A 72,089-nucleotide genomic window follows, 5' to 3' on the forward strand; every position below is an offset into this window, starting at 1 on the left:
TCCTGTTGCCGGTTGTAGTTCTTCTTGTCTTCAACAGTTGATTTACCCGTATTTTATATACTTAACATTGTAGCATAGCTTCCCCAGTATATTATATAAGTTATGCATACAAATAGTCAGTTCAACCCTAACATCGAGTTGTTCCTGTAGAATACGATTTTGTTCCTGTAGAAGACGATTTTGTTGAACAGTTTGTGCTCTTTTGTCATCATAAGTTTTTGCAATTACATTTAATCGTTCAGTTTTCAAACGCAGTTCCATAGCTAGCAGAATTTTTGTCATTAGTTCCCCGGTTCTCTCCACCTGTCCCTTTATAGCTATCATTTCCTGCTCGTGCTTCAATGTACTGGCGATTCTTCACCCCTTGGGGTCACTGACGCAGAGAGCTGAAATCAAACGGAAGTACAAAGGTGGGACTTCCGTCACGCAAGACGGAGGAATTTCAATGTGACACAGGAAAAACAAAATGGCTGCTCTTCCTTTGTTAGCTTAGCATCTCGTGCAAGCTAATCCTACATTGTACACTTTCAAGAATAACATAGGATCCCCTTAAACAAGGGAACGGTTTTACTAGTAACGTCCTACATTCAAACCCTTTTCGGCGATATCATTTGCTAGCACTCAGTTTCCGGAACATGCAGGTAATTTTAGGAAAGTGATATGCCTATGCCCTACCCACGCTACTGAAAACACGGGGGACCGAGATTTATTGCTTGGTCAGCTAATATATCCTCAAATTTCAATAGGCTGGCTCTTTGTCCTCGCTCGAGAAATGAATAATGAGTCTACCCAGTTCTGAAACACGAGAGAGAGAAATAGCAAGTTTGGCCCAAAGCGTCTATTTGTCAAATTTCTATAAGTAGCTGGATTGTGTCTTAGCACTTAGAAATGTAATCACTAACTTCACAACTCATAAGACACTCTGACGTCATCAAATACGCGACACTGGGACAACTTCTTATGGGCAACACACACACCACACGGCTCTATTCGTATCTATTGCAGTCTGTTTGTACAGTAATCTGTTTGCACAATTAATATACACTGCTCAAAAAAAGAAAGGGAACACTAAAATAACAATCCTAGATCTGAATGAATGAAACAATCTTATTAAATACTTTTTTCTTTACATAGTTGAATGTGCTGACAACAAAATCACACAAAAATAATCAATGGAAATCCAATTTATCAACCCATGGAGGTCTGGATTTGGAGTCACACTCAAAATTAAAGTGGAAAACCACACTACAGGCTGATCCAACTTTGATGTAATGTCCTTAAAACAAGTCAAAATGAGGCTCAGTAGTGTGTGTGGCCTCCACGTGCCTGTATGACCTCCCTACAACGCCTGGGCATGCTCCTGATGAGGTGGCGGATGGTCTCCTGAGGGATCTCCTCCCAGACCTGGACTAAAGCATCTGCCAACTCCTGGACAGTCTGTGGTGCAACGTGGCGTTGGTGGATGGAGCGAGATATGATGTCCCAGACGTGCTCAATTGGATTCAGGTCTGGGGAACGGGCGGGCCAGTCCATAGCATCAATGCCTTCCTCTTGCAGGAACTGCTGACACACTCCAGCCACATGAGGTCTAGCATTGTCTTGCATTAGGAGGAACCCAGGGCCAACCGCACCAGCATATGGTCTCACAAGGCGTCTGAGGATCTCATCTCGGTACCTAATGGCAGTCAGGCTACCTCTGGCGAGCACATGGAGGGCTGTGCGGCCCACCAAAGAAATGCCACCCTACTCCATGACTGACCCACGGCCAAACCGGTCATGCTGGAGGATGTTGCAGGCAGCAGAACGTTCTCCACGGCGTCTCCAGACTCTGTCACGTCTGTCACGTGCTCAGTGTGAACCTGCTTTCATCTGTGAAGAGCACAGGGCGCCAGTGGCCAATTTGCCAATCTTGGTGTTCTCTGGCAAATGCCAAACGTCCTGCATGGTGTTGGGCTGTAAGCACAACCCCCACCTGTGGACGTTGGGCCCTCATACCACCCTCATGGAGTCTGTTTCTGACCGTTTGAGCAGACACATGCACATTTGTGGCCTGCTGGAGGTCATTTTGCAGGGCTCTGGCAGTGCTCCTCCTGCTCCTCCTTGCACAAAGGCGGAGGTAGTGGTCTTGCTGCTAGGTTGTTGCCCTCCTACGGCCTCCTCCACGTCTCCTGATGTACTGGCCTGTCTCCTGGTAGCGCCTCCGTGCTCTGGACACTACGCTGACATACACAGCAAACCTTCTTGCCACAGCTCGCATTGATGTGCCATCCTGGATGAGCTGCATTACCTGAGCCACTTGTGTGGGTTGTAGACTCCGTCTCATGCTACCACTAGAGTGAAAGCACCGCCAGCATTCAAAAATGACCAAAACATCAGCCAGGAAGCATAGGAACTGAGAAGTGGTCTGTGGTCACCACCTGCAGAACCACCCCTTTATTGGGGGTGTCTTGCTAATTGCCTATAATTTCCACCTGTTGTCTATTCCATTTGCACAACAGCATGTGAAATTTATTGTCAATCAGTGTTGCTTCCTAAGTGGACAGTTTGATTTCACAGAAGTGTGATTGACTTGGAGTTACATTGTGTTGTTTAAGTGTTCCCTTTAGGAGCATGCCCAGGCGTTGTAGGGAGGTCATACAGGCACGTGGAGGCCACACACACTACTGAGCCTCATTTTGACTTGTTTTAAGGACATTACATCAAAGTTGGATCAGCCTGTAGTGTGGTTTTCCACTTTAATTTTGAGTGTGACTCCAAATCCAGACCTCCATGGGTTGATAAATTGGATTTCCATTGATTATTTTTGTGTGATTTTGTTGTCAGCACATTCAACTATGTCAAGAAAAAAGTATTTAATAACATTATTTAATTCATTCAGATCTAGGATGTGTTATTTTAGTGTTCCCTTTATTTTTTGGAGCAGTATATTAATTGCAATGCTAATCCTTTGCACATGAATGGCCGCTCACTCGAGAATAATTGCAATGTATATATATTTACGTCCGTATGTCGTTGTTGTCTTCTCTGTTGGAATCCTTGATCATCCTGTAGGGTTCATCAGAGTCTCTGATTAACTTTCCCAGAAGTCACAATGTCTTTCGTGGTTGTAGGTGGTTAGAATGGATACTTCAGAGTGCCATTCGGAAATGTTCTCATAGGATAGATGCTTCTGCGGTTGTCGGTATTCTCGTTCTAGACTAACGTAATTTCTAGCTGCAGACTAGTAATTACACATCTAAGATTTGCTCTTATTCTGTAGTGATTGATAGTCTCAGAGTTTAACCATTTCCAGCCCTGTAGCCAATGCTCCACGTGGTATGGTCTTGTCCTTTGGTAGAGTTGTAGTGCCAACTATTTCAACATGATGCATCAGCTGCATGTTTTCGAGTCTTAGAAATGCAACCATTTGCAACCTTAGCTTACACCGGGGTTTGCGTGGTCTGGTGTGAATTTCATCAGGAGTGGGTTTTATACATTTCAGCAGAAAAGGGTGGTTCCATGACGCTGATATAATGTCTATGCTCATGTGGGCGTGGCCATTGATTTGGTTAACTTTATATGAAAAACCCATACTCTTAATTAGAAGGTTAACATCACATTACATCTTTTCACAAAAGGTTTCATGTTTAATTACATATGTTTCACAATATTTAGATGTAAACCTGACAGCTGGGAAATGTACACTTTAAGAGATACAGTTATGTGTGTTACCTGTCTCTCATGAGATCACCAAATGAAACACACTCGTCATAACATTCCCCTAAGTGTCCACGGACCATTCTCACATTCTCAAAAGTAGAAATATTGTTTAATTCTCCCATTTTGGGGATTAAGAGTTTGGCCAAGAGTGGTTCTTTGTTCTCTTAGACTCTCTCAATAGTGCATGGCAGGTTCTACCAGGTATTTATGACCTGTCATAAAGTCATAACACTGTGGAGAGAGAGAGAGAGAGAGAGAGAGAGAGAGAGGGGGGGCTATGATTCTTTCCCCAGAGCATGTCATGACAGTTGTGACACCATGTATTCCCAAATACTAGAGATTTTTGTGTGAATCATTGTTCCTTACCCACATCTCTTGGGGCCAAATATATATCCGAAAATACACACTGCCATCTAATTCTGTAAATTAATTTCACATCAGGTTCCAAATCTTAAAGGTGTGGTTTACTATTATACAACTTGATGTTAGATGTTTCCTAACCTTTAAAGTAGTCTTATGGGCCAGGAGAAACTGTAATCCAAGGTTCAGTTTTCTTTAAACAGCCACTACAAAGTTCAGCTAACTTTAGCCACCACAACCTAACAATCAAATTTATGTTTTACGTTTTAGTCATTTAGCAGACACTCGTATCCAGACCGACTTACAGTAGTGAACGCATACATTTCATACATTTTCTTTTGTACTGGCCCCCCGTGGGAATTGAACCCACAACCCTGGCATTGCACACACCATGCTGGCATTGCACACACCACGCTGGCATTGCAAACACCATGCTCTACCAACTGAGCCACAGGGAAGTATATATGAGTAAGGGTAAAGTGACTAGCAGCAGCGTGTGTGGTGAGTGTGAAAGTGTGTGTGTGTGTGTGTGTGTGGTGTCAGTACGCATGTGTGTGCATGTTATGTGTGTGTGGGCAAATCAAACCTAATTGTATTTGTCACATGGTGTAACGGCCGTCGTTTAAATGAGACCAAGGTGCAGCGGAGGATGTGTTCATCGTGAAAGATTTTAATGAACCGAAAGAACACTATACAAAAATTGTCACAGCTGTCTTCAGAAAGGGACCAAAATGCAGCAGAGTTAGTGTTCAGCATCATTTAATTCAAAAAAAGATCACTGGACCACTACAAAAACAAGAAAATACCGACAGCTAAACAGTATTGACAGCATATCACACTGAACAGAAACAATTACCCACAACCCCAAAGAAAAACACACACTCCTATATAGGACTCCCAATCAAAGGCAACTCAACACACCTGCCTTCAATTGGGAGTCCTAATCACCAACACAACCATTCACACACACAAAAACCCTGCCACATCCTGACCAAAACTAATCCAATTGCTCCCTCTGAAGGTCAGGATGTGACAAAAATAAACCAAACCACGACCAGCAACAGTTCTGTCAGGTTTAACAAAACTAAACAGGAAAATATTCACCCACAAACCCCAAAGGAAAAACAGGCTGCCTATGTATGACTCTCAATCAGCAACAACGATCTACAGCTGTTCCTGATTGAGAGCCATACACGGCCGAAACAAAGAAATACACCAACATAGAAAACGGAACATAGAACGCCCACCCATGTCACACCCTGGCCTAACCAAAAATAGAGAACAAAAAACCCTCTCTATGGCCAGGGCGTTACACATAGTTCGTAAGCAACACAAAATAAAATAAAGATATAATATAAAAGTGCTAATAAATACACAATAAGTAATGATATCTTGGCTATATACATGGACTAACAGTACCGAGTTGATGTTCAGGGGAACGAGGTAATTGAGGTAGATATGTACATATAACTAGGAGTAAAGTGACAGATAGTCATCAGTAGCAGCAGCCTATGTCATGAGTCAAAAATGTTAGTGCAAAAAGTAACTTGGCAAGTCAGTTAGGAACAAATTCTTATTTTACAATGACGGCCTACCCCGGCCAAACCTTTCCCTAACTCAGACGACCTTGGGCCAATTGTGCGCCGCCCTATGGGGACTCCCGATCACGGCCAGTTATGATACAGCCCGAGCTCAAACCAGGGTCTGTAGTGACGCCACTAGCACTGAGATGCAGTGCCTTAGACCGTTACGCCACTCGGGAGCCTATTTGGTTATAGTCCGGGTAGCTATTTGGTGAACTATTTTGCAGTCTTATGGCTTGTGGGTAGAAACTGTTCAGGGTCTTATTTGTTCCAGACTTGGTGCATCGGTACCGCTTGCCGTGCAGTAGCAGTCTATGACTTGGGTGGCTGGAGTCTTTGACAATTCTTTGGGCCTTCCTCTGACACAGCCTGGTATAGAGGTCCTCGATGGCAGGGAGCTTGGCCCCAGTGATATACTGGGCAGTACACACTACCCTATGTAGTGCCTTGTGGTTGGATGGCAAGCAGTTGCCATACCAAACAGTGATCAACCAGTCAAGATGCTCTCAATGGTGCAGCTGTAAAACTTTTTGAGAATCTGAGGGCTCTTGACAAATCTGTTCAGCCTCCGAGGGGGAAGAAGGCATTGTTGTGCCCTCTTCACGACTATGTTGGTCAGTGTGGACCATGATAGATCCTTAGTGATGTGGACACCGAGGAACTTGAAGCTCTCGACCCGCTCCACTACAGCCCCGTCGATGTGAATGGGGGCGTGCTCGGCCTTCTGTTCCCTGTAGTCCACAATCAGCTAATTTTTCTTGCTGATGTTGAGAGAGAGGTTGTTGTCCTGGCACCACACTGCCAGGTCTCTGACCTCCTCCCTATAGGCTGTCTTGTAGTCAGTCGGTGATCAGGCCTACCACTGTTGTGTAATCGGCAAACTTAATGGTGTTGGAGTCGTGCGCGGCCACGCAGTCGTGGGTGAACAGGGAGTACAGGTGAGGACTAAGCATGCACCCCTGAAGGGCCCCCATGTTGAGTGCCAGCGTGGCGGATGTGTTGATGCCTACGCTTACCACCTGGGGCGGCCAGTCAGGAAGTCAAGGATCCAGTTGCAGAGGGATGTGTTAAGTCCCAAGGTCCTTAGCTTGGTGATGAGCTTTTGAGGGCACTAAGGAGTTGAACGCTGAGCTGTAGTCACTGAACAGCATTCTCACATACAGTGGCCTTCAGAAAGTATTCACACCCCTTTACTTTTTCCATATTACAGCCTGAATTTAAAATTGATTAAATTAAGATGTTGTGCCACTGATCTACACACAATATCCCACAATGTCAAAGTTAAAATTTGTTTTCAGAATTTTTACAAATGAATAAAAAATGTAAAGCTGACATGTCTTGAGCCCATTCGTTATGGCAAGCCTAAATACATTCATGAGTAAAAATGTACTTAACAAGGTTTTCCATGCCTCGCAAAGAAGGGCACCTATTGGTAGATGGGTAAAAAAAAAGCAGACACTGAATATCCCTTTGAGCATGGTGATGTTATTAATTACGCTTTGGAGAGTGTATCAACACACCCAGTCGCTACAACGATACAGACGTCCTTCCTCAGTTGCCGGAGAGGAAGGAAACCGCTCACGGATTTCACCATGAGGTTAATGGTGATTTTAAAACAGTTACAGAGTTGAATGGCTATGATAGGAGAAAACTGAGTATGGATCAACAACATTGTAGTAACTCCACAATACTTAATGACAGAGTCAGAAGAAGGAAGTCTTTACAGAATAAAAATATTCCAAAACATCTTGACTGTTTGCAATAAGGCACTAAAGTAATACTGAAAAAAGTGTGGTGAAGAAATTAACTTTTTGTCCTAAACACAAAGCATTACGCTTGGGGCAAATCCAACACAACACATCATTGAATACCACTCTTCATATTTTCAAGCATGGTGGTGGCTGCATCATGTTATGGATATGCTCGTCATCGGCAAAAACTAGGGAGTGTAGGTGTTCATCTTGTCCAGGTGGAAATGGGCAATGTGGAGTGCAATAGAGATTGCGTCATCTGTGGATCTGTTGGTGCGGTATGCGACATATGAAACGTATGCCTGGGCAGAAGATATCTCAGAAGAGGAGATGCTTCAATTCAAGGGCACCATTTTTATCTAGGTCAACACCAAAATGTGTACCAAAGCCTGTCTAAATAAGTAGAAACATCAAATATGAGTCATCAACAACTAAACAGTATGTTCCATTTGATCCAGTCAAATCAAGACACATGGTGAGTGACAACATGTCTTGGAAAAAAGAAATTGCACAATACTGGTCTTTTCATGGCACTGAGTGGAAGTGGATGTTTCCCCTTAAGTCCTAGCCTTCAGAGGTGTTTTACTACAAACAAATGGCCTTTCATCCCAAGCTTCAGGCAGGGAGAGTTGGTCTGAGCCTTTGAATTTTACAGATCATGTTTGGTGTTTTTTGTGCCTAATGAATGTTTGACAGACTTCTACACCCCACCCTTGTCTCTCACACACACACACACACACACACACACTGGCAATTGGTTGTCTCAGAGTCAATTAATGGACCCCATGGATAAATTCAATAAGGTAAACTAGGAAATTAGAAATAATATACTGAAATGGTGTATCTGACTTCTATCAGTTGTTTTATATGATGACATGAACAAATATGCTTGTCCGTCACACTGAAATAGCATAACCCAATTTAAACCGAAAAAAGTGACATTATGTTGGAAACTTCCCTAATTACAAAAACACGTGATCACATTGACAGAGACTTGCATGCGCTCTGATTGTGTCCTTCCGCGGCCAACAAAAGAACTAGCCGACTACAAAAAACGTAAATTGACAATACACTGACTACGATATAAAACTTATGCAAATAAATAGCTATTCTGAGAATCAACAATTATTTATTTGATAGGAAGAAAGGGTTTTTGATTTCGCTCTAGAACTATATATTTGCGGCGGTAGGATATTTGTTTTAAAAACCTAGCCTGCTCTACATTTTTTTCCTCCGTTGGAAGCCATGATGGAAGCTTGAGAATTCAGCTGGAGAGAAACGCGAAAAGATGATCCCCGGGACATAGCTATCTGTCAAACGAATCTGTGCACAAATTTGATTCCTGTATAGACAATATAAATGCACGGTGGAGCCTGTCACTTTTTCCGGTGTATATTAGCATTTAATTCACGACGATGTTGATTCGCTAGGAGGTTTTTGGATTTAAAAAAAAGGGGGTAACGTTAGCTAGTTAGTTACTATACTGTAGCTTGCTAACGTTAGCTACGAGTGGATACTGTTGCTGTCCTTTCCGAGAGAAACGTTAGTCTTCAAATTCGAGCGCCGGAGAGTTTTCTCTCCTCGCTGTCCGGTCAATCACGGCGGCTACTGTAGATCAAGTGGTTCGGACCATCTCTTATACCATACGGTTAGGCGGGAGGAGAATTGTATGTATTTTTCAGGGGGGATTTGAAAACAAATTCCAGGATTGGGAAAGTTGGGCCTGCGTGGAGGAGCAGAGCAAGGCCCGTCTTTATGATCCAGAGAAGACATTCTAGCTAGCTAGTTAATCCTACTTACAACGACTACCACTGCTAGCTGTGCTAGCTTGTCATTGCGAGAAAGGAGCTGCAAAAGCGCAAAGGGCGATCGAGAGGCAAATCAAGCGAAAGCAACGATACTTTTTCATAATTTTTCATAAATAGACTCCTGTCACTAAGTTAGCTACAATGGCTGCGAAGATAAAATTAATGGTCAGCCGGAACAAAAGGAGATTCCAGGAGGATGGGTTCGACTTGGATTTAACGTGTATCCTTTTCTTAAATAACTAACGTTAGTTTATCATACAGTAAACTAGTCACGTGAGTATGCATATTGTATCAATTCAATAGCGATGATTGCTTGCTAGTTAACGTTAGCTAGTTAAGGTAACTGGCCGTTTTTGATAAGCCGGAAAGCATGTTTGAAATATGGTGGATCTGTCAAATGAGCACGCAGAAATGTCTGAAGCAAGTATGTATGACATCCAGTAACTCGCTATCTAGTTAGCCCCACTTACTAGCAAGTTAGCTAGCTAGTTGTCATTATCAGGTACAGTGCCTTCAAAGTATTCACAGCCTTCGACTTTTTCAACATTTTGTTACAGCTTGAATTTAAAATGTATTGCATTGTGATTGTCACTGGCCTACACACAAATACCCCATGTCAAAGTGGAATTATGTTTACAAATTAATAAAAAATGAAAAGCTGAAGTGTCTGAGTCAAGTATTCAACCCCTTTGTTATGGCAAGCCTAAATAAGTTAAGAATTAAACGTTTGCTTAAGTTACATAAGTTGCAAGGACTCCCTCTGTGTGCACAAATGTTTTTATGACAACTTCATCGCTGTACCCCACACATACAATTATCTGTAAGTCACCCAGTGAATTTCAAACAGATTCTGCCACAAAGACCAGGGAGGTTTTACAATGCCTTGCAAAGAAGGACCTCTATTGGTAGATGGGTACAAATAAAAAAGCTGATGTTAAATATCCCAGAAATGTGGCAAAGAAATGAACTATGTCCTGAATACGAAGTGTTACGTTTGGGGCAAACACAATACATTAGCACAGGCAAAATCCTAGAGGAAAACCTGGTTGTCTGATCAATAGACACTGGGAGACAAATTCACCTTTCAGCAGAACAATAACCTAAAACGCAAGGCCAACTGTACATTGGAGTTGCTTACCAAGACAACGTTTAATGTTCCTGAGTGGCCTTGTTAGTTTTGATGTAAATTGGCTTAAATCTTTGGCAAGACTTGAAAATGGCTGTCTAGCAATGATCAACAACCAACTTGACAGAGCTTGAAGAATTAAACTAATGTGCAAATATTGTACAATCCAGGTGTGCAAAGCTCTTAGAAACATACCCAGAAAGACTCACAGCTATAATTGCTGCCAAAGGTGATTCTAACATGTATTGAGTGGGTGTGAATACTTATGTAAATTAGATTTCTGTATTTTGTTTTCAATACGTTTGCAAACATTTCTAAACATGTTTTCACTTTGTCATTATGGGGTATTGTGTAAAGAAAAAAATGTATTTGATACATTTTGAATTCGGGCTGTAACACAACAAAATGTATAAATACTTTCTGAAGGCACGGTAAGTTGTGTTACGAGTAACATTAGCCAACACATTATTTGACCAATTTAGCTTGCTAGCTAGGTTCAGGTTAGCAGCCAGTCATTATTACTCAACTTTGTTGGCTACAAATTGTCCATATAGACATGACTACTTTGCTATTAGATAGCTAATATTAGCCAGTGGCGTAAAGCACTTATATAAAAATACTTGAAAGTACTACTTAAGTAGTTATTGGGGATATCTGTACTTTACTATTTATATATTTGACAACTTTTACCTCAGTACATTCCTAAAGAAAATAATATCCTTTTTACTCCATACATTTTCCCTGACACCCAAAAGTACTTATTACGTTTTGAATGGCTAGCAGGACAGGAAAATAGTACAATTCATGCACTCCCTATTGCCTCTGATCTGGCAGACTCACTAAACACTGCTTCTTTTGTAAATTATGTCTAGGTGTTGGAGTGTGCCCCTTGTAATCCCTAAATTAAAAAACAAGAATTGTGCCATCTAGTTTGTTTAATATAGGGAATTTGAAATTATTTATACTTTTACTTTCAATACTTAAGTATATTTTAGAAATTACATTTGCTTTTGATATTTAATTATATTTAAAAAATCAAATACCTTTATACCTTTAGTATTTCACTGGGTGACTTTTACTTGAGTAAAAGTAATGATATCTTTGATAGAAAATTACTCAAGTATGACAATTGAGTTCCTTTTCCACCACTGATGTTAGCCAACCTTCCGTAATGTAAACTAACATTTGGTTTGCTTGCTACAGTAAAACTTGACTTATTTGACAGTGCAGGGAAGCTTGTTGGCTGCTGTAACAATGTTTTCTTCTTTTAGATTAAATATAGATTACATGAGGCATAATTCTAGCTACCTAGCTAACTATCTAACTTATTGGCCAGCTAATCAACCGCAAACTTGGTTTGGGAACACAGAGACTGCATTTACATAAGCTGCCCAATTCTGATCTTTTACCCAATTATGGGCAATATATCTGAATTTGTCTGCTTGTGTAAACGCAGCCTGACAGTTCTGGGATGTTGGCCCAAAGGCCAATGTATCACAGATTTAATCATTGGACATGTTGGGAAGCAATCGATTTGAATGTTTAAGACGGTGCAATGCACCTTTCGAAAAGCCCTGTTAACCAGATTGAGAAACTAAATATGGTCTCATGATTTTGGCAATCATGCAGCATGTGCTGCTAGCTAGCTGTCAAACGTGATCTAAATTAGCTTCCCTTAGGGTATAGGGAACATATCTGGCAACCTTGGATAAAAAAAACATTTGAAAACTTGCTAATGCCGAAAGAGCCTCAATTCAGTTCATGTTATCTTTATGCAAATTATTAATTCAACATGCCAATTTTCGATGTCTAGCTTTTCAATGAATCACTATATACTTTTTACAAATAACATTCACACTGATGCACCACTTCCTGAAAATTCTTAAATTGAGAAGATCTAATGCTAATAAAGTCCAAATGGAATCTGCATGATTGGATATTGTTAATTTATTGAGGTTAACTTCAGAACATCCTCATGTTATCTGTCAAGTGACATTTGTGGTCTTGGCCTATACTGATTTTATTAACCCATAGTATGCTGGTGGTGAGAATGGTAGTCCCTTGCTGCAGCACATCTCATACCTGGCCAACCTGGCCCTGATATTGAAGACGAGTTTAAGGGAGTGAACTGTATGTGTTTGGGGGAGAGATGGTGGGAAGAGTGGACACAGGGATTGTGTTAATTGTATAGTTTTCTCTGACATGGATTATGTACACAATGTTTATTTGGAGCAGTTTTTTGTGCACTTTGCAAAAAATCTAGGGACTGTAATGGCCTGTATAGTCCTTTTTTATTTATGGTGTGGTAGGAAGGTGTTCACCCTAATGGCAATACCTGTGACGGTTTAGTGAGGCATTTGTTCAGTTACTTGTGGGCCTGAGCAAATCAAAACGACTTGTCCCACAGTCTGTTTGAATCCACTGGTTGTGGCAGGCTATACAGTATTATAATGTAGAGACCATATTGATGTAAGTTGCGGCACAGGTTAAGGGGGTCTTGCTTTACTTTTCTATCTTGTTTTAAAATTGATACTTACATGTGACTAATAGGAAAACTGGTCACTGTCTGAGCATTAAGCTTACCCCACATTGAAAGTGTCAAATGCCACTATTCTGTTTTGAATGGACACCACTCACTGGAGAAAGGCTTTTATGTAAATTCAACTCAGTTTGTCATTATTCCCTGCACCCATTCAGTAGAAGAAACCACAGATTAATGGATAACAGGCTAATCGTGTAAAGATGCTGTTATTGAGATATTGATATCAGATTTGTCAGTTTCTGTGGGGTTTTCTGCTTGTGAGATAGACGCAAGGGAGCGAGAGGGGTGTGTCATTCAACCCCAGTAATTCCTCTGTTGATAAGCAACAGCCAGTCAGTGTGAGTCCCCTCTCTGCTGATCTAAATTCAGGCACTTTTGGACGCAAACTTTTTTTTATCGGATTTGGCATGGTGTCTTAAAACAATATGAGCTCTTTGCAGTTATGTAATGCAGTAGGGATGGACATTTCGGTTAACCAGTCAAACTGTAGAAAAAATAACATCCAAACAGGAAAATAACGTGACCAACAGAAAATACTATGCATGCATACAAGGAACTGACATGTTTCATTATGAGCTTAATGAAAATTAGCAACAATAGCAAGCCCTCCGTTTTACAGTCAAAAGGTTATTATTGAACGTTCAACAGCTGTAGTGAAGCAGGTAATAATACTTTATTTTTAATACATTTGTCAAAATGCGATTTGCGTGAACACCGTTCTAAGCAACGCACCTAATGCGAGCGGATCCATTTGTGACAGAGATGAACATCTCCATTAGAAACTTAGAAAGAGGGAGAATCTAATAGCAACAACTAGGATGTGTTGCTAATATGACTAGGATTGTGCCTTTGGCTTCTGGACAATGAAAGAAAGTTCTGAAAACCAATAGAACAGGAGAGAAATGCTGCTTAATGGCATGAGGAAGTATTTATCAAATAATTGCATGCGTGTTTCTATGGTTGGATTTTGGCTAGGCTAATTTGAAGCAAAGTAAGAAATTCCACATTATTTAAAGTTAAGTAAAATGTTCAGGTTTCAAGCAATTCTACTGCCTTAAGCTCACATTGCAATGTGGTGGGTGACGAGCTGATAGCCTGCCTACCGTTGACTGTAGCCTATGCATGCGAGTAGGAGCCGCACTTGAATTAAGAGTTGAGATTGAGATATATAAATAGTAGCTCTTTTTAATTGTGGCCATCAAAACAGTTTTTAACACGCCATTGCATTGAGAATTATTTGTTGCACAATGACTGGGTTTATAAAAGCATGTTTAATTCCAATACCAGCTTTTTTAAAGGGTCTGCTCTCGCGCTGTCTGACAGGTGATGGGCCATTCCGCTCCTCAAACTAGGCTCTGTATGCTGTGCATGTGTGATAAATAATTTAACCTTTTATTTAACTAGGCAAGTCACTTAAGAACAAATTCTTATTTACAATAACTGCCTACCCCGGCCAAACCCAGATGACGCTGGGCCAATTGTGCAGCACCCTATGGGACTCCCAATCACGGCCGGATGTTATACAGCCTGGATAATAAATAAGATGCATGACAACTAACAGAAATACACACGCGCCAATTTAATTCCACTAAATTATGCAAATGTAACATAAAGACGATTAACAGTTAACCGTTTATATCCCTATAATGCAGTATCAGGGTTCTGGGAATAAACCTTATAATAGAGTACCAGTGATCTTGTATCAGCAATGCTGCCTGAGTCCCCATCTCTCTAACCAACCACCTTTCCATAGCACTCTTTCTTTCCTGCTCTCTTCCCCACATTCTCTCCTCTACTCTTACCCACCCTTCCCATATCATTCGCTCTCTGCCTGCTCCTCTCATTTTCTCTTTTCAACTCTCTCCCCCTCTACTCTCTTTCTTTTCTGTTGCCCAGCCGTGGAGTTAGCTAGAGCACAGAGCTGTGGCAGGACAGCTGAAAACGCCAGAGAGAAAAGGCGTTCCTGAAATGTCCGGTTTTTAGAGGAGCTTCCGTCGGGGGTCCTGTATGTGCGTTTCCTCCCAGCTGCAGAATTCTGAGCCCCCCGTGCCCTGGGCTGTAGCTCCCCTAAGAGCTCTGGAGCTTTTTAAAAACACTTAAAATAGTCTGAGTGGAATGATTTTGCCAGTAGGACCAAAGGCAGAGGTGGAGGTTGTAACCCATTATGTGGTATAGAACGGCCTGCATTTGGTTCCTAATTAGGTCTTTGAGGCATTAATGGAAATTATTATGTTCCTCTATGTAATAGACAGGCTCATATGCTGAAGGCCACATGCAAGTAGCTTGGCATTATGCAAATACTATAATAAAATCGCTGCTGTGTTTTATTGAATTAATGCAATGTATTGTGTTCCTCTTGAATTTTAATGCCATAGCTGGAATTTGGTAGATTCTACGCCTATCTGACATAGGGCATCATATTCTTGCTAGTTTCATTAACATTTTGGTCAAGTTACATTGGATCTTGGCAAATGTGTTCATCACATCCACAGATACTGCCATTGTACTGTGTGTTTGTGTGCATGCATTATGCAGAAATTAGAGGCAGTTCAAGGGAGTCAAGTCTTCACCTTTCTCACCAGAGTCGTCAGTGGTGTGTCAAATCTTGGAGACCAGTTTTAAAATGATTTGCTCCAAAATAACTTCTGCTAGGAAAAAACAGACATATTCAATTATTATATATCAGCCGTTCTATTTCTGACACGGTGACACAGGAAACGTACAAAAGGGTGACCTTTTGTCAGTGGTTAAAGTGCAAAATCCCACGGCTTATGTAGGCAGACAGGCTTCAGAATGTCAGTTACAGGTAGGAGTTGAGATGATGTGCACTCAATTCAATAATGTTTTGTGAGATATGACATTGAAGTTGATATGGAAATGATCACACATAATACGGTTGACATTTGTCCTCCAGAGACAGAAATTAGTTTAGTAGTTTAAAGTATCTTTCAAAAAAACGCAGATGCACTATACAGTGTTCAATATGCAGCTGAAAGTAACAGTTTCATTTGCACTTAATGAGTGTGTGGGGTTAGCAGGGCTAATAGAAACGTTTTTGCAATCATCTTAAGTCGTACACAGTGCTACTGAGATGGTATTATTCAAGATATTTTGATGTGCAGCCTAAACCAGTGATTGTAATGAATTTTGGGGTTACAATTAGCCTGTTGCTATATTTTACTCTAAAAATAGGGATCCAGAATTGCTATGTCTAGTTCAATTAATTTGCATACATATTTTGTGTGGCTACAAATAGGCTATCACATAGGCTAATTCCTTTAGAGCTAATTTGCCAACTGAGGAAGTGGAAACTCCAAATGCATTAGCTAGGTTGAGGAATATAATATGTTGCTAGTAAGCCATGTAATTGGTTAATCTAACAGCAAATGTAATAACTTTGTAGCATTCCCAATGATGTCTAGGCCTATGTAATCACTGCAAATGGCAGATGCGTGCTCCCCCGTTCCGCATATCTCAAAGCCCATAGCCTACCAGATACTTTTGTTAAAAAAACGGCGCTCAGACAGTCAATATTGAGAGTTGAGAAATAAATGTAATACAGAAAGCTGAAAACCTCCTCTCTCCAACAGTCACAACAGTAGTTGCTTTTGGAGAAAAACATATTTTGTAAATGTTGCTATTACAACACATTTTTCTCGGCCACTCCTCTCCCACTAGCCTACTCAGAGCCTGCAGGGAGAAATGGGCAAATGCAAGCACTTTCATGCACTCTAGGCCAGGGTTTCCAAAACTCTGTCCTGGGACCCCCCTGGGTGCACGTTTTGTTTTTTGCCCTAGCACTTCACAGCTGATTCAAATAGTCAACTCATCAACCTTTGATTATTTGAATCTGCTATGTAGTGCTAGGCAAAAAACAAAACGTGCACCAAGGGGGGCAGGACCATGGCCGGGACCATGGCCAGGACCGACTTCGGGAAACCCTGCTTTATGCTAGTTTGACCAAGTCATGATTTTAGCCACCCCATAATATAATGTTTTGAGTGAAGTAACCAGATAGAATTTGCAGCTTGCGCCGATGTGACCAATTAAAAATTAAACTTGACAATTCAAGTCAAAGGGTGGCAAAATGTAACCACCTTGGAGCCCTGTTCGTTGCTGCAGTCACCTCAGAGTGTTTCACTGCTCCACTGTTCCTCCCCATGAACCCCATAACCAATTGTCATTTATCCCAACAAAATACTTTTCTTGTCCGTCAAGGCAGGGTCCTCATTACTCTTACATTTGATCTGTTAAATATTCCATGAGATTCGGCTGGGGCTGCAGGAAAATTAAGCCCAACATCTGCGACGATCTCAATATAACTAGGGCTCTATAAATACGTGCAGGTCAAGCTGTGTAAATTCTCCTAGTGCACCCACATGTGGGCCCCACTTGATTAGGAGTGCTCCGGTCCTCTCGGCCTCTCTCTCGCCCTCACACAGCAAACACCATCTGTTATTCTACTGATCACAACCCTTCTGCCCAGCACTGTCCTTTCCCTTTCTGTTCATTACTGCACAATGACACCCACACGGTGATACAAACGTCATGATGATCTTTCCTCAGACCTTTTGTTGTGATAGGATTACGTTGTAAGCTAGAGGTATGGGTATTGTATGAGCTATACAGTGCATTCCAAAAGTATTCAGACCCTTTGACTTTTTCCACATTGTTACGTTACAGCCTTATTCTCAAATGGATTAAATCGTTTTTTTTCTCCTCATCTACACACAATACCCCATAATGACAAAGGAAAAACAGGCTTTTATAATTTTTTTGATCAAATTTATAATAAAATAAAAATAAAAAAACATATGTAGATGTAATATTTCAGTTTACTTAAGTATTCAGACCATTTACTCAGTACTTTGTTGAAGCACCTTTGGCAGCAATTACAGCCTCGAGTCTTCTTGGGTATGACGCTACAAGCTTGGCACACCTGTATTTGGGGAGTTTCTCCCATTCTTCTCTGCAGATCCTCTCAAGGTATGTCAGGTTGGATGGGGAACGTCGCTGCACATTTATTTTCAGGTCTCTCTAGTGATGTTAGATCGGGTTCAAGTCCGGGCTTTGGCTGGGCCACTCAAGGACATTCAGAGACTTGTCCCGAAGTCACTCCTGCATTGTCTTGGCGATGTGCTTAGGGTTGTTGTCCTGATGGAAGGTGAACCTTTGCCCCAGTCTGAGGTCCTGAGCGCTCTGGAGCAGGTTTTCATCAAGGATCTCTCTGTATTTTGCTCGGTTCATCTATCCCTCGATCCTAGGGGGATAGTCTCCCTGCTGCTGATAAACACCCCCACAGCATTTTTGTTATTTTTTATTTAACTAGGCAAGTCGGTTAAGAACAAATTCTTATTTACAATGACGGCCTACCACAGCCAAACCCGGACGACGCTGGGCCAATTGTACGCTGCCCTATGGGACTCCCAATCACGACCGGATGTGATGCAGCCTGGATTCGAACCAGGGACTGCAGTGACGCCTCTTGCACTCAGATGCAGTGCTGCAGAAATGTTTTGGTACTCTTCCCCAGATTTGTGCCTTAACACAATCCTGTCTCGGAGCTCTACGGACATTTCCTTCGACTTCATGGCTTGGTTTTTGCACTGACATGCACTGTCAACTGTGGGACCTTATATAGACAGATCTGATCCTATCCAAATCATGTCCAATCAATTGAATTTACCACAGGTGGACTCCAATCAAGTTGTAGAACCATCTCAAGGATGATCAATGGAAACAAGATGCACCTGAGCTCAATTTCGAGTCTCATAGCAAAGGGTCTGAATGCTTATGTAAATAAGGTATCTGTTTTTTATTTGTAATACATTTGCAAAAATGTCTAAACCAGTTTTTGCTTTGTCATTATGTGGTACTGTGTGTAGATTGATGAGGGAAAAACATATTTAATACATTTCATAATAAGGCTGTAACATAAAAAAAATTGGAAAACGGAAAGGTGTCTGAAAACTTTCCAAATGCGCTGTATATAGGATTTTCTTCTATGTATGTGTCCTTGACCCAATGGTGACCACAGATATCTATCCAAACATCATTGCTATGGGCTTTCCTGCAGAGCGACTCGAAGGAGTGTACAGAAACAATATAGACGAGGTTGTACGGTGAGTAACAGCCACTCATGACCTCAACTGGTGAGGACTGTGAAATGAATGCGTGTGGAATGTGGTTTGTGACCAACATTAGACAAAACAATCCAAGTTGATAAAGTACCCTGAGGTGTTTTACGTTCTCATTAGATGCATTATGTTTTCAATTTCTGTAGTTGCGGAATGTTTTGAATGTAACTACCTTTTACCTCAACAGGTTTCTTGACTCGAAACATAAAAACCATTATAAGATTTACAATCTGTAAGTATACCACTAAACACTTAAATGCAAATATCAATGTTTTGTTTACAAATGAATTGCTCCTTCATGACCGCTGACTGAATATCCTTCCTTTTGCAGTTGTGCAGAACGACACTACGATGCTGCCAAATTTAACTGTAGAGGTACGCCGTCACAAACAAAATGTTTTTAGAGCCAGGTTGCTTAAAGGAAATGTACTCTTTATATTTCTCTCTAACTCTCTCCACCCGCCAGTTGCACAATACCCCTTTGAAGACCACAACCCGCCTCAGCTAGAGCTCATCAAGCCGTTCTGTGAAGACCTCGACCAGTGGCTGAGCGAGGATGACAATCATGTGGCGGCCATCCACTGCAAGGCAGGGAAAGGCCGCACCGGGGTGATGATCTGCGCCTACCTCCTGCACCGTGGCAAGTTCCAGGACGCCCAGGAGGCACTGGACTTCTACGGGGAAGTGCGGACAAGGGACAAGAAGGTCAGTGACAGTGACTTGCCAGGGGTGGAGACTAGGGATGGGCATTTTACATTATTTAACTATTCAAATAATATGACATTTTATTATTTGTTCGGATATTCGGATAGTGATCTATCAGAACAACGCAAATGCACATGGCAGAGAACTGCGGACAGGCTGTTTTTTTTCTCTGCTTGTTTTTTGGCTGAAAGCAACGGTGAAGGAGAAGTCCAATTTTTGCCATGATAGAACTGATTCTGTTACAAAAAGGTTTTCTGATGAATGTTTTACATTGATCTGGGTTAGTTATTGTGGGAACTCTGTTAGGTGCGCGCCTGTAGTTGTTAATCGAAGTGGGGGAAATAGCAAACCAATGTCAATTTATTTTTTGGGTCAAAATTAGCCTAACATTTTCTTTCTCAAAAAATTAACACAAGTAATCAAATAATAACATCCGTTTGGATATTTGATTAACCGTCCCCATCCCTAGTGGAGACTAGACGCTAGTGCTCGGTGTGAGAATTTTTATAAACGCAGACTAGGCCTAGATCTTCTGTTTTGTCATAGACCTGCCGTGATAACATTTTTACATTGACATTTTAGTCATTTAGCAGACACTCTTATCCAGAGCGATTTACAGTAGTGAGTGCAAACATTTTCATACTTTTTTTGTACTTGCAAGCGCCATGCTCTACCAACTGAGCCACACAGGATTTCCAAGACATATTTTTCACAATCTGTATATCCTATTCTTTGTGGTAATTATTAAATTGAGGTAATTCCCTAGCATTGACTGTTTTTGTTGTCTTTCCTTTCCAGGGAGTGACGATCCCAAGCCAACGGCGCTATGTGTACTACTACAGCCACCTGCTGAAAAACAAGCTGGACTACAAGCCTGTGGCTCTCCTCTTCCACAAAATGGTGTTTGAGACGCTACCAATGTTCAGTGGAGGCACCTGCAGTGAGTCACTCATGTTTAACTTGACCTCTGACTCAGGGCGTAGGCATGTAGCTCTTTAAATGGTGTGTATACGGCCACCCACGGTAGTAGAGAATGGTGCAGGTCAACTTGCGTTGTGAGAGCATAGAGTCATATTATGTACTTTACATTGAAGCCAACGAAGCTCTTGGTCAGTTGCTTGTACTCTTTAAGAAAGATGGCTAGATTTTGATGAGGAAGAGAACATGGATGACACTATTCTCACCTGATTTCCGCAAGGCTGGCTTCTACCTGCTTCATCCAAATTGTGACATGTTTTGCTCTGCAGTTCAGAGGATGAATTCAGTACGTGTAAATAACAAGTCACCAATGACCTCTTACAGATAGCAAATATATTAACTGCGTTTATTGTTGTTCAGGGATTTTCAGAAAGACAAAGACTTCAACTCCTAGCTCAAGTAGACATTTTCACCTATGATCTTTAATCAAGAGATGTAGTGATCTATGTTTTTCATCTAATGGAATGTGAATGACTATGCATGTACATCTACTGCATGTAATTTGCTTGGCTGAACTTTTCTGTGAAACAATGATTTGAATATCTTTCCATTTTGGTCATATGAAAACCAGCCAGTGATTTGGATTTCTGGTTTAATGTGCCTGAGTCACAGATTATCTTCTTGTTTTTTTCTCAATATTTCACTGTTGCACAAAATGCACCTTTTTCCTTCTTGGATTATCTGTGATGCTCTAACCTAGCATCTGAATGTGCTCAACTGCTCTGACCTCACCCTTCTCTTTCCCTCTTAACACTTCCTAGAGAGGGCCCTATTCTGAGTTTGACGTTCTCTATTTGCAAAGACCTAGATAGAAAACATCATGTTACTTGTTCGCACTCATTTTAAAGTATTGGCTAAATACTGAGGTGTATTGTAGTGATGTGCAGATCAGCTGTTTGTTCACCCCCCCCAAATCTGAGGCCTGTACTCGACCCTAACCCGCAAATATAGAAAATGCGCTGTACCGTCAAATGGCGCAACAATTTTTTGAAGAAGTCTTTTTAGATATGCCCATGTTTCGGCTTATAATTTCCGACATTTTGATAGGCTATTTGTTAGTGAACTTGTCTATAAATAGATACATGCAGCTTCTCTTCTGTCATTACTTGTTTCCCTTAGACTAAATAAACCCTTTCTCATCAAAATGTCATAAATCGATAGAATGAATGATTCAATCTAGTTGGCGTCGGTAAAGTTTGCTTTCCGTTTCCTCTTTCATCTCTGCTTCTCTACAATGATGTTTAGGTACCGGGGAGAAAATGCAATAACAATTATTATTTTTTTTAAATATGATTTTCAGTACAACATTTCCTAATGACATCGGTTTGACTGGTTTTAAGGAAATTTAAATCTGTTAAAATTACCCAACTATTTTATTTTTTTTGGGGGGGGGGGCTTGGATGCATAATTTGTGGTTGAAATAATATCAGCTTTTATGATGCTGATAAAGACAGCACATTTACAGATGGTCCGCATCCATTCTCTCAAGATGCTAAAATAAATAAATGCTATTTCTCCACTCCTGTTCATATTATATCAGGCTATGAGCGAGGTTATAGAGCTACAGTCTATAACCTCCCGGTCCCTAAACATCTTTCCAGATTTCAGTTAGGCTACTATTCCATTTAACCCATCTGAACAGTACAGTTCCCTTGATGTGCCATTTTGATGTCCCTGTCTTGTGACTGTCAAATTTATATAGAGGTTCACAATCATCACACACAACATAGCCGGACGGCACTGCTATCATCCTCTCCTACCACTTCAGCAAATCTTTCCCAAACATTAGACTACTGTTCTGGCCCTCCGTTTAATTTATTTTCAACTCTCCATTTCACAGCTTTTCTCTTATTGAATTAAACTCTAACATTATCCTTTTTTGCCTCAGTCGATTGACATTAACCTTTTCTGCCCAAGTTCCCAAAAGCATTTGGCAATTGGCGCGTATTTGGCACGCTACAGTGTTAGGCCCTAAAGCCGACTTAGGCTACGCACTAATTCCAGATAAAAAATAATTAAAGAAAACCTCAATGTAGACTATAGATATAAATTGCACATTACATACATTTATGTATTTGTTATGCATTTTCTCTTTATTTAACCCTCCCGCCACCCACCTGCCCTTCATCCACACAATATTTAATGACCCTAAACCCGCCCAGTGGGTCCTGTGGGTTATAAGTCAACCCGCACATCACTAGTGTATTGGGTGAGAACCTCATTTGGAGAGAACTTGCCTTTTTCAATGGACTAGCATTTAAGACTAGCTAGCATATAAGACGGTTCTCATTGGTGAATACATTATCACACATTGTTGAGAATTAAATAGGCTAGATGCAGGTTTCTGCCATTGGGATTTATAGTGAGATGTTCTTGGAATATCTACAGTCTGAAGTTCCCACATGTTCTTTTTCTTGTGAATTATTAATGTATTGCACCATGTATCCCAAGTCTTGTTGACTAGATTTAATTTGATATCTCCATTTGAAAGCATTGTTTTTAGATATGTGGCTGTGTATGTATATAATTGATATCCTAGCATATATCTGTATCGTTAGAAGTGTTCCTGCTGTGTTCTGAAAGCCCAGCCTGCCAGCCCAGCCAGGCTGTGAGTTAATCTCCTTCTCTCTCTCTAAGGGGACAGTACCGTTAAAAACAGGAGCGAGCCGATCCCTCTGGGCTTCAAGAAAGGGAATTGGCATTGGGGTAAATGAGCCTTTCATCCGTTTTGATGTCCTTCCCTCATATACTGTTCATTTGGCACCAGTTCCAACAAGAATTAGAAAGGTAGAACTTATTCTCGTGAAGGCTAGAAGAAGGAGTTGTAGCATTAAGACATCATTGCAATGTGGAGGCATACAAAGACCAACCAACCAACCACCCCCTTATGAGAAGTTTCAAACTCTCACAAATGTAATGCTATTGTTATAGAAGAAAGCACAACAGTCATCAGAATGGGGTCCCATGTCTTTCGTTCTGGTTCTTTTTGGGTGCTATTTGTGGTCTGGTTATTTCCCCCTCTCCTCCTTTGTGGTCTGTTTTTTCCCTTCTCTCCTCCTATATTGGAAAACACGGTTTTAAAGAACTCCCAACTAGGGGTTGCTTTTGTAACTGTCATGGCAGAAACTCCAAGACTACTAAGACTTGTATCCTGTGATGTCTGGTTCTCTCTACCGCCATTACCCTTCATTGCAACCTCTCTCCATATCTCTGCCCCCTGTCTCTGAAACACTCACCCCTTTTAGATCCTCAGTTTGTGGTGTATCAACTTAAAGTCAAGATCCACACATCCAACCCGGCTCACACGCGGAGGGAAGAAAAGCACATGCTATTTGAGTTTCCCCAGCCGCTGCCCGTCTGTGGAGACGTCAAAGTGGAGTTCTTTCACAAGCAAAACAAAATGATGAAGAAGGTTGGTTAGTTCCACCTGTCACATGAGTGTCTCTAATTTCCACCTGGGTTTCCTTGACTTCAGCTGTTATGGGGTTTTCAATTGCTGCCCCATTGTAGTTATTGTCATAATTGCAGTGTCACTCCAATGTTTACCTGGTATTTTATCATAAAGGGTGTTTTATGTGAGTCCCTTATAGTATCATACATGATACCATAATTTCCGGACTATTAAGCGCACCTGAATATAAGCCGCACCCACTGAATAAAAAAAATATATATATTATTTTGAACATAAATAAGCCGCACATGTCTATAAGCCGCAGGTGCCTACCGGTACATTGAAACAAATGAACTTTACACAGGCTTTAACGAAACACGGCTTGTAACAAAAATAAATAGGCTTTAACGAAACATGGCTTGTAACAAAAAATAAAAAATTTGCAGTAAGCTTTAGTTGTCTTTTTGCACTGAGTCAATTGCTCACGCTGCTGTTTCCAACGTCTTGTCATCGACTCATTAAGACCAAGCTCCTGTGCAGCAGCTCTATTTCCTTTTCCAACAGCCAGATCAATCGCCTTCAACTTGAAAGCTGCATCATATGCATTTCTCCGTGTCTTTGCCATGATGAGGGTGACAAAATGACTACCGTAATCAGAATGATGGGAAGTTTGAGAGCGCTCTAAACAGTAAACAAAAAAGTTGTTTGACCTTAACCCGTTTGGCAATTTCATTGGTCTAATGAAAGCTTCATGCCGCCAAAAAACTGAGCACGTCACAGAATGTTTTTTGGAGAAAAAAAAATTGAAAGCGGGAAAAATCCATATATTAGCCGCGTCATTGTTTAAGCCGCGAGGTTCAAAGCGTGGGAAAAAAGTTGCGGCTTATAGTCCGGAATTTACGGTAGTCGTAATGACGTTAAACGGCGCTCTGACGTTATAATTGGCTAGCTTACCTGGAAATGTATTGAATCATGTTACTATAAATAACTGATAAGGATTTTCACACTTATGTACTGTAAATGTGTAGCTTTTCTAAGCCGGCATTAGCGTGGTAACTATAACCACAATGATCGTCAGACATACTCCATTAGTTAGTTGGTACCTCTCCCTCTCCACTATCCAGGATAAGATGTTCCACTTCTGGGTTAACACCTTCTTCATCCCCGGGCCACCGGAGGAGAGCATGGAGAAGGTGGAGAACGGGTCGGTGGTGGTGAACGATGTGGACGGGGTTCAGAACCAGTCCACGATCGGCACACCTCCCCAGGCCCCGCAGAGTGCCGAACGCAGGGACAGCGGCAGGGACAGCGACAGGGACTACCTCATCCTCGCGCTCACCAAGAATGACCTGGACAAGGCCAACAAAGACAAAGCTAACCGCTACTTCTCACCTAATTTCAAGGTGAGCCATTTAAACTAATGGTTGTAATGAATTATTTTATTTAACCTTTATTTAACTAGACAAGTCAGTTAAGAACAAATTATTATTTACAATGACGACCTACCCCGGCCTAACCCTAACCCGGGCGACGCTGGGCCAATTAATAATATGAGGAAGGTACTACAAATCTGTTGTGTAAATCTCTATTGGTCTTTGCGCTATTAGAATCCTGATGAAATTGAAACATTGGTTTTCAATGACGGCAGTGCTGAATTCTATTGTTTTTCAAGGTTCCTTGTTCTGATATTATGGCTTCCCCTTTCTCTCCCTGTCTCGCTCCTTTAGGTGAAGTTGTATTTCACAAAAACCGTGGAAGATTCTTCGAATTCCGAGGCGAGCACTTCGACATCTGTCACTCCGGACGTTAGTGACAACGAGCCTGACCATTATCGATATTCCGACACCACTGACTCTGATCCGGAAAACGAACCTTTTGATGAGGAGCAGCACACGCAGATCACGAAAGTGTGAACTCTTACTTTTTTTTTTATAGGAACACGAAGAAAAAGATATGTACACAAGAGAAAAAAAGGAGCAAACTTGAATATGAACTCAAAAGAAGAACCTTTGTTCCCCTGCTTCCCCCAAAACGGCAGCAGAGCATCATGTCAAATGCCAATTTTAAAAGAAAAAAATAATATTCTGACCAATATATTGTTTTTAGTACTCTTTTCTTTGGCACGGCCGTGTACCATGCGCGAGGTATTGACGTTGTTGGGGGAAGGTGCTGTAGCTGTAATGTTTATATACATACATACATACATACATACATACATACATATGTAAACAAACTTTTTTGTGTCATAGACAATGGAAAAGAGTAACAATCAGGAGGACTATGCTGCTCCTTCTCCTGTCGAAACCAAGGCCAGTGCTGCAGTCACTTTGTTTATTTTCTCGTCTTCTCTCTCTCCCTCCCTCTTCTCTTCTACCCCCTCCACCACACCTCTTCCCTCATCCTCCTTTACTGTGAATGCTTCTCGTGCTCTTTGCAAGCTGTCTCACACGACGATGACCTTTGGCCTTTGTGCAGTGGAAGCTGCATGCAGGCAGTGGGTTGGGGGCGGGGCTGGGTTATGAGTCTGATGTCTAAAGCGTTGCCATTCCTTTCCGTACTGTTTAAATTATGCAGAACAAGGCATCCCATGTAATTGTCCGTTTTTTTTTAATCCTAAAATAATAAAAATATAATACACAAAACAGCAGGGAGACAAGTGTTTGCAATGTCAACACTTTATATACATTTAAAGAACCGTGGCAGTATGCATGTATTGGAATTTAGCACTCATACCTAATAAATGTATGCAATGTCATCTTTTCTTAGCTTTCCAAAGTCTTAAGATCTCAGGGTTACCCTGTGGATCATTTGTCATAAAGGACTTCCTGGTGTCTTTGGAGTGAATTGCATCATGGAAGTTCATGATGTTTTATGATTTAGGTGATTTCACCCCATCTGTGTGTGGGGGGGACACATCATTTTTTTTCATTAGGCCCTAATCTAAGGATTTCACATGACTGGGAGTATAGATACTGTATGCTTCTGTTGGTCACAGATACCTTAAATAAAAAAGGTAGGGGCGTGGATCAGAAAACCAATTAGTATCTGGTGTGTGACAACGATTTGCCTGATGTACCGCAGCACATCTCCTTCTCATAGTTGATCAGGCTGTTGCCTGTAGAATGTTGTCCCACTCCTCTTCAAGACTGCGAAGCTACTGGATATTGCCGGGAACTGGAACACGCTGTTGTACACTTCGATCCAGAGCATCCCAAATATGCTCAAAGGGTGACATGTCTGGTGAGTATCCAGGCCATGGAAGAACTGGGACATTTTAAGCTTCTAGGAATTGTGTACGGATCCTTGCAACATGGGGCCGTGCGTTAGCATGCTGAAACGAGGTGATGGTGGCGGATGAATGGCACAACAATGGGCCTCAGGACGTCAGGGTATCTGTGCAGTCAAATTACCATTGATAAAATGCAATTGTGTTCGTTGTCTGTAGTGTATGCCTGCTCATACCATAACCACACCGCCTCCATGGGGCACTCTGTTCACAACGTTAACATCAGCAAACTGCTCGCCCACACAACGCCATACACGTGGTCTGCGGTTGTGAGGCCGGTTGGACGTACTGCCAAATTCTCTAAAACGACGTTGGAGGCGGCTTATCGTAGTGAAATGAACATTCAATTTCTGGCAACAGCTCTGGTGGACATTCCTGCAGTAAGCATGCAAATTGCACGCTCCCTCAACTTGAGACATTTGTGGCATTGTGTTGTGTAAAAACTGCACATTTTAGAGTGGCCTTTTTATTATCCCCAGCACAAGGTGCACCTATTTAATGATCATGCTTATTGATATGCCACACCTGTCAGGTGGATAGATTAACTGGGCAAAGGATAAATGCTCACTGACATGGATGTAAACACATTTAAAAGAAATAAGCATTTTGAGTGTATTGAACATTTCTGTGGTCTTTTATTTGAGCTCATGAAACATTGAACCAACACTTTATATGTTGCGTTTATATTTTTGTTCAGTGTATCTCCACACTATGAGGTTGGAAAATATTGGTTTTGGTGGGATGGAGTTGTTGCCTGCCTGGTGATATTAGTTAATAGACCAGAAAAGGTTCCAAACTGTTCTGCCAATAAAATCTAGTTTTCCGTTTTCCCCTCCCCACTCAGACCACTCCCAGACAGTCCTAGCAAAAATCATCCTTCAGAAATTGCTCTTTGCTAAGAAGCTATTTTTGTTTCTTTTTGACAATTTTAATTAAAACAATCATAGTAAGGTGCTTAATTGTTACCCAGAAATATTGATATTGAGATATAAACGGCTGCATTGGACCTTTAAAGGCAATGTGCCTGCATTCCTGGAGACCACATTCATGGTAAATGCTGCATATGTTGGATTAATCAGAAAATCCCTTTAAATGTCAATTGCGCTGTAAGGAGGATGTAACGCGGATCAGAATGAATCCCAGCCCTAGTCTGAACAGCATCTATCCATTACCACAACTAGATCAAAAACCCAGACACAGTTGACTTTCATTTCATGCAGGGGCACAAATCGATTTACATTGCGGGCGGCATACCAATTTTCTCAACTTTAACCAGTTGATTTCATACCCAGCTATCAGTATCATGCCAGTGGGCTGTCTGTCTGTTTGTCCAGGTCTTCTCCATCCCAGCAGCTGAAGGATAGCCAACTCTGCATTACTTCCTGATAATTGAGATGCAGCCCTGGAGAGAGAGCGAGAGCTGCCTGGGTAAAGCAGCTTGCTGCGCTCCCCACCCTTCAGTGGCTCCCCAAATGAAAGAGTAACAGGATTAAGTACCATGTCACTGTGATAGGAGGCACAGAGAGGCAGGACCCTGGCTAAAGCAAGGTCCCGGGTCCTCCAATAATAAAATAGAATATAAAAAAAGTACAAAAAAAGTGTTCCCACCCCAGGGACAGTCAGTCACATAATCTCCCCCTCTGCTCTATTAAGAGTCGCTCCCCCGGTCTCATGTTGATGGACATCAAAGACGCAGCTCGTCAGCGAATGAGTCTGGCAGCAGTCGGTGGGGCATTACTGTAATTGGCTAGAGCGATGGAGAGAGAAAGAAAGTCCCTGGTATGTTAGATTAATAATGAATGTGCTGGGTTGGGTTGGGAGAGACCAGAAGAGAGATGCCTCAGCACTCTCTGAACAAATAAAGACTGAAGCTAAATACACTGGCCTCTGAAAGAATCCAGCTCAAGCTGGCAACCCACATGTCTTTAATTATGCCTTCATCGCAGTGATATATAGATAAATAAAATACATACGCAGCTTGATGGTATAGTGAACAGCGATCCCCCAAGAGAAAGACTTCCCCTAATATACTGGGTTTTTCATGGTATTTCTTTAACGTTATATCTCTGGCTTCACCATCTTACATTCGCAGCACTGTATCTCTAAAAGAATGGGAGGGGTAGAGCTTACATCAAATATATAGATTTAAACACTCTGATCAAATGGGGGTCAATTTGGCCTATAAAATCTGAGATAAACCCAATCCAGCAACCCTTTTTTACCTCCCATCTGCTGGGAGCAGTTGCAAGTATGGCTCAGCACAGCAGGACCTGGCAACCCTCCCCCAGCTCTCTGCCTGGCTCAGCACAGCAGGATCTGGCAACCCTCCCCCAGCTCTCTCTGCCTGGCTGCACAGCTGTGTTGCGCTTGGATTAGGCCAAGAATAAAACAGGAAGTCGAAATTAAACAAAAGCTTAAAAAAACACAGGCTCTGTAAGTTACCAAAGACTTAGCGGCATGACTCTGACAGCCTGTGGAAAAAACACATACACTACACCTACACACACTTACATTATCATATTGAAAACACACATAAACGCTAAATCATTCTGCGAGCACAGTAATTCACATACATTTAGTCTAACACATTTCACACCCCTCTATGCACACACAGACACAAAAGCATATTGTCTATTGCTCACACCCACACATATGGTCCATACACACATGTAAAGTGCCTCAATGCTTTTTTTCCCCTTTGGTAGTTTATTGTAGTAGCTGATGAGGGGTATTGCAGCCGAAGAGATCCTCAAAATAATAAATGGCAGAAACATCTGTGGAATATCACTCTCCTCCCTTTGAGTGTTCTTCCTAAAGAGAGGCTCAGAGCTTCAAATAAATACTTTTTTTGTTAGGCAAAATTAGCCATTTAGCTACTTCACTGACATACGATGAATGAATGAATGACGAGAGAAAAGGTGAGAGCAGTGGCGACCCGTCATTCAGGGCAGGTGAATGCTGTTTTTGCCTGTTTTGAATGTTATTTTGGCATTAATACGTGTCACATATCAGTTGTTTTAAGAGTTAATAAACCCGCATACAAACATTGTCTCTTGTTTTGCTTTATTGAGTAAGGCAGCTTCAAAATGCAGGTGTTTCAGCCTAGCTCAGTGCTTTCTGTGGTGGTGGGGCAGCCAGCGGAAAATACGGAGCGTAGGTGTTGGTAATGTTCTCTAGTTTCACCGTGATTGGCTCAGTGTTCTGTCACTCATGGGGACACTACGTAACCGCTAAGTGTAAGGGTAGAGCTCGAAAATGTAAGCCTCTTGGGTGCTGCCATAGAGTTACATTAGAAGTGCCCATCCAAGAAGGCTCAAGGTCATTGGCCACAGATAAAATGACGTCATATCACGTTATATCTACCGTAGCTTTGATTGGACTTTCAAAATCTTAGCTAGCAGTCATCATCATGAATCAAGCCTTCATCATGAATCAAATCCTTTTTAATTCTTGTCATATGAAGAGAAATAATGAAGAGAAATTATAGATAAAACGTATCGGTGCTCATCAGCCATTGGACATAAACATTACACAACAAGTTGGAAATCGCAAATTCAACAATAAGTGGTTTGGAAGGAATCAGTGGCTAACTGCAAGCATTGCAAAGCAATCTGCTATTCAGTGGAGTGGCTGTGTGGTCCCAAGTCTGGGATTAAGGGTCTCTTTTCCAAGCTTAAAATTATAAACATTCAACATTGGCCATGCTGTCAATGCTCAAAACAACTGTTTACTTGGAAGACAAGAAAACTGGGAACTCGGGAAAAATGGGACTCCGACTGGGAAAATAAGTTTTGAACAGTCATCCAACTCGGAATTGTAAATCCGGAACTCTGAACTTTTTCTAGAGCTACGACCTGAAGATCACTGACGTCATCATGATTCAACATTGTTTTTTTCAGAGTTCCCAGGTGTCTTGAAAGCACAATAAATCCAGAGAATGCCAGACTTTGATGAAGTTTGATGACAAAATTTGCCCACGAAGGACCGCAGCGCCAGCTTCCTGTTCAAGTGAGCACAGCACAACAAGGTGCTGATTCCTGCTTACAAGCAAAAATTAAAGCAGGAAGCACCAGTGACTCGGTCTATAAAAAAATGGTCAGATGAAGCAGATGCTAAACTACAGGACTGTTTTTCTATCACAGACTGGAACATGTTCCGAAATTCTTCCGATGACATTCAGGAATACACCACATCAGTCACTGGCTTTATCAATAAGTGCATTGAGGATGTTGTCCCCACAGTGACTGTTTGTACATACCCCAACCAGAAGCCATGGATTACAGGCAACATTTGCACTGAGCTAAAGGGTAGAGCTGCCGCTTTCAAGGTGTGGGACTCTAACCCGGAAGCTTACAAGAAATCCCGCTATGCCCTGCGACGAACCATCAAACAGGCAAAGCGTCAATACAGGGCTAAGTTTGAATCATACTACACCGGCTCCGACGCTCGTCGGATGTGGCAGGGCTTGCAAACTATTACAGACTACAAAGGGAAGCACAGCCGCGAGCTGCCCAGTGACACGAGCCTACCAGACGAGCTAAATCACTTCTATACTCGCTTTGAGGCAAGCAACACTGAGGCATGCATGAGAGCATCAGCTGTTTTGGACGACTGTGTGATCACGCTCTCCGTAGTCGACGTGAGTAAGACCTTTAAACAGGTCAACATTCTCAAGGCTGCGGGGCCAGATGGTTTACCAGGATGTGTGCTCCGGGCATGTGCTGACCAACTGGCAGGTGTCTTCACTGACATTTTCAACATGTCCCTGATTGAGTCTGTAATACCAACATGCTTCAAGCAGACCACCATAGTCCCTGTGCCCAAGAACACAAAGGCAACCTGCCTAAATGACTACAGACCCGTAGCACTCACGTCCATAGCCATGAAGTGCTTTGAAAGGCTGGTAATGGCTCACATCAACACCATTATCCCAGAAACCCTAGACCCACTCCAATTTGCATACCGCCCAAACAGATCCACGGATGATGCAATCTCTACTGCACTCCACGCTGCCCTTTCCCACCTGGACAAAAGGAACACCAATGTGAGAATGCTATTCATTGACTACAGCTCAGCATTAAACACCATAGTACCCTCAAAGCTCATCACTAAGCTAAGGAACCTGGGACTAAACACCTCCCTCTGCAACTGGATCCTGGACTTCCTGACGGGCCGCCCCCAGGTGGTGAGGGTAGGTAGCAACACATCTGCCACACTGATCCTCAACACTGGAGCTCCCCAGGAGTGCGAGCTCAGTCCCCTCCTGTACTCCCTGTTCACCCACGACTGCATGGCCAGGCACGACTCCAACACCATCATTAAGTTTGCCGACAACACAACAGCTCAGTCCCCTCCTGTACTCCCTGTTCACCCACGACTGCATGGCCAGGCACGACTCCAACACCATCATTAAGTTTGCCGACGACACAACAGTGGTAGGCCTGATCACCGACAACGACGAGACAGCCTATAGGGAGGAGGTCAGAGACCTGGCTGGGTGGTGCCAGAATAACAATCTACCCCTCAACGTAACCAAGACTAAGGAGATGATTGTGGACTACAGGAAAAGGAGCACCGAGCACGTCCCCATTCTCATCGACGGGGCTGTAGTGGAGCAGGTTGAAAGCTTCAAATTCCTTGGTGTCCACATCAACAACAAATTAGAATGGTCCAAACACACCAAGACAGTCGTGAAGAGGGCACGACAAAGCCTATTCCCCCTCAGGAAACTAAAAAGATTTGGCATGGGTCCTGAGATCCTCAAAAGGTTCTACAGCTGCAACATTGAGAGCATCCTGACTGGTTGCATCACTGCCTGGTACGGCAATTGCTCGGCCTCCGACCGCAAGGCACTTCAGAGGGTAGTGCGTACGGCCCAGTACATCACTGGGGCAAAGCTGCCTGCCATCCAGGACCTCTACACCAGGCGGTGTCAGAGGAAGGCCCTGAAAATTGTCAAAGACCCCAGCCACCCCAGTCATAGACTATTCTCTCTACTACCGCATGGCAAGTGGTACTGGAGTGCCAAGTCTAGGACAAAAAGTCTTCTCAACAGTTTTTAACCCCAAGCCACAAGACTCCTGAACAGGTAACCAAATGGTTCCTCGGACTATTTGCATTGTGTGCCCGACCCCTGCCCCCCCCCCCCCCCCCCCCGCTACTCTCTGTTTATTTTATATGCATAGTCACCTTAACTATACATTCATGTACATACTACCTCAATTGTCCCGACCAACCAGTGCACCCGCACATTGGCTAACCGGGCTATCTGCATTGTGTCCCACCACCCGCCAACCCCTCTTTTTATGCTACTGCTACTCTCTGTTCATCATATATGCATAGTCACTTTAACCATACCCACATGTACATACTACCTCAATAAGCCTGACTAACCGGTGTCTGTATATAGCCTTGCTACTCTTATAGACACACACACACACACACACACACACACACACACACACACACACACACACACACACACACACACACACACACACACACACACACACACACACACACACACACATATATACCTTTTTTTCCGCACTATTGGTTAGAGCCTGTAAGTAAGCATTTCACTGTAAGGTCTACACCTGCTGTATTCGGCTCACGTGACAAATAAACTTTTGATTGGATTTGAGTCCAAAGTGCTGCTGCATAAATTATGTAATATGCCAGGGAAATACAGTGGTTCTTCCTTTAAATGTTTTGAGCTTATGCAGATTGTGATAAATTATGTCTTTCTGGCAACAATGGCTAACAATTAAATGATGTGCTATAGATTTCTGCGGCACTCCACAAGCTGTGCTGCAGTACGCCACAACTTTTAAAGGAATATGTACACTGTATGTATACTGCAGCTATGAAAGTAATACTAAGTGTATGTTGTGTAGTAAGCTGTTAGTAGGCCATGTGCCTCACCCAAATCATTTCCTTCTGAATTTCCGATAACCTGTTTTAGAGAAATGTAATCATTGAATATTGTAAGAGCTTTCATTGTCTGCTTATATGACCCCTTTATTTATCCTACGGTTCTGACTTGGTGTACAGGGAGATGTAACAACAGTTGTCATGGAGAGAAGACCAAGGCGCAGCAGGTATGTGAATGCTCATATTTAATTTCAAAACAGGAGTAAAGCATCCACTTGACAAATCAATAAAGGTGACAACAGCAACAGTTCTGCAGGCTATTAAACGCAGTGCAAAAACAACCACACACAACCCCAAAGAAAAAACACACACACCTATATAGGACTTCCAATCAAAGGCAACTCAACACACCTGCCTTCAATTGGAAGTCCCAATCAACAACACAATCATTCACATACAAAAACTGCCACGTCCTGACCCCAAAACTAATACAATAGCTCCATCTGCTGGTCAGGACGTGACAGTACCCCCCCCCCCCCCTCAAGGTGCAGACCCCGGAATGCACCTACCAACAGAAAACACCAACAAAAAACCCATAAACACTAACCCCTAAACAATAAGGGAGGGAAGGGAGGGTGGCTGCCATCACCGACGGCACTGTGCTACACCCTCCCTCCCCAACCCACCTATCCTGGAGGTGGCTCAGGTGCAGGACGTGGACCTCGCTCCACCTTCGGCGTCGCCCACTTTGGTGGCGCCGATAGCTGCACCGGGCAGACGGGCCACTCGGGCTGACCCTGGCAGACGGACCACTCGGGCTGGGCCGGAGGACAGGCGGGCCACTCGGGCTGGGCCGGAGGACAGGCGGGCCACTCGGGCTGGGCCGGAGGACAGGCGGGCCACTCGGGCTGGGCCGGAAGACAGGCGGGCAACTCGGGCTGGGCCGGAGGACAGGCGGGCAACTCGGGCTGGGCCGGAGGACAGGCGGGCCACTCGGGCTGGGCCAGAGGACAGGCAGCCACTCGGGCTGGGCCGGAGGACAGGCGGGCCACTCGGGCTGGGCCGGAGGACAGGCGGGCCACTCGGGCTGGGCCGGAGGACAGCCGGGCCACTCGGGCTGGGCCGGAGGACAGGAGGGCCACTCGGGCTGGGCCGGAGGGCAGGAGGGCCACTCGGGCAGCTCCGGGCAGTCTGGCCACTCTGGCAGCTCCGGGCAGTCTGGCCACTCTGGCAGCTCCGGGCAGTCTGGCCACTCTGGCAGCTCCGGGCAGTCTGGCCACTCTGGCAGCTCCGGGCAGTCTGGCCCCTCTGGCAGCTCCGGGCAGTCTGGCCCCTCTGGCAGCTCCGGGCAGTCTGGCCCCTCTGGCGGCTCCTGACTAACGGGCGGCTCTGGTGGCTCCCGACTAGCGGGCGGCTCCGGTGACTCCCGACTGGCGGGCGGCCCCGGCGACCCACGACTGGCGGGCGGCTCCGGCGACCTACGACTGGCGGCGGCTCTGGCGACTGTCGACTGGCGGGCGGCTCTGGTGACTGTCGACTGGCGGCGGCTCTGGTGACTGTCGACTGGCGGGAGGCTCTGGTGACTGTCGACTGGCGGGCAGCTCTGGTGACTGTCGACTGGCGGGCAGCTCTGGTGACTGTCGACTGGCGGGCAGCTCTGCTGACTGTTGACTGGCGGGCAGCTCTGGTGACTGTTGACTGGCGGGCAGCTCTGGTGACTGTTGACTGGCGGGCATCTCTGGCGACTTACGACTGGCGGGCAGCTCTGGTGACTTACGACTGGCGGGCAGCTCTGGTGACTTACTACTGGCGGGCAGCTCTGGTGACTCTTGACTGGCGAGGCTGGGCTGACGCACTAGACTCCTGATGCGTGGGGTTGGTACTGGACATGCCAGCCTGGAGACACGCACCTCCATGCTAGTGCGTCTAGCGGGAAACACCGGACCGAAAGGGCGCACTGGCGGTCTTGAGTGCAGGGTTGGCATCACCCCTTCCGGCTCGATGCTCACCTTGCCCTGGCACCTGCGGGGCGCTGGTACTGGGCGGACTGGGCTGTGCGTCCGTATAGGCGAGATGGTGCGTACCTCAGCGTAACATGGTGCCCTCCACCTCATACGCACCTCCCTGTAGTCACGGGTAGCTGGCTTACGGCTCTTCCCTGGCCTGGCCAAACTACCTGTGTGCCACCCCCCCAAAAAATATTGGGGCTGCCTCTCGGGTTCCCTTAGCTCCCTTAACTTGTCTTTCGTCCTGCCAGGTCCATTCCTCCATTTTTTTCTCCCGTGGCTTCCTCCTCTTCTGCTGCTTGGTCCTTTGGTGGGTGGTTCTGTAACAACAGTTGTCATGGAGAGAAGACCAAGGCGCAGCAGGTATGTGAATACTCATATTTAATTTCAAAAAAAGGAGTAAAGCATCCACTTGACAAAACAATAAAGGTGACAACAGCAACAGTTCTGCAGGCTATTAAACGCAGTGCAAAAACAACCACCCACAACCCCAAAGAAAAAACACACACACCTATATAGGACTTCCAATCAAAGGCAACTCAACACACCTGCCTTCAATTGGAAGTCCCAATCAACAACACAATCATTCACATACAAAAACTGCCACGTCCTGACCCCAAAACTAATACAATAGCTCCATCTGCTGGTCAGGACGTGACAGGAGAACACTGCAAGAAGGGCCCATGTTCTGAATTCTGTCACTGTCAATTTCAAAAGTGCTGAACAAATAGTTATATTGTCTACGTCCGTCCTAGCTCGCTCATTCATGTCTTAATTGAAATTACGGATTGCCTCTTACCCGCTTGTCGTCCCCTTATGCCATAGTTTGTACATCTCAATTGTCAGTAGAAACCACATTTGTTTAAGCAAGTCAGACATATCAGCTTTTTTTAAAGGCACTAAAGAGGCTGAATTAACTGTTTCGCTGCCAGACAAGGCTCTGCTGATAGCCAGGTGTAGCAGTGGTAAGGTGTCGGGACTCTGCTGTTGGTACAGCTTTATGTAGACCCTAACAGTTTGTGGGCACCGTTTGTCACAATTATAATGCAATTCATGTATTGGTTAGTGTTGTGTTGTGTAGTGGCTTTGCTGGCATGCATCCCATATTTTTCGTTTGTTTGCTCGACCAAGATTTACAGTTGAAGTCGGAAGTTTACATACACCTTAGCCAAATACATTTAAACTTAGTTTTTCATAATTCCTGACATTTTATCCTCGTAAAAATTCCCTGTCTTAGGTCAGTTAGGATCACCACTTTATTTTAAGAATGTGAAATATCAGAATAATAGTAGAGATAATTATTTATTTCAACTTTTATTTCTTTCATCACATTCCCAGTAGGTCAGAAGTTTACATACACTCAATTAGTATTTGGTAGCATTGCCTTTAAATTGTTTAACTTGTGTCAAATGTTTCATTGTCCATTTGGAAGACCCATTTGTGACCAAGCTTTAACTTCCTGACTGATGTCTTGAGATGTTGCTTCAATATATCCACATAATTTTACCTCCTCATGATGCCATCTATATTGTGAAGTGCACCAGTCCCTCCTGCAGCAAAGCAACCCCACAACATGATGCTGCCACCCCCGTGCTTCACGGTTGGGATGGTGTTCTTCAGCTTGCAAGCATCTCCCTTTTTCCTCCAAACATAACGATGGTCATTATGGCCAAACAGTTCTATTTTTGATTCATCAGACCAGAGGACATTTCTCCAAAAAGTACAATCTTTGTCCCCATGTGCAGTTGCAAAACGTAGTCTGGCTTTTTTATGGCGGTTTTGGAGCAGTGGCTTCTTCCTTGCTGAGCGGCCTTTCAGGTTATGTCGGTATAGGACTCGTTTACTGTGGATATAGATGCTTTTGTACCTGTTTCCTCCAGCATCTTCACAAGGTCCTTTGCTGTTGTTCTGGGATTGATTTGCACTTTTTGCACCAAAGTACGTTAATCTCTCTGAGATAGAATGCGTCTCCTTCCTGAGCCGTATGACGGCTGCGTGGTCCCATGGTGTTTATACTTGCGTACTATTGTTTGTACAGATGAACGTGGTACCTTCAGGCGTTTGGAAATTGCTCCCAAGGATGAACCAGACCTGTAGCGGTCTATAATTTTGAGTTTGAAGGTAGGCCTTGAAATACATCCACAGGTATCACCTCCATGATGTCAATTAGCCAAATCACCTCCATGATGTCAATTAGCTTATCAGAAGCTTCTAAAGCCATGACATAATTTTCTGGAATTTTCCAAGCTGTTTAAAAGGCACAGTCAACTTAGTGTATGTAAACTTCTGACCCACTGGAATTGTGATAGAGTGAATCATAAGTGAAATAATCTGTCTGTAAACAATTGTTGGAAAAAATGACTTGTGTCATGCACAAAGTAGATGTCCTAACCGACTTGCCAAAACTATAGTTTGTTAACAAGAAATTTGTGGAGTGGTTGAAAAACGAGTTTTGATGACTCCAACCTTATTGTATGTAAACTTGTGACTACATAAATTATCTCTCACCCAGTTTTGATTTTAGCACGTACGTGCTAAAATCGAAACTGGGTGAGAGATAAATTATGTACTATAGATTGAGTTTTTCTGTAATAGATCTGACTTCCAGATATCAAAGAGGAACTATAGATAATGAATGGGAGCTTAAAGGTCCAATTCTGGGTAACAATTAACAATGACCTTACTGTGATTATTTTTTACCATTTGAATTTAAAACAAACAAAAATAGCTTCTTAGAAAATAACACATTCTCAAAAAAATATTTTGCTAGGACTGTCTAGGAGTGGGGAGGGTAAAACGGAAAACTTGCTGTTATTGGCAGAGAGATTTTATATTCTCTTTCTTATTGGTCTATTAACTAATTTACCGCCGGTCACAAATTGGCATTAGAACTTACCCTAAAATTGGTTGCTTCCCTTAGAAATCTGTGGTGATGTATCACATTCCCAGCCCACCCCCTCCCTTAATTGAGTTTATTTAAACATTTTTTTAAACTTTGACCTCTTTTTCTGCCCAATTGGTGCAGTTTTGGTACTCCCTCCAAAACATGACCCTGCCACTGCTTCTTGACACACTGTTCACTTAACCCGGAAGCCAGCTGCACCAATGTATCGGAGGAAACACAGTCCAGCCGGCGACGCTAGTCAGCTTGCAGCTTCCCGGCCCACCATAAGGAGTCGCTAGAGCACGATGGGACAAGGAAATCCCGACCAGCCAAACCCTCCCCTAACCCAGACGATGCTGGGCCAAATGTGCACCGCCTCATGGGTCTCCCAGTCACGGCCGGCTGTGACATAGCCTGGGATTGAACCAGGGTCTGTAGTGATGACTCAGGCACTGATAAGCAGTGTCTTAGACCGCTGCGCCACTCGAGAGGCCCCTCCACCTTCCCTGTTAACCCTAAAGAAAGTCTGACAACTTCTCAGGGTGTTGGGCCTTTTCCTTCCATTAATGTATTATAAACCATAGTCCCAATGCATTTTTTATGACGCTGTTTAATCTATTCAACATTTTGTGATAATTTAGTTAGTTAATGTCTGTGTTACTGTAATCTTTTGTCTTTGTGCGCGTGTGTGTGTGTGTGTGTGTGTGTGTGTGTGTGTTATTGTCTGTGTGTGTGTGTTTGAATATAGTCCTATACATGTGACAATCACATGGAAATAGTTACCGCTGTCACCACAACTAACCCCCTCCCCAACACTCACCACACACTAGCGCATGACCATCCATTCCCCAAAATGTATTCTAGGAAGAGTGCACTTGTGTCTAGGGTCCATTGCATACAAATCAAATCACATTTTATTGGTCACATACACATGGTTAGCAGATGTTAATGCGTGTGTAGCGAAATGCTTGTGCTTCTAGTTCCGACAGTGCAGTAATATCCAACAAGTAATCTAACAATTTCACAACAACTTCCTAATACACACAAATGTAAAGGGATGGAATAAGAATATGCACATAAAAATATATGGATGAGCGATGGCCGAGCAGCATAGGCAAGATGCAATAGATGGTATAAAATACAAGATATACATATGAGATGAGTAATGCAAGATATGTAAACATTATTAAAGTGGCATTTTTTAAACTGACTAGTGATCCATTTATTAAAGTGGCTAATGATTTGAGTCTGTATGTCGGTAGTAGCCTCTCTGTGTTAGTGATGGCTGTTTAACAGTCTGATGGCCTTGAGATAGAAGCTATTTTTTAGTCTCTCGATCCCAGCGTTGATGCACCTGTACTGACCTCGTCTCCTGTATGGTAGTGGGGTGAACAGGCAGTGGCTCGGGTGGTTGTTGTCCTTGATGATCTTTTTGTCTTTCCTGTGACATCGGGTGCTGAAGGTGTCCTGGAGGGCAGGTAGTTTGCCCCCGGTGATGCATTGTGCAGACCGCACCACCCTCTGGAGAGCCTTGCAGTTGAGGGCTGTGCTGTACTGTAACTGTTGACATGATACTGTGCTGTACATATGCACATGTCCATAAACAGTAAACAATTACAGTATAAATCGTTCACACACAAATAGTCTCCATATTCACAGAACACACGCACATATAGGAACTTGCATTATGTTGTGCTTGGCTCAGAGGAGTGTAGTCTCTCTCCTTAGTTGTGTTGGCCTCGGCATAAAGACTCCACATTTATCAGTCTTTACTGGAACATGTCCCATTCTACCTGACTTTTACTCTGAAGTCAAAGCTGGCATAATCCTCCCTCTTTCCTCCCCTCTTCCTATTTTCTTCTCTGTTATCATTTATTCATGTTTATTTGCAATAATGTTCTATTCATGTTTGTTTCTGTGTAATGTTCCTTATGTTACTTTGAAAAGTGTTTCTTTGAAAAGAAAAATATAATTGGTCTGTGCTTGTGAGTGGCTGTATTACCTAAATACATAGAATATACTGCACTATGAATAACACTCACACGATAGTATGCATGTGTCCTCTCATTTGTAGCCAGCACGGCAGCCAGTGCTTTTTAAAGGGCCTGTGATTTGACAGAATCCTGAGGGGGAAAGAGGGATTAGGTTTAGCAGCTGTTTCCCCTCAAACACTGGAGACGATACGCCGTGGCTATGCCACGCCGCTGACGGCAAATTAATAGATGAAAAGGACATGCGTGGGTCGTCTCAGATAATGCTTAAACCCACCCGCTTCTTAAATAGCGAAGAAGGTGTCCTTTTCTTGAACCCAGCTGTGTGAATCCACTGACACACGAGCATGCAAGCAGGCAAGCACACAAACACACACATACACGCAGACACAGGGAGAGAGATGAAGGCATATCGTGTCCATGAGAAAGGTTTAAAACATCATGTCTTTAATCTGAGAGCAGCACAAAGCCAGCCTACAGATTAAGCTGCCTGCCTCTCAAGCTACTGTGCAGCAGATCTAGATGGCCCACACTAAGACCCATAGAGACAGGGGCTTTTAACCCAAAACACACATACATACACTCATATGAGCCCGCTACTGCCAGCAAACCAGAAAACACACGTGCACGCGCAAGCACACACACACAAGCGTTAGACTAAAATACATTCCAGCTCCAGTCATCTCACTAATTGAATTGACAACTAAGGACATGTTGCATTCAAATCAAATCAAATGTATTTGTCACATGCGCCAAATACGACATGTGTAGATCTTATTGTGAAATGCTTACTTACAAGCCCTTAACCAACAATGCAGTTCAAGAAAGCGTTAAGAAAATATTTACTATATAAAAGTAAAAAAAAAAAAAAATAGCAACAATAAAATGACATAACAATAACGAGGCTATGTAGAGGGGGCACCAGTACTGAGTCAATGTTCAGGGGTACTTGGTACTCTGGTACCGCTTGCCGTGCGTTAGCAGAGAGAACAGTCTATGACTTGGGTCACTGGAGACTTTGACAATTTTTTGGGCCTTCCTCTGACACCACGGAAGTTTACATACTCCTTAGCCAAATACATTTAAACACAGTTTTTCACAATTCCTGACATTTTACCCTAGTAAAAATTCCATGTCTTAGGTCAGTTAGGATCACCACTTTATTTTAAGAATGTGAAATGTCACAATAATAGTAGAGAATTATTTATTTCAGCTTTTATTTCTTTCATCACATTCCCAGTGGGTCAGAAGTTTACATACACGCAATTAGTATTTGGTAGCCTTGCCTTTAAATTGTTTAACTTGGGTCAAACATTTTGGGTAGCCTCCACAAGCTTCCCACAATAAGTGGGGTGAATTTTGGCCCATTCCTCCTGACAGAGCTGGTGTAACTGAGTCAGGTTTATAGCCTCCTTGCTCGCACATGCTTTTTCAGTTCTGCCCACATATTTTCTATGAGATTGAGGTCATGGCTTTGTGATGGCCTGTCCAATACCTTGACTTTGTGGTCCTTAAGCCATTTTGCCACAACTTGGAAGTATGCTTTGGGTCATTGTCCATTTGGAAGACCCATTTGCGACCAAGCTTTAACTTCCTGACTGATGTCTTGAGATGTTGCTTCAATATATCCACATCATTTTCCTGCCTCATGATGCCATCTCTTTTGTGAAATGCACCAGTCCCTCCTGCAGCAAAGCACCCCCACAACATAATGCTGCCACCCCATGTTCACGGTTGGGATGGCGTAGTTCGGCTTGCAAGCCTCCCCCTTTATACTCCAAACATAACGATGGTCATTATGGCCAAACAGTTCTATTTTTGTTTCTTCAGACCAGAGGACATTCCTCCAAAAAGTACGATCTTTGTCCCCATGTGCAGTTGCAAACCGTAGTCTGTCTTTTCTATGGCGGTTTTGGAGCAGTGGCTTCTTCCTTGCTGAGCGGCCTTTCAGGTTATGTCGATATAGGACTCGTTTTACTGTGCATATAGATGTTTTTGTACCTGTTTCCTCCAGCATCTTCACAAGGTCCTTTGCTGTTGTTCTGGGATTGATTTGCACTTTTCACACCAAAGTACGTTCATCTCTATGAGATAGAACAAGTCTCCTTCCTGAGCGGTATGACGACTGCGTGGTCCCATGCTGTTTATACTTGCGTACTATTGTTTGTACAGATGAACGTGGTACATTCAGGCATTTGGAAATTGCTCCCAAGGATGAACCAGACTTGTGGAGGTCTACAATTGTTTTCTGAGGTCTTGGCTGATTTCTTTTGATTTTCCCATGATGTCAAGCAAAGAGGCACTGAGTTTGAAGGTAGCTGGAGGCTCCGGGCCGTCGCGAACCCGCCAGCAGGGGAGGCGGCTCTGGTGCAGGACGAAGAACCCTCTCATCCTGTGAACCCACCAGCATCGGTGGAGGTTCCGGGCCGCGGACCGTCGCTGGAGACTCCGGGCCATCGCTGGAGGCTCCGGGCCGTGGACCGTCGCTGGAGGCTCCGGGCCGTCCCTGGAGGTGCCGGACCGTCGCTGGAGGCGCCGGACCGTGGACCGTCGCTGGAGGCTCTGGTGCAGGACGAAGAACCCTCTCATCCTGTGAACCCACCAGCATCGCTGGAGGCTCCGGGCCGTGGACCGTCGCTGGAGGCTCCGGGCCGTGGACCGTCGCTGGAGGCTCCGGGCCGTGGACCGTCGCTGGAGGCTCCGGGCCGTCGCTGGAGGCTCCGGGCCGCCGGCCGTCGCTGGAGGTTCCGGGCCACGGGCCCTCTCAGGAGGTTCCGGGCCGCGGGCCGTCTCAGGAGGTTCCGGGCCACGGGCCGTCTCAAGAGGTTCCGGGCTGCAGGCCGTCATTGGAGGTTCCGGACCGCGAAACGTCTCCGGAAGCTCTGGGCTGGGGACTGTCGCCGGAAGCTCTGGACTGGGGACTGTCGCCGGAAGCTCTGGACTGGGGACTGTCGCCGGAAGCTCTGGACTGAGGACTGTTGCCGGAAGCTCTGGACTGGGGACTGTCGCCGGAAGCTCTGGACTGGGGACTGTCACCGGAAGCTCTGGACTGGAGACTGTTGCCGGACTGGGCAGGCACACTGGAGGCCTAGTGCGTGGAGCCGGGACAGGTGGCACCAGACTGGTGACATGCACTTCAGGGCGAGTGCGAGAAGCAGGCACAGGACATACTAGACTGGGGAGGCACACTGGAGACCTGATGCGTGGGACCGGTACAGGTGGCACCGGACTAGTGACACGCACCTCAGGGTGAGCGCGAGGAGCAGGCACAGGACGTACTAGACTGGGGAGGCGCACTGGAGGCCTGATGCGTGGGACCGGTACAGGTGGCACCGGACTAGTGACACGCACCTCAGGGAGAGTGCGAGGAGGAGGCACAGGACATACCTGACTGGGAACACGCACTTCAGGGAGAGTGCAGGGAGCAGGCACAGGACGTACTGGGCTGTGGAGGCGCACTGGAGACCTGGTGCGTAGAACCGGTGCAGGATATACTGGACCGTGAAGGCACACTGGAGGTCTGGAGCATAGAGCTTGCACAACCCATCCTGGCTGAATGCTCACTTTAGCCTGGCAAGTGTGGGGCGCTGGCACAGGACGCACTGGGCTGTGAAGGCGCACTGGCGACACAGTGCGTAGAGCTGGTGTAGGATATCCTGGACCAAGGAGACGCAACGGAGACCAGGAGTGCTGAGCCGTCACAACCCGTCCTGGCTGAATGCTCACTTTAGCCCGGCAAATGCGGGGCGCAGGCACAGAGTGCACCGGGCTATGAATACGCACTTGAGATACAGTGCGCATCACCGCATAACACGGTGCCTGACTGGTTACATGCTCCCCACGGTAACCACGGGGAGTTGGCTCAGGTCTCCACCCTGACTCCGCCAATCTCCCCGTGTGCCCCCCCAAACATTTTTGGGGGAGCTGCCTCTCGGGCTTTCTTCGTTGTCGTGCTAGTTCCTCGTATCGTCGCCTTTCCTCTCTCGCTGTCTCCGCCTGCTTCCATGCCAGGGTCTTGTCCCCTGCCATTACCTCGCGTCACTGGACAGGTCGCGGCTGGGTTTCCCTTTGTAGTCTGTAATAGTTTTCAAGCCCTGCCTCATCCAACGAGCATCAGAGCCGGTGTAGTAGGATTCAATCTTAGTCCAGTATTGACGCTTTGCCTGTTTGATGGTTCGTCTGAAGGCATAGCGGGATTTCTTATAAGCGTCCGGATTAGTGTCACGCTCCTTGAAAGCGGCAGCTTTAGCCTTTAGCTCAGTGCAGATGTCGCCTGTAATCCATGACTTCTGGTTGGGATATGTACATACAGTCACTGTGGGGACAACGTCCTTGATGCACTTATTGATGAAGCCGGTGACTGAGGTAGTATACTCCTTAATGCCATTGGATTAATCCCGGAACATATTCCAGCCTGTATTAGGAAAACAGTCCTGTAGCGTAGCATCCGCATCATCTGACCACTTCCGTATTGAGCGAGTCACTGGTACTTCCTGCTTTAGTTTTTGCTTGTAGAATTATGGTCAGATTTGCCAAATGGGGGGCGAGGGAGAGCTTTGTATGTGTCTCTGTGTGTAGAATGTGGTCTAGAGTTTTTTTCCCACTGGTTGTACATGTGACATGCTGGTAGAAAAGAGGTAAACATTTTTAAAGTTTTCCTGCATTAAAGTCCCTGGCCACTAGGAGCGCCACTTCTGGATGAGTATTCCTAACTCATTTTGAAGTAAATAACAAACTGATTATTTGAAGAGACGGTACATTTCAACAATAAAGCACCAAAATGTCAGTGAAGCAGAGGATGATGGTTAGTTTGAGGACCCAGACATCTGTGTGAATGACATGGACTGATAGGCTTGAATTACTCTGACTGAAGAACTACCATCCCTATAGAAGGACCTCAATCCAGACAAACCAGTTACAGATATTGATTACAGACCTGAGACGGAACTAATCAGCTGATTCTACATCCAGTCATTGACCTCTGATAGACAAGACCAGCTCTGTTGGTTGTAGTAAGGAGCTGAGACACAAAGTGAGTTAGCTCAGCTCACTCGATTAGACCTAGGGCAGACATGATGAGCCTGTTAACTCAGTTCACCTGCGAGCATTAGAAGTTGAAATAGCAACTCCGGATGTTGGCATCTAGACAGAGTTCCTCTGTCCAGTGTCTGTGTTCTTTTGCCCATCTTAATCTTTTCTTTTCATTGGCCAGAGATATGGCTTTTTCTTTGCAACTCTGCCTAGAAAGCCAGCATCCTGGAGTTGTCGCTTCACTGTTGACATTGAGACTGGTGTTTTGCGGGTACTATTTAAAGAAGCTGCCAGTTGAGGACTTGTGAGGCATCTGTTTCTCAAACTAGACACTCTAACATACTTGTCCTCTTGCTCAGTTGTGCACCGGGGCCTCCCACTCCTAATTTTTATTCTGGTTAGGGCCAGTTTGCGCTGTTCTGTGAAGGGAGTAGTACACAGCATTGTATGAGATCTTCAGTTTCTTGGCAATTTCTCGCATGGAATAGAATAATTTCTCTGAACACGAATAGACTGACGAGCTTCAGAAGAAAAGTCTTTGTTTCTGGTCATTTTAAGCCTGTACTCAAACCCATAAATGCTGATGCTCATGATACTCAACTAGTCTAAAGAAGGCCAGTTTTATTGCTTCTTTAACCTGTTGGGGATAGGGGGCAGTATTTGCACGGCCGGATAAAAAACGTACCCGATTTAATCTGGTTACTACTCCTGCCCAGTAACTAGAATATGCATATAATTGTTTGATTTGGATAGAAAACACCCTAAAGTTTCTAAAACTGTTTGAATGGTGTCTGTGAGTATAACAGAACTCATATGGCAGGCCAAAACCTGAGAAGATTCCAAACAGGAAGCGCCCTCTCTGACCATTTCTTGGCCTTCTTTGTCATCTCTATCCAAAACAAAGGTCTGACATGCACTGTCAACTGTGGGACCTTATATAGACAGGTGTGTGCCTTTCCAAATCATGTCCAATCAATTGAAATTACCACAAGTGGACTCCAATTAACCTCTTACATCTAGATGTTCCGCTAGCGGAACACCGCTCCAATATCCAATGATAGGGCGTGGCGCGAATTACAAATTCCTCAAAAATCCCAAAACTTCCATTTTTCAAACATATGACTATTTTACACCATTTTAAAGACAAGACTCTCCTTTATATAACCACATTGTCCGATTTCAAAAAGGCTTTACAACGAAAGCAAAACATTAGATTATGTCAGGAGAGTACCCAGCCAGAAATAATCACACACCCATTTTTCAAGCTAGCATATAATGTCACAAAAACCAAAACCACAGCTCAATGCAGCATTAACCTTTGATGATCTTCATCAGATGACACTCCTAGGACATTATGTTATACAATACATGCATGTTTTGTTCAATCAAGTTCATATTTATATAAAAAAACAGCTTTTTACATTAGCATGTGACGTTCAGAACTAGCATACCCACCAAAAACTTCCGGTGAATTTACTAAATTACTCACGATAAACGTTCACAAAAAACATAACAATTATTTAAAGAATTATAGATACAGAACTCCTTTATGCAATCCCGGTGTCCAATTTTAAAATAGCTTTTCGGGGGAAAGCACATTTTGCAATATTCTGAGTAGATAGCCCGGCCATCACAAGCTAGCTATTTTGACACCCGCCAAGTTTGGCACTCACCAAACTCAGATTTAGTATAAGAACTTCTACTTCCACACCAATGTTGTTTTTGTTCCAAATAATCCATAGTTATATCCAAATAGCGGCGTTTTGTTCTTGCGTTCAAGACACTATCCGAAGGGTGACGCGCCGGCGCGTATCGTGACAAAAAAATTCAACATTTTCCATTACCATACTTCGAAGCATGTCAAACGCTGTTTAAAATCAATTTTTATGCGATTTTTCTCGTAAAATAGCGATAATATTCCGACCGGGAGACGTCGTTTTCGTTCAAAGACTGAAAATGTAAAATGGACTCTTCACATGCACGCGTGCGCCCGTTTCATTGTTCTCAGATCGACCACTATCCAAATGTGCTACTGTTTTTCAGCCAGGGACTGCAGAGTCATCATTCAACGTTCTGGCGCCTTCTGAGAGCCTATGGGAGCCTTAGAAAATGTCACGTTACAGCAGAGATCCTCTATTTTCCATAAAGAGGCTATAGAAAGCCAAGAAATGGTCAGAGAGGGCACTTCCTGTATGCAATCTTCTCAGGTTTTGGCCTGCCATATGAGTTCTGTTATACTCACAGACACCATTCAAACAGTTTTAGAAACTTTAGGGTGTTTTCTATCCAAATCAAATAATTATATGCATATTCTAGTTTCTGGGCAGGAGTAATAACCAGATTAAATCGGGTATGTTTTTTATCCAGCAGTGAAAATACTGCCCCCTATCCTAAACAGGTTAAGTTGTAGAAACATCTCAAGGATGATCAATGGAAACAGGATGCACCGGAGCTCAATTTCGAGACTCATAGCAAAGGGTCTGAATACTTATATAAATACGTTTTTTTTTAAATAAAAAATTATACATTTGCATAAAATAAAATCAAAACTGTTTTCGCTTGAAACATGTATTTAATCAATTTTAGAATAAAGCTGTAACGTAACAAAATGTGAAAAAAGTGAAGGAGTCTGAATAGTGTCCGAATGCTGGCAAGGGATATCACGCTGGCAAGGGATATGATCTAACAGGTCATAGAGCAAACAATGCAATTATCACAACACATAGGTTGTAATATGGCTTTTTTTCCCTGTATTTGCTTCCTCAGAGACTTTACCCACGCACAGCTCCTGGTAGGGTAGTGATTGTATCAGCCTGACAGACAAGAACATAGACACTAACTCTGAGTATAAGAGTTAATTGGAAGGTTTGTTTTTGACACACTTTAACAGTAAAGTTTATCCGCTTTGACCACATTGAGAAACCGGCACGTTGTTTGTGGTGGATTGGGAAACAAGTGTGAGAGAGAGAGCACACCCTGATGTTTCCTGTGTGTGTGTGTGTGTGTGTGTGTGTGTGTGTGTGTGTGTGTGTGTGTGTGTGTGTGTGTGTGTGTGTGTGTGTGTGTGTGTGTGTGTGTGTGTGTGTGTGTGTGTGTGTGTGTGTGTGTGTGTGTGTGTGTGTGTGTGTGTGTGTGTGTGTGTGTGTGTCTACTGTATACTGCATGTGCCAGTTCAATGAAAAGAAGTGCTATGCAAATTGTGAAGAACATTTTTGTATTAGCATATTTCTATGTGTTGTTTACAAGCATGTCTCTCTGTATACAATATCTATTCATTTGGTTCCATTTTTGTTTTGATTTGCAATTCACATCTGTGCCAGATAGAATAAACCTCAACTAGCAACATCCTCTACTATTGTACTGTAGGGTCTAACTGAGCAGGTTACTGTAGCTGTTATAAGAGTAATCAGAATAGAAATAGCCTTGATAGAATCCATAAAGCTGCATGTCTTCTTATACCAGTTCCCCAATCAGCTTCATTTGTCACATACTGTATCTCTCTCAAATCAAAGTTTATTTGTCACGTGCACATGATACAGCAGATGTAAACAGCATAGTGAAATGCTTACTCTTCCTCAACAATGCAATTATGCTAAATCATATAAAATAAATACACATGAGAATGTACACTATATACAAGGCCAATCCTAGTACCATTCAATGCGATGGAGGGCGGTGCTATTGTAGCCAGTCAAAATGCTCTCAACGGTACAGCTGTAGAACTTTTAGAGGATTTGAGGGCCCATGCCAAACTTTTTCAACTTCTTGAGGGGAAGAGGCGCTGTCGCACCTTCTTCACGACTGTGCGCGTGTGTTTGGACCATTTGAAATCTTTAGTGATTTGGACACCGAGGAACTTGAAGCTGTCTGCCTGCTCCACTGCAGCCCCGTCGATGTGGATTGTAGCGTGGATGGGTATAGATGTCAGACACCGCCTGGTATAGATGTCCTCAATGGCTGGGAGCTTGCCCCCGGGATGTACTGGGCCATCCATACCATCCTCTGTAGAGCCTTGCGGTTGAGGGCGGGGCAGTTGCTGCTGATGCAGCCAGACAGAATGCTATCAACAGTGTATCTGTAGAACTAGAATGTGTTCATAGGAACCCAACCCACCCAGTTGGGGATGGCACCTACAAAGACACAGTGTGTTTGCATGTGTGTGTGTGCTCGTGTGTTAGTGCATGCATGCCTATGTGTGTGCGCAGGGTGTTCCACCATTTGCATTTATCTACTATAACAGTACATAATTTATACATTTACATGACCTTTTAGTCATTTAGCAGACGCTCTTATCAAGAACGACTTACAGGTAGTATGACAATGTGCTGAGGTTTCATGTCTTTTCACTTCCTCTGTGATTTTGGCAGAGTGAGAGGGAGAGAGGCATGCTTAAGACCTGCAGTTAAAAGCTTGCGACCACAAATAAATGAGTGTGATTCATCACTTCCTTCCTATTGAGCATGAATAGCGCAAGAGCACAGGGTGTAAACTCTTTTCACTCCTCTCTGTGTGTGTGTGTGTGTGTGTGCGCGTGTGTGTGTGTGTGTGTGTGTGTGTGTGTGTGTGTGTGTGTGTGTGTGTGTGTGTGTGTGTGTGTGTGTGTGTGTTTGTGGATGCCTGTTTAGTGCATGTAGTATGTGGACAGAGACCCTGCATACATTAGCTATACATATACAGTATAAGTATGCGTAGTGTGTGTAGACTGTAGTAGAAGGAGCTCTCCAGTTCTCCTGCCGACCTCTGGTGCCATCTGCCAGCGACAGGGAAGAAATGCAAATCAGCTGCATCCCTATAATCCACCAGGGCCAGCTCTCTGATTAGAGCAGTCCACACAACTAAACTAGGTCAGGCAGACCAGCAGCCCGCTGTGTGTGTGTGTGTGTGTGTGTATGTGAAAGACGGCACACATGCACAGTTCCTTTGTGTAGTGAGACGACTGTACGTGTGTGTATGGGGGATGGAGGTTGGGTTGATATGACGGTGTATAGAGGCCTTATTATCATATTATCTATCGTGTGTGTGCGTTCGTGTGTGTATTCGTGTGTGTGTGTGCGCGCGCATGAATATCACTTAAAGACATTCTAACACACAACAACCTTACAACACTAATCTTCAAACATATCTTTTAACACAAAATTATCACGTGATGTCGACACGCAGTATGTGACCAGACAGGGCAGCTGAGAAACTCAATGGGAAATAATGCCTCTTATCTGAGCCTCAGACACATCACAACTGACAGGGAACCTATTAAACTTCTGAAAACCAAACAGCCAGGAGGATGATGCAATATTGAGGCAACACTTGCGTAATGCAGACAGACGCGTCCTTTCTTATATCTCTGCCTGGGACGACGCCTCTGAATTATAAATGAGGACTCTTTGCAGCCACTGGCTTTCTATATGCTCACAATTATGTGTGTTTTTTACTGTGTTATTCTCCATTATAAACTGAGTGGTTCAAGCCCTGAATGCTGATTGGCTGTCACTTGTGGTATATCAGACTGTATACCACAGCTATGACAAAACATTTATTTTTACTGCTCTAATTACGCTGGTAACCTGTTTATAATATTAATAAGGCACCTCGGGGGTTTGTGATATATGGCCAATATACCACAGCTAAGGGCTGTGTCTAGGCACTCCGCCTTGCGTCATGTGTAAGAACAGCTCTTAGCCCCCTTTCCCTTATTGCTTAAATATATTATAATCTCTGTCTTTCACCTTGATTTGAGATATTCAATTCCTATTATTATCATTAACTGTTTTCTCAGTCTTGATTGCATTTCTTAAGCCTACAAGCAGGAATTTACCTTGTTTTTTTGTTCTTGGATAGTCAAGTATAGTGGTGTGGAGCTGCACTGCTCTGTGAATGTGAAGGTGAACGTGTATGTTAATGTGTGAATAGAAGTGAGCAAGAGAAAGAGAAGTAGAGAGAAAGAGAGAGAAAGAGAAAGAGAAGTAGAGAGAAAGAGAGAGAAAGAGAAGTAGTGTAACGGCTGTCTTTGGAAGAAGAGGACCAAGGTGCAGCGTGGAATTTGTTCATCTTCCTTTTAGGATGAAAAAGGCACTTCACAAAGAAAAACAAACGACAGCCAAACAGTCCTGTCAGGTATCCTAACACACTAAACAGAAATGAACTACCCACAAACCCCAAAGGAAAACAGGCTGCCTAAGTATGACTCCCAATCAGCGACAACGGTGTACAGCTGTCCCTGATTGAGAGCCATACCAGGCCAAAACAAAGAAATAGAAAATAGGGCATAGAAAAAAGGACATAGAATGCCCACCCAAATCACACCCTGACCAACCTAAATAGAGACATAGAAAAGGCTCTCTCAGGTCAGGGCGTGACAGTACCCCCCCCCCCCCCAAAGGTGCGGACTCCGGCCGCAAAACCTGAACATATAGGGGAGGGTCTGGGTGGGCATTTCTCCGCGGTGGCGACCACTGGCTCACCCCACTTTGGTGGCGCCTCTAGAGCGGGGTCCCTCGCCGCGTGCCCCGGACTGGCGGGCGACTCTGGCTGCGCCGGAGGACAGGCGGGCGACTCTGGCTGCGCCGGAGGACAGGCGGGCGACTCTGGCTGCGCCGGAGGACAGGCGGGCGACTCTGGCTGCGCCGGAGGACAGGCGGGCGACTCTGGCTGCGCCGGAGGACAGGCGGGCGACTCTGGCTGCGCCGGATTCCCCAGGCTGGGGAGACCCACTGGAGGCCTGGTCCATGGAGGAGGCACAGGATAAACCAGGCTGGGGAGACTTGCAGGAGGCCTGGCTCTGGGCGCAGGCACAGGACTCACCAGGCTGGGGAGAGCCATACCAGGCCAAAACAAAGAAATACAAAGCATAGAAAAAAGGACATAGAAAGCCCACCCACCCAAATCACACCCTGACCAACCTAAATAGAGACATAGAAAAGGCTCTCTCCGGTCAGGGCGTGACAAGTAGAGAGAAAGAGAGAGAAAGAGAAGTAGAGAGAAAGAGAGAGAGAGAAGTAGAGAGAAAGAGAGAGAAAGAGAAGTAGAGAGAAAGAGAAGTAGAGAGAAAGAGAAAGAGAGAAAGAGAAAGAGAGAAAGAGAGTGAATGAGAATGAGTGAGGGAGAAGTAAAACATTTGATCTGACATCTGAAGTTAATTTCATGTGATAAACATGTAGTCACAGTAAGGCCTACAATAAATATTACATGCTTTTAAGAATTATTCTTGAGAAAACACAGACATTCTACAGTCAGTAAAGTTAGCTGGGAAATTCAATCTATTTTCCTCCTCTAACTTATCTAGTGGCCAGATGTGCACCGTTTAGGGACATGGGACAATGTTTTTAATTTCCTGCATTAAGATTGTTTCCCTACAGTACATAGGCTAATCTTGTAGATATGAACAGATGCATGTCTGGAAGTGTGTCTGCCTTCTTTCGGAACAAATGGTTAGAACGTTAGAATGGGCAAAATGAGTGACCTAAGCGACTTTGAGCATGGTATGATCGTTGGTGCCAGGCGCGCCAGTTCCAGTATCTCAGAAATGGCCGGCCTCCTTCCAGTATCTCAGAAATGGCCAGCCTCCTTCCAGTATCTCAGAAATGGCCGGCTTCCTGGGCTTTTCACGCATTACATGACCTAGGATTTACCGAGAATGGTGCGACAAACAAAAAACATCCAGTCAGTGGCAATCCTGTGGGCGAAAACAGCTCGATGGTCGAAGGAGAATGGCAAATGGTCTGATGAATCCCGGTTCCTGTTGTGTCATGCTGATGGCAGAGTCAGGATTTGGCGTAAGCAGCATGAACGCACATGCTGGTGGTGGTGGTGTAATGGTGTGGGGAATGTTTTCCTGGCAAATGTTAGGTCCCTTGATACCAATTGAGCAATGGTGCCATGCCCCAAATAATTCAGGCTGTCCTGGAGGAAAAGGGGGTCCGACCCAGTACTAAATGGGTGTACCTAATAAACTGGACCATGGCCTTGAGTAGGCTAGTGGAGAGACTACTTCAGATTTCAGCATCACCAGCTAGCTAGCTCACATGTCCTATACAAGACCTGTGCAAGTAGAGAGTTTAAGGAGCATGAGGACAGGAAGAGGACAGGTTGAGGACAGTGTGATGACATGACAGGGACAGGGGGTGAGGAGTTGACAAGTTGACTAGAGGTCTGTGCAGCTGCAGGCACACTGGCTTAGCTCATTCTGCCTCTGTTCTGTTTGCATTAAGTCCCTAACCGGATTTCTCAGATACCACTACTCCCGATAAATCTATCTCTATGGGATTTTCAGCTGGGATTATTCCTGTCATTCTCCATGTCAGTCAGAGCCTCACTCGGCACAGCCGGTTGTAACAAGGCATATTATTCACTCTCCTTTCTCCATTGTCTTTCCCTCCAGACACTGTCTGGCTGAATGTTCCCAGTCAAATCCCTCAGCAGTGTACAGACACACAGATACACTCAGCTTTAATTAGGCCGACCACTAGAAACGGGGCAGGGAAATCTCTCTGTACAGACATACCGTCTAGAGCCAGCTTTGCAGATTTATTTCTGTAGGTTTTGTGTGTGTGTGTTTTGTGTGTGAGGGAGAGAGAAAGTATGCGTGTGTGTGCGTTCCGTGTGTGTGTGTGTGTGTGTGTGTGTGTGTGTGTGTGTGTTTCAGCATATAAAGTACTCAAAATCCACTCAACACTCTGCTTGCCCCTGAGTTCCTCATCGTCAGCTCTGAGGTCACATCCTGTGGTCATGGAGCAGCATGTCTCTTTTTCTGTTCTATGTGCTGTACAACATCAGCTCTCTAGGCAACCTACACCTCCACTGTCCCCTGTACGTGCGAAGGCATCAGGCGGGAAGGGGTGCAAAGCAGGCAAACAGTGGCAACAGTCTATGAGTCACATGCCCTCTAAGATGGTCTGCTTACACACTTACAGTGGTCACATCCTCTCTCACCCTGTTCTCACGCTGACTGATAACGTCTTGTGGGCCACATTTAGTTAGATGAGTAACCAAATGTTTCCAACTTTAAAAGGTCAAAGCTCATGAGTGCTAGGCTGCTGTGGTACCAGGTCAAAGCTCAGAGGTCAGGGTCACTGGGCTGAAAGCAACAACACTTTGAAGTTTAGACAGTGTGAATTAAGACTGTCTCCAAAGGGAGATGTGAATCCCTTCCAAAACATTTTTTTTTACTAGATTTAAAAGAATTAATGGTTTGTCTTTACTTGCCTTTCTTGAACTAACACTTGCACTTGTATTTTCTTTCTAGCACTGACTTTGCTGACAGCTGTGTTCTAATTATTATTTTTTATTTTTTTACTTACTATGACTGTGATATGCAGTTGTCTTACCTAGCCACCTTAAGATGTAAGTCGATATGGATAAGAGCTTCTGCTAAATGACTAAAATGTAAAGCTTTAATGAAGTGAACATTGAATAATGACAACCTAAGCTCAGGCCAAAACACTGAGCAGTCTACCTAATTAGTCCATTTGGAATGGAAATAATTAAACAGCTACGAAAACCCTGTTGTCTGACATACTTTTACAACAAGTCACTTTTACAACTTTACCAGTTTTAGAACAGTAACAGTTTAAACAAATTTGCTACCATTGAATAATAATAACAGTCTTTGAATTTCACTACTGTAAAAAATGACTTGTTAACATACTCGTACACCCTGCAAGCAGATCTATTACCTGTGTGCTCTTACTCCACTCACTCTCTGAAGGGAAACTTCGCTACACACTCGCTTCCAGCGGCATCCTCCACACAACAAAACACAACACTGCTTTTTCCATCTCTGTGGAATAGCAAAGCTAGTACGAGAAGAAAAAAAAACATTCTGCTGAGGCTTGGAAACCAAATCTACTATTCACCCAAGAAGACTGTTACGGGAACACAGACTGGCTAGACTTCACGCTTTCAAAATTTGATGAGAAACATTCAGCGCTCATTCAGGGGAATCTCCTCCAAGAAATTAAATGAACGACTGTGTTGAACTAATTCTGTCATCCATTTGGCTTGAATAAATGAGAGGTATTGTCTGGTTTGAATGCCTCACGGCCCACCGAGGCAAAATCCCCAACCGTAGTGGTAAATTAGGGGTCAAAGTACAGTTTTGGAATCTTCAACTGCTGTTACTTTTCAACAGAAGTAAAGTACCAACCAAATGATGTGTCTGTGTGTAGGCTATAGGCCTAGCTAAAGGTCAGCGTTCAGGGTGAATATGTACTGGCTAACGCAGGCACACACGCACGACACACACACACACACACACACACACACACACACACACAGCTTTGCTTAAAGGCTTTAAAGCATCTGATAAGGTGCTACTTGCCTGTCAAGCTCAAACATATGCAAACATCCACTCAAAGTATTTAATATATCAATCTATAGGATTAAACAGTCAGACTGGTGTGATATTTACAGTCCTGGGTGAAGATAAACATTAGCTACATCACTCCCTGATGCAATACCAGAGACCTACAGAACACATACCATTCATCTGACCTAGTCTAGTATTCATGATGTCACTGTCAATTGACTACATAAAAAAAAGCAAATTAAGAAAATGTGAACGATTAATGTTTAACATTTTACTGAGCTATTTCAATATCAAATGTCCTTCTCCTTCAGACATACATCTGTTGTGAACTGCCAAAGACATATAATATGTGTGACTGCTTGAAAATGACACATTTTTCCTTACAGAAATGTCTATAGAGATATGTGACTAAACATGTTTATCAGCTGTATAGGTCTATATTTCAGTTTTGAAGAGCCATAAGAACAGAAGTTGTAGGCTAGCACAAAGCTAAGTCGGGACTTCCAAGAATCAGTGAGTCTACAAAGCGCTGAAATTTGATACACTTGGAAAAACAAACCAAATCCCACAGGAGGTCTGCTTCAAGGAAGTTCTTGTTCTCCAGCCAAAAATACTTTTCTTTTAAGATAAAAATTAACATGAGGTCTTTTCGTAGAAAGGCTAAAGTCCTAGTTGACTCCACTTGGCAGAGATCAAACAAATAGTTGAGGGAATTGTTTTTTAAACATTGTTTGTAATTTTTTTTAACATACCAGGTTACATTGAAACAATTCACTGCAACATACCTAGATGATTGTATAGCTAGCTGATCTTAGATCATAGCTTTATGGGCAACCCCCAACCAGAGGCATTCAATCAGCCACGACTTCAGTGTCCATTCTTTCAATACTATTTCTATGAGAAGAATTGAAGATTCTACCACTTTTCTGGTTCACTATATTGTCCCTTTGATGCTGATGGAGACTCCCAGTGTTACAAGCAGTGTCGTATCCACTGCTGGCCGTCAAACTAGTACCATAATTAACTGCTGAATATAAAGTAATCCAGAGGTCTGAGCACAGTCCCCAGACTTATAACAGTAATGAGTCCCGTCCCAGCTGTGCACCGCTGTGCACTTATCGTGTCTACTCTCTATTTCAAACCTGACTGACCACTCTTGGAATATCCACTATTTCAGTATCCTTTCAGTGATCGCACACATCATACTATTTCCACAAATAGCCTTTCCCACTCCCTCCTGCCCTATCTATCTGAATAGGACTCACAGAAAATCAATGCGAATGACTAGATTTCCTCTCACCCAGGCCTGGTTCCACGAGGGTGCAAAAGGGGGCTTAGCCCCCTAAGTTTAAACTCATCCCACCTCAGTTTTAGTTTTATGTCCCTATATAAAAATAGCAAAAAACTTCAACTGATTGAGTGACAGGTTGACGTTGAATCTGTATCTCTGCTGTGCTGTGTCTGTAATGAACACTCAGGGAGAAAAAGGTGTAGATTCACGCTCAGAGCGCGGCAGGTGTTTATTTCGCCTTCGCAGAAGGCACGAATTGTGGTCACAGGCAGGCAACGGTCATACACAGGTAGGCAAACAGGCAGGTGATTCAAAACTAGGACTGAAGGCTATAACTGGTTCTCACAAACGAGCTAGGAAAAGGCTTAGTGGAGTCAAAACTAACAATACCTCACAAAGGCACAAACCGAATGAACTGAACTAAATAAGGAGCTGATGAGACCAGGTGAGTAACTAACACAGGTGAAATCAATGAACAAAAATTAAAGACAGGGCTACGTTCAAGAACACAAAGAAACAGGGCTACGTTCAAGAACACAATGAAACAGAACACAAGGTTGACTAAGAAAATAAATACAGAACCTTACAGTATCAGCACCATGGACAGAGCGCGCCGCAGATTGTGCGTGTGTGTGTTTGTGTGTAGGGGGCCCATTGAAAGCCACTGGGTGGTTAGGTATGACTCCTTTGGGTGTCCATAAAAAGCGTAAAAAAATTATGCTCATTTGTGGTAGGCTATGGGAATAACGTGGTAAGCTACGTGAATAAAGAGATACGCCTCCGCCTGTAATATCTGATTTTGATTTATAAGGACGGGGTCAAGTTTACAGTTGAAGCTGCTTCCCTGAACTCTGCATCACGCCACACCACTACAGAGTTTAGTTAGCTTCTTAGCTAGCTTTAAAAGGCATTAGTGTTATTAGCCTATTTAGCTCTAACCAGCTAATCTGCCACTGTAATTATGGATATCAGAAATTAAACCACAGAGGCCGCCGCCAAGCCCAGCAGCACTGAAGCTGCCGAGCTCCAGCTAGCTCTGTGTGAAGAGCCCCCCACATTCCACAAGTGCCGCCAGGATAATGGCTTCACAGCCCCCTACACCCCCGACTGTTCCTGATAATTAATAGCAACTGGTTCATAGGCAGAGGGTACCTGGAATACTAGGTTACTGCAGATGCAACATTTTGGTTCCCATGTCAAAAGTTCTGTATTAGGTCTAATGCTAACTCAGACAAGGCCTTGACCCGAGGCATGTATTCTAACTGGAAGCATGCTATTGGTAGAAACAAAGGATTCGCTAGGCACGCATAAAGAAAGGAGCATTTGAAATGCACTGCACTATGGTAAGAAAAACAAGTTGTATTCGGCTGCATTCACATAGGGTAATTCACCAATTACAAACAGCCTATCTATCTTGTAGCCTATATTCGTTGCCAAATAGGCCTTGCTTTACAGTGTAGGCCGCTGTCCATTGTGCTGATACAGCGGAGATGGTTTACAGATTTTGCGCCAACATGCCACTTTAAAAGCACTCAATGGTCTTGGAGTCTCAGCATTTGAACTTTATGTCTATTATGGTGTAGCGTCATATAAGTAGAATTCAATATAATTCCAATGCAAGAACCCCCCAAAATTGTGCCCCCTCGCCGATTTTAGCTGCCCCCTTAGTCACTTTATCCTGGTGCCGGGTCTGCTCTGACCACTCTCTCTTGCTCTCTCTACTTTCCCTCTCCCAAAAATTTCAATAAGCTATTAGAATGTCAGGGGTGATAACATGTAAGGGGTGATACCAGTAGCTCCGTTGTTTTTTATTTAAAAGGCATCACAGGAGTAACACGTAACAGCAAGTGTTTAACTAATGTACCAACCTACAACTGGATCATAAATATAGTATAAGACTATTTTATTCTCAGTATACAATCATAAAAATATCACACCAAAAAAAAATCACTACCGGCCTATACAATTAAAATTGTAACAATCGGTCCTCACATCTCCACTGTGATAGCATGTGATATAGTGATTTAGAGTCATGGCTACAATAAATGTACGAGCTGTATGTATACTGTATGTGTCTGATAGAGATGTGTGGTAACTGAGTGATGTGACAGTCGCTGCTGTGCATCACCAGTAGGGATTACTCCATAAGTGTAGTATGCAGACTGTTGGTCTGTAGGGAGCTCTGCTGTACATCACCAGTAGGGATTACTCCATAAGTGTAGTATGCAGACTGTTGGTCTGTAGGGAGCTCTGCTGTGCATCACCAGTAGGGATTACTCCATAAGTGTAGTATGCAGACTGTTGGTCTGTAGGGAGCTCTGGATTGCGTCAACCTTTAACCCTAAAAGTGCAAACAGGGGTACATTTTAACCCCAATGGGTTCAAAAAATTATTTCTAAACCATATTTTTTATCCCGAAATTTTAGGACATTGTCAAGCAACTAGTCACAGACAAAAAACACCATTAACCACGATTTATGTGATAAAATGGAGGATGGAAAAATAATCTCTCTTTTGTATTCTAGTGGTGAGCGCCTAAAATGAAAATGTGGTCTCAATCGTTAACTTTGTGATCAAATTTGGCACAGAAGGTAGATGTATGTACCCTTAAAAAAATATAGATATGGAGCCACCCCAGATTTGCCTTCTATGGGGAGTGGCAGCCTTTATAAATAAAAAAAATCATAAATGTAAATCCATGTTTAGCTACTGTGCATTTGGGAAAAGTATTTATGGCCAGAAGTTTTTCCTGTCCACCTGATTAGAAGAAAACCTTGCGGCCGTATAAGTCACTGAGGAGTGTCTTAATGAAATGTAGTCTGAACATTGGTGACTGTAACTAACACACTGACTGGCAGTTTGAGGATCACCTTACTGTTTTTGAGGATTACCAACCAATGATCTCTATTGCACAGCATGGTAGGAAGAGAGCTTGATAGTATGATGTGAAACTATCGAATCTGCCTCGGGACTTGGTGTCCTGACGGTTCGCTACAGTAACGGACCCCTGAAAATAAGTAAAGAGAGGAGCTACCCAGTCCTTCCCGCGCTAAGGCCACTCATTCCCTCTAGTGGTACATGCAGAGATATACTATGCCTTCAGAAAGTAGTTATACCCCTTGACTTCTTTCACATTATGTGGTTACAGCCTGAATTCATAATGTATTATATATATATATATATATATATATATATATATATATATATATATATATATACTCTCACCCATCTACACACAATACCCCATAATGACAAAGTGAAAACATGTTTTTAGAAATGTTTGCAAACGTATTGAAAACAAAATACAGAAATATCTCATTTACATAAGTATTCACACCCCTGAGTCAATACATAGAATCACCTTTGGCAGCGATTATAGCTGTGAGACTTTCTGGGTAAGTCTCTAAGAACGTTGCACACCTGGATTGTACAATGTGGAAAGCAGCCCGAACCAGGTTTTTCTCTAGGATTTAGCCTGTGCTTAGCTCCATTCCATTTATTTTTTATCCTGAAAAATTCCCCAGTCTTTAACGATTACAAGCATACCCATAACATGATGCAGCCACCACTATGCTTGAAAATATGGATGTAATGTGTAGTATTGGATTTTCCCCAAAACACACTAGCGTTCTGTTTTTACATCCGTTATTAGACAGTGGCAACAGTGAAGAAAACGATATGACAACAATAACGTATAATGTAACTGGCCCCTCTAACAGTACAACTGGCCCCACCTTGGCCCCCCCAGTTGAAATGGTCTACAACCGCCACTGCCCAAACATAACACTTTGTATTCAGGATAAAAAGTTGATTGCTTTGTCACATTAGGTTAGTATTGTGGAGTAACTGCAATGTTGTTGATCCATTATTAGTTCTCTCCTATCACAACCATTCAACTCTAACTGTTTTAAAGTCACCATTGGCCTCATGGTGAAATTCCTGAGTGATTTCCTTCCTGTATCTTTGTGGTGATTAGGTGTATTGATACACCATCCAGTGTCATTAATAACTTCACCATGCTCAAAGGGATATTCAGTGCCTGCTTTTTATTTTTTACCCATCAACCAATGGTCTTTGTGGTTGAATCTGTGTTTGAAATTCAGTGCTCGACAGAGGGACCTTACAGGTCATTAATTGTATGTCTGGGGTACTGAGATGAGGTAGTCATTCAAAAATCTTGTTAAACACTAATTATTGCACACAGAGTGAGTCCATGCAATTTATTATGTGTCTTGTTAAGCAAAGGTTTACTTCTGAACTAATTTAGGCTTGCCATAACAAAGGGGTTGAATCCTTATTGACGCAAGACATTTCAGCTTTTCATTTTCAATTCATTTGTAAATATTTAGAAAAACATAATTCCACTTTGACCTTGTGTTATTGTGCGTAGGCCAGTGGCAATAAAAATCTAAATTTAATCAATTTTAAAATTCAAGCTGTAACACAACAAAATGTTGAAAAAGTCAAGGGGTGTGAATACTTTCTGAAGGTACTGTACATTCCTACTACAACTCATTGTGTGCATCTCATGAGATGATAAGCCTTTTCAATAGTCAAGCATACATTTGGATTTCGTTAGTACATAAAAACATTGTGCTAAATTGTACATCATTAATGAGAGACTGGGTGTCATTGTGGGCGTCTACTTCCTTCAAAACTAAAACTAACGAACATTTGCAACCACCATACAGAGGGCGCAGACGTTTCTTCTTGGTGGCGTCAATGTGGAAGATGAACAAATATACGTTTCTATGTGTCCTGTGCATTTTGGTGAGTTGACTATCAACATCTTATCGTTGCATACTTTGTATTGGGTAAACTGACACTATTATTGTCAGACTAAACTAACTAAACCTACTCCCATCCAACTCAAGTCACTACGCCGTGATCTTGCGTCAATGAAATAGATGGCCTATTACACGTCTACAAAACACGATATATCAATAGTCTGATATATCATATATTTAAGACATATTTAATTGTCAACTAACATAATTGCCACTGTAAGATAAATGTATCTTTATAACTTCGTAAAGTCTAGCCTAGTCAAATTCCTTCACTAGTCTGTGCTGAAGACAAGTAACGTTAGTTTCACTTTCGATGTAAGTATGTGTATTTTTATTCTTTTTTTTTTTTTACTTCTTGGGACTTACCACTGGGCACACCACTGGAAATGTGGGTAATATTTGTTTGAGACGTTGATCAATGAGATTTCAACCTTTATTCACCCACCTAAAATACAGCCAGAAATGGGTTGAATTCCCAAGGTGTTATCACTATACTTTCAACCACCTAAAAGCACAACCAAATTCCAATAGATAAACAATAATTTAGGTGTCATCGACATGTTTTATCGCTTCGCTTTCAGCCATTTAAAAAGCACAACAAAGTTCAAGTTGGAATGTCATATACACTGAGTATACAAAACATTAAGAACACCTGCTCTTTCCATGACAGACTTACCAGGTGAATCCAGATGAAAGCTATGATCCCTTATTGATGTCACCTGTTAAATCCACTTCAATCAGTGTAGATGAAGGAGAGAAGATAGGTTAAAGAAGGATTTTTAAGGATTTTCAAGCCTTGAGACATGTATTGTGGCTCCCGAGTGGCACAGCGGTCTAAGGCACTGCATCTCAGTGCTAGAGGCGTCACTACAGACATCCTGGTTCGAATCCAGGCTGTATCACAATCTGCCGTGATTGATGTCCCATAGGGAGGCGCACAATTGGCCCAGCGTCGTCCGGGTTTGGTCGGTGTAGGCCGTCATTGTAAATAAGAACAAAGGATTTAAGAGCCGTTGAACGGGGTATGGTAGTATGTGCAAGGCGCACTGGTTTGTGTCAAGAACTGCAACGCAGTTCACACTCAACAGTTGGATGTTACTCATTTTAAGGTTGAATAAATACTGTTGCATTAGTTTGTAAGATACATTAATTAGCCTTACATTAAGTTATTGCAAAAGTAATCTTGAATTGTGTTTGGTTTAAATATCTACATTTGAAGGAGATGTGTCTTTTGTGCCACAGACTTAGTCTGGCTTTGATTCCAGTTTGTCTACAAATGAATAATTGATATCTTGGATTCACACTTCCATTTCATCCAAAAATGTATGTTAAAGAAAAGGACTAAATTACACCAAAGCAAACTTTAAATGCACTTTAGATAAAATTAGATTCAGTCCTATTCTTTAACTTAGGTTTTTGGTTTTTGGTTGAGATGGAGACCTGAAACCAACATATTAATTAACAACTTGAAGATTACAGGCTGTATCACAACCAGCCGTGATTGAAAGTCCCATAGGGCTGCGCACAATTGGCCCAGCGTCGTCCGGGTTAAGGTTTGTTTTTTCATCAGAATTGATTGCTTCACGTGTGTGTAAAATATTACTGTTGGCAGATTTTTTTATTCATAGATTTTAGATGTGTATGAAAATGTGTTTTTGCAAAACGCTATATATCCATTGTTTAGCTGGAATGGAATGTTCGTATCCTGAATATTTGACTGATATGTGGTTGTCTCACCTAGCTATATTAAGATGAATGCACTTTAATTATACATTCCGGGCATTTAGCGTCTGCTAAATGATGTAAATTGGTGCATTCACCTTATGATATCCAGTGGAACAACCACTTTACAATAGTACATCTATATCTTTTTTTTTGGAGGGGGGGGGGGGGTTAGAAGGATTACTTTATCCTATCCCAGGTATTCCTTAAAGAGGTGGGGTTTCAGGTGTCTCCGGAAGGTGGTGATTGACTCCGCTGTCCTGGCATCGTGAGGGAGCTTGTTCCACCATTGGGGTGCCAGAGCAGCGAACAGTTTTGACTGGGCTGAGCGGGAACTGTGCTTCCGCAGAGGTAGGGAGGCGAGCAGGCCAGAGGTGGATGAACGCAGTGCCCTTCTTTGGGTGTAGGGACTGATCAGAGCCTGAAGGTACGGAGGTGCCGTTCCCCTCACAGCTCCGTAGGCAAGCACCATGGTCTTGTAGCAGATGTGAGCTTCAACTGGAAGCCAGTGGAGTGTGCGGAGGAGCGGGGTGACGTGAGAGAACTTGGGGAGGTTGAACACCAGACGGGCTGCGGCGTTCTGGATGAGTTGTAAGGGTTTAATGGCACAGGCAGGGAGCCCTGCCAGCAGCGAGTTGCAGTAATCCAGACGGGAGATGACAAGTGCCTGGATTAGGACCTGCGCCGCTTCCTGTGTGAGGCAGGGTCGTACTCTGCGAATGTTGTAGAGCATGAACCTACAGGATCGGGTCACCGCCATGATGTTAGCGGAGAACAACAGGGTGTTGTCCAGGGTCACGCCAAGGCTCTTAGCACTCTGGGAGGAGGACACAATGGAGTTGTCAACCGTGATGGCGAGATCATGGAATGGGCAGTCCTTCCCCGGGAGGAAGAGCAGCTCCGTCTTGCCGAGGTTCAGCTTCAGGTGGTGATCCGTCATCCACACTGATATGTCTGCCAGACATGCAGAGATGCGATTCGCCACCTGGTTATCAGAAGGGGGAAAGGAGAAGATTAATTGTGTGTCGTCTGCGTAGCAATGATAGGAGAGACCATGTGAGGATATGACAGAGCCAAGTGACTTGGTGTATAGCGAGAATAGGAGAGGGCCTAGAACTGAGCCCTGGGGGACACCAGTGGTGACAGCACGTGGTGCGGAGACGGATTCTTGCCACGCCACCTGGTAGGAGCGACCTGTCAGGTAGGACGCAATCCAAGAGTGAGCCGCACCGGAGATGCCCAACTCGGAGAGGGTGGAGAGGAGGATCTGATGGTTCACAGTATCAAAGGCAGCAGATAGGTCTAGAAGGATGAGAGCAGAGGAGAGAGAGTTAGCTTTAGCAGTGCAGAGAGCCTCAGTGACACAGAGAAGAGCAGTCTCAGTTGAATGACCAGTCTTGAAACCTGACTGATTTGGATCAAGAAGGTCATTCTGAGAGAGACAGCAAGAGAGCTGGCCAAGGACGGCATGCTCAAGAGTTGGAGAGAAAAGAAAGAAGGGATACTGGTCTGTAGTTGTTGACATCGGAGGGATCGAGTGTAGGTTTTTTGAGAAGGGGTGCAACTCTCGCTCTCTTGAAGACAGAAGGGACGTAGCCAGTGGTCAAGGATGAGTTGATGAGCGAGGTAGGGGAGAAGGTCTCCGGAAATGGTCTGGAGAAGAGGGGATAGGGTCAAGCAGGCAGGTTGTTGGGCGGCCGGCCATCACAAGTCGCAAGATTTCATCTGGAGAGAGGGGAGAAAGAGGTCAAAGCATAGGGTAGGGCAGTGTGAGCAGGACCAGCGGTGTCGCTTGACTTAACAAACGAGGATCGGATGTCGTGAACCTTCTTTTCAAAATGGTTGACGAAGTCATCCGCAGAGAGGGAGGAGGAGGGGGGAGGAGGATTCAGGAGGGAGGAGAAGGTGGCAAAGAGCTTCCTAGGGTTAGAGGCAGATGCTTGGAATTGGTAGAAAGTGGCTTTAGCAGCAGAAACAGACGAAGAAAATGTAGAGAGGAGGGAGTGAAAAGATGCCAGGTCCGCAGGGAGGCTAGTTTCCCTCCATTTCCGCTCGGCTGCCCGGAGACCAGTACAGGAAAAAAAATGTATGAAATGAAATGTATGCAATCACTACTGTAAGTCGCTCTGGATAAGAGCGTCTGCTAAATGACTAAAATGTAAAAATGTTCTTTGAGCTCGCAATGAGTCGTCAAGCCACGGAGCAGGAGGGGAGGACCGAGCTGGCCGGGAGGATAGGGGACAGAGAGTCAAAGGATGCAGAAAGGGAGGAGAGGAGGGTTTCGGAAGCAGAATCAGGAGATTGGTTGGAGAAGGATTGAGCAGAGGGAAGAGATGATAGGATGGAAGAGGAGAGAGTAGCAGGAGAGAGAGAGCGAAGGCGCAATACCATCTGAGTAGGGGCAGAGTGAGTAGTGTTGGAGGAGAGCGAGAGGGAAAAGGATACAAGGTAGTGGTCGGAGACTTGGAGGAGAGTTGCAGTGAGATTAGTAGAAGAACAGCATCTAGTAAAGATGAGGTCAAGCGTATTGCCTGCCTTGTGAGTAGGGGGGGACGGTGAGAGGGTGAGGTCAAAAGAGGTGAGGAGTGGAAAGAAGGAGGCAGGGAGAAAAGAGTCAAAGGTAGACGTAGGGAGGTTAAAGTCACCCAGAACTGTGAGGGGTGAGCCATCCTCAGGAAAGGAACTTATCAAGGCGTCAAGCTCATTGATGAACTCTCCAAGGGAACCTGGAGGGCGATAAATGATAAGGATGTTAAGCTTGAATGGGCTGGTGACTGACAGCATGGAATTCAAAGGAGGAGATAGACAGATGGGTCAGGGGAGAAAGAGAGAATGTCCACTTGGGAGAGATGAGGATTCCAGTGCCACCACCCTGCTGACCAGATGCTCTCGGGGTATGCGAGAACACGTGGTCAGACGAGGAGAGAGCAGTAGGAGTAGCAATGTTTTCTGTGGTAATCCATGTTTCCGTCAGCGCCAAGAAGTCGAGGGACTCTGCCTTGAGATGAACTCTACCTTGTTGGCCGCAGACCGGCAGTTCCAGAGGCTGCCGGAGACCTGGAACTCCACGTGGGTCGTGCGCGCTGGGACCACCACGTTAGAGTGGCAGCGGCCACGCGGTGTGAAGCGTTTGTGTGGCCTGTGCAGAGAGGAGAGAACAGGGATAGACAGACACATAGTTGACAGGCTACAGGAGAGGCTACGCTAATGCAAAGGAGATTGGAATGAAAATGAACTAAACAACTGGGGATTATTAATTATTTTTTTATTTAATCTTTATTTAACTAGGCAAGTCCGTTAATTAAGAACAAATTATTATTTACAATGACGGCCTACCAACAGGCAAAAGGCCTCCTAAGGCGATGGGGGCTGGGATTAAAAATACAAAAATAAAATATAAATCACGACGAGAGACAACACTACATAAAGAGAGACCTAACACTTACTGTAAGTATGGTTCCAGGCACCCCAGCTTGAGTATGTCAAGAACTGAGACGATGGTGTGTTTTTCCATGCTCAACAGTTTCCCGTGTGTATCAAGAATGGTCCAACACCCAAAGGACATCCAGCCAACTTGACACAACTGTGGGAAGTATTGGAGTCAACATTGGCCAGCATTGCTGTGGAATTCTTTCGACACCTTGTAAAGTCCATGCCCTGATGAATTGAGTCTGTTCTGAGGGCAAAAGGGGGTGCAACATAATATTAGGAAGGTGTTCAAAATGTTTTGTACACTTGAGTGCATATCAAAGCTAAGCAGGGTTGGGCTTGGTTAAAAACCTGGATGGGAGACCAAATGGATAGCTGTACAGTATATAGATCAATTCTCCAGTAGCAGGTGCTGCTCAGCTCAAAACAAATTCCAGATAGTGGATATAACGTTGAATATCTGATGTTGTTTCAAAAGGTACAAATTCAACATATTTGATACAAGGTTTTTCTATGTTGAAAATTGGTGACCATGATGACATAATCCTGAGGTTTAAATGTCACCCTCAACACAACTGTTGATTACTTTTTTCAAAACTTAACTGTATTATCTACGTAGATCCCACATCACAATACATTGACAAATTACTTTGAAACCATGTTGAGTCAACCAGTTTCTGCCTAGTGGGTTGACACGCATAGGAATGTTTTTTTTCTTAATGATCATTATTGACCTTCCAAGCATACTTAAATCACTAATACCCCGCTCGCTATTTCTCACTTGCTTTCTCTCTCTCTTTTTACACACACACACACACACACACACACACTGTGTGCCTACTGTAACTGCCTACTTACTGTCTGTTTTAATAACACGCAATAATGTCATGGCATTTAACAGTGTATAGTTCGTTCAGCTACAACTTCCAAAGCAGAGCCGAGTTCCCAAGACATAACCGTCAAATTGCGCATCAAAAGGCAGAGTTGTCAAGATGGCACTTACCAGCATGAAGACAAGACATGCTGTCTCTGTTCTGCTGGTAAGCATCTACAATGTTTAATATTATCTGTATTGAACGTTAGCTTTTTTCTGGTCCCCACCATGACAGCACAATACCATAGTAATGGCTCAAGAACATTTACTTTGGCATGAGAACCGAAATGTTCACTAATTAATATGCACTGTCCCAGTCAACTGTAAATTGCATGAATAAAATGATTGTATGCTACTATGTCTTTCCCTCTGACTGTGTCTTGGTACTCTGTGTGTACAGGCTATCATCTGGACAGCCACTGTAGTATGAACTTAGACTATGGGACCTGTATTCACTGTGAGCCAGGCAGAACCTACAACAGTTACCCCAACTTCCTGGACTCTTGTGAGCCCTGCACATCTTGCAACCCTAAAGGTAGGCATACACACACACACACACACACCAGGTGGAACTAACACCCTAAAATAAGTCCTATTTACTGTAGCAAGTGAGGTTTCTAATGTACTGTCATTGTGGTGGTTGTCCTCCGCAGCCAATCTGGAGGTGGAGGACAAATGTACCACCTCCAGGGACACAGTGTGTCGATGCCAGCAGGGCCACTACTGTGACAAGGGGAAGGTGCACTGCAGGGCCTGCTACCCGTGTACCATGTAAGTCCAGAATACTGTAGTTTAACCAAATAACCATCAAATGAAACATTGATTTGGTTTATTGTTTGTAAATGTTAAAGGTAGACTCAGCGAAATGACGGTGCCACGAGTAGCGCCGCAGATATTGAGATGAGCGAGATGCAAGACTTTGCTTTCCCACAGTATCTGCGCATTTACATGGGTACGCTTCACGCTGTTAAAGTGTGGTAGCCACGGGACCAAAACAGCGTAGAAGTTGTGCCTCAAGCTTCAACACTATTACTTGATGCGGAAATTGACCCACTATGCTGTTTAACTTTCTGCATCATATCGCTGGGTCTACCTTTATAACACATTGTTAAAGCCATTGTAGGCCCATTATTATTATTATTATTATTATAATATAGACTAGAGAGATCAACCTGCATTAAATCTTTTAATTTATCTTCAAGATGTGGGAATGAAGGTACCAAGGTTGCCTGTACCCCCACCAACAACACCATATGCCATGACGACCAAAAACAAGGAGGTTTGGGGATTGTGCAAAACCATAACATTTGAATGCATTACAAAGATGTGGTTTCGCTCAGTGCGATTATAAGTCTGTTTTTATTTGAAAATATGGCTGTTATTTTTCATTTCAGGAGGAAGAAGTCATGCAGCAGTACTTGCCTCAGTTATGGTTTTTGCAGTTTGTCTTATTTTTTGCTGCCTGAGGCGAAATAATAAATGTTGTTTTGGTAAGCATTTGGGTCATTCAGACAGCTGTAGGCTATGCTAAACCACCAGAAGGGGGCACAAGAGGTTGTTCTATCATTTTAGTTAGTAAAGCAGTTGGAGAGAGCGGAAGTCTGTTTTGTTGGAAAGCTCCCTGTCCAAAAGAATCAAAATTATGTTTTCACCCTTGAAACATTTTTAAAAATGTCTGTTTTTGCTTCGTTAGGGAAAAAGCTGGGGCAAAATGGTGGTTTGACCAAAATGGCCAACCGGAGTTCAGAGGTAGCTATGGTAATTATCTTCAATAGGTTACACTACTCCACCCTGTCCTTGACCAAAACCACTGCTTAAAACACACCCATACATCTCTAGTACTGTAACATTAATATAGCACATACACTACATGACCAAAAGTATGTGGACATCTGCTCATCGAACATTCATTACAAAATCATGGACATTAATATGGAGTTGGTCGCTCTTCTGGGAAGGCTTTCTGCTAAATTTTGGAACTTAGCTGCGGGGACTTGCTTCCATTCAGCCACAAGAGCATTAGTGAGGTCGGGCAATTAGGCCTGGCTCGCAGTCTGCGTTCCAATTCATCCCAAAAATGTTAGATCGGGTTGAGGTCAGGGCTCTGTGCAGGCCAGGCAAGTTCTTCCACACTGATATCGACAAACCATTTCTGTATAGACCTCGCTTTGTGCACGGAGGCATTTTCATGCTAAAACAGAAAAGGGCCTTCCCCAAACTTTTGCCACAAAGATGGAAGCACAGAATTGTCTAGAATGTCATTCACTGGAAGTAAGGGGCCAAGACTGAACCATGAAAAACAGCCCGGACCATTTATTCCTCCACCAAACTTTACATTTGGCACTATGCATTGGGGCAGGTAGCGTTCACCTGGCCTTCGCCAAACCCAGATGGTGAAGCATGATTCATCACTCCAGAGAACGAGTTCCCACTGCTCCAGAGTCCAATGGCGGCGAGCTTTATACCACTCCAGCTGACACTTGGCATTGCACATGGTATCTTAGGCTTGTGTGCGGCTCCTTTGCCATGGAAACCCATTTCATTAACATCTCGACGAACAGTTCTTGTGCCGACGTTGTTTCCATGCTTTTTACATGCTTCAGCACTCACCGGTCCCATTCTGTGAGCTTGTGTGGCCTACCACTTTGCGGCTGAGCCCTTGTTGCGCCTAGACGTTTCCCCTTCACAATAACAGCACTTACAGTTGACCGGGGCAGCTCTGACAGGGCAACAATTTTACGAACTGACTTGTTGGAATCCTAAGACGGTGCCACGTTGAATGTCACTGAACTCTTCAGCAAGGCCATTCTACTGCCAATGTTTGTCTATGGAGATTGCATGGTGGTGTGCTCGATTTTATACCTGTTGGCAACGGGTGTGGTTGAAATAGCCAAATCCACTAATTTATGGGTGTCCACATACTTTTGTATATATAGTGTATCATGACACTTATTATAATTACTGAGTGAAATATAATTTGTGAATTTGTTTTACTTGTAAACATTTGTTTGCTTATTTGCAGGAAATGCAGCCACTGAGGGGTAATGCCATCATCAATATTACCACTGATGTTTACTAATATGACCCATATATGCCATTCCCAACTAAGAATTAACCTCAATCCCTCTTCTTTGGTTTCAGGTATTGACCTCTGGCCACACCTCCTAGATATCGCTAAGACCTTGGGGTGGAAGGACATGAAACAGGTGGCCGAGCGCAGTGGGATGACTATTGCCACCATAGAATTCCACCAGCTAAACTATCCCAATGACACCCAGGAGCAGTGCTCCAGCCTACTTAGGGCCTGGGTGGAGAACGAGGGGATGACCACAGCCTCTGAGACACTGATCCAGACTCTACGCCGCATGGAAAAAAATGCCAAGGCAGATAATATCATGGCTATCATCAGAAGCAAGGAAAACACAGTTTAGAACTCCGGGGTAGAACAAGTGTAGATACCGTTAGGTCAGTGGTACTGTCCATGCCAGTACTAAGTACCTATGTGCAAATTGTTTGTTGAATTACCTGTTTGTTA

General features: G+C 43.7%; 3 protein-coding genes across 6 annotated transcripts in view; 2 read left to right on the top strand and 1 right to left on the bottom strand.

Moving 5' to 3' along the window:
• Positions 1–8,635: 8,635 nt before the first annotated feature.
• Positions 8,636–26,174, top strand: LOC106577009 (phosphatidylinositol 3,4,5-trisphosphate 3-phosphatase and dual-specificity protein phosphatase PTEN). Of its 2 annotated transcripts, XM_014154645.3 has the most exons (10): positions 8,636–9,421; positions 18,907–18,991; positions 19,194–19,238; positions 19,338–19,381; positions 19,473–19,711; positions 20,510–20,651; positions 23,327–23,395; positions 23,935–24,101; positions 25,205–25,483; positions 25,808–26,174. In XM_014154645.3, exons 1-10 carry the CDS (start codon positions 9,343–9,345, stop codon positions 25,991–25,993), a joined length of 1,335 nt encoding a protein of 444 aa, XP_014010120.1. In that variant the 5' UTR covers positions 8,636–9,342; the 3' UTR covers positions 25,994–26,174. The 2 variants fall into 2 exon arrangements, with proteins under 2 accessions (XP_014010120.1, XP_014010121.1); XM_014154646.3 differs by lacking the exon at positions 23,327–23,395.
• A 23,470-nt stretch (positions 26,175–49,644) lies between these two features.
• LOC123728703 (uncharacterized) lies at positions 49,645–56,200 on the bottom strand. Its single transcript, XM_082964782.1, has 2 exons — positions 52,610–56,200; positions 49,645–50,190 (listed from the first exon to the last, which is right to left on the bottom strand). The coding sequence occupies exons 1-2, from the start codon at positions 52,873–52,875 to the stop codon at positions 50,076–50,078; spliced, it is 381 nt and encodes a 126-aa protein (XP_082820908.1). The 5' UTR covers positions 52,876–56,200; the 3' UTR covers positions 49,645–50,075.
• Positions 56,201–62,388: 6,188 nt separating this feature from the next.
• Positions 62,389–72,089, top strand: part of LOC106577010 (tumor necrosis factor receptor superfamily member 6) — a 12,553-nt gene continuing 2,852 nt past the window's right edge. The window contains exons 1-9 of one of the 3 annotated variants that reach the window (XM_014154647.3): positions 62,389–62,512; positions 68,582–68,720; positions 68,955–69,089; positions 69,208–69,325; positions 69,757–69,833; positions 69,949–70,044; positions 70,248–70,312; positions 71,577–71,595; positions 71,696–72,089. The exon at positions 71,696–72,089 is cut by the window's right edge and continues 2,852 nt beyond it. In XM_014154647.3, coding sequence (XP_014010122.1) covers positions 62,465–62,512; positions 68,582–68,720; positions 68,955–69,089; positions 69,208–69,325; positions 69,757–69,833; positions 69,949–70,044; positions 70,248–70,312; positions 71,577–71,595; positions 71,696–71,985 — 987 coding nt within the window. In that variant the 5' untranslated portion in view covers positions 62,389–62,464 and the 3' untranslated portion in view covers positions 71,986–72,089. The remainder of the gene's footprint in view (positions 62,513–68,581; positions 68,721–68,954; positions 69,090–69,207; positions 69,326–69,756; positions 69,834–69,948; positions 70,045–70,247; positions 70,313–71,576; positions 71,596–71,695) is intronic. The other 2 variants (XM_045700852.2, XM_014154648.3) reach the window with 2 other exon arrangements.

The sequence above is a fragment of the Salmo salar genome, chromosome 18, assembly GCF_965601325.2.
Source record: "Salmo salar chromosome 18, fSalSal1, whole genome shotgun sequence".
Lineage (NCBI taxonomy): Eukaryota > Metazoa > Chordata > Actinopteri > Salmoniformes > Salmonidae > Salmo > Salmo salar.

Coding starts and splice junctions, on each gene's coding strand:
- LOC106577009 (XM_014154645.3), top strand. CDS start 9,343: ATGGCTGCGAAGATAAAATTAATGGTCAGCCGGAACAAAAGGAGATTC. Junction 19,712..20,509: donor TGCGGACAAGGGACAAGAAG/GTCAGTGACAGT, acceptor TTTCCTTTCCAG/GGAGTGACGATCCCAAGCCA. Junction 20,652..23,326: donor GTTCAGTGGAGGCACCTGCA/GTGAGTCACTCA, acceptor TCTCTCTCTAAG/GGGACAGTACCGTTAAAAAC.
- LOC123728703 (XM_082964782.1), bottom strand. CDS start 52,875: ATGGACCAGGCCTCCAGTGGGTCTCCCCAGCCTGGGGAATCCGGCGCA. Junction 50,191..52,609: donor AGAGGCGCCACCAAAGTGGG/GTGAGCCAGTGG, acceptor TGGCTGCATCAG/CAGCAACTGCCCCGCCCTCA.